Genomic DNA, 72089 nt, shown 5'->3' with positions numbered 1-72089 from the left:
GAATCTGTAAAATAAAATAAAATTCGAACTACTTAAACTCACTAATTGTATTTCATTTTATTATATTTGAAATATATTTTTTTTAATTAAGAAAATTTAACTAAACTTAAAATGCAAAATTATTTTAAAAAAAAAATTCTTTGAAGTAAATAAACATATATATAATATAGGGGCAATATTGTTCAAAAATTTTATTTTATAAGGTAGGTATTATATTTGTTAGTTTAAAGAAGTAAATTAATGTAACATAAAAAATAATTCAGTGAGAGAAAGCTTATTTTACCCATTTTTGTTATATTGATGTAATAATCGGATCAATTCACTGTTGGATTTATTTGATTATATTATCATTTCCAAAAATTAAAAATGGTTAGAGTGGTCTTTGTAGTTTATAACAATCCACTTTTTGTAAAAAGCACGAACAGAGAGATGTTTAGATGTTCCATTGTCCCAAAAAAAAATTTAATATCTGTTGCATCAAAAAATTTCAAATTCACAAATAAAATAAAATAATATATCACACAAATGCATGGTTAAATGTATGGTTCTTTTTCACAAAATCTTGCAGTGGCATATTAATTTATAATAAGATAAATTACATCGATACTCCTTAACATTAGGTCTAATTATGGAAATACTCTTGATCTTTTATAAAATTACAAATGCATCTCTTATCAGGGGATGTTTTTGTAAAATTTCACCATGGTATAGAGAATGTATTTGTAATTACAATTAAAACCTCAATAAATATAATTATAATTTTATAAAAAAATAAAAATATTATATTTATATAATTAAATCTAACCTTCAAGACTCAATGTAATTTACCTTTTATAATATGATATTAGCTTCAACTTGAAAAACTCAAAACCCATAATGAAAATATGTTACTCTATCAAAGAAATAGCAGATGTACATAACCTCAACCAATATCAACATTATGGCTTTCACATGAAATAAAAGCCAAAATTGTTCAAGTATTACTAGTTTAATTATCTGATTTATGTCTATATCAGATAACCTGCATGTCCAGCGTGCACTAAAAAGTTATTAATCTTACAGATTAACAAAACAAATTCGTCTGCGCCATAAATCACCAGAATTTATAGTTCATAGTAAATAGATACTATCTATTATAGTCAGATAAAATCAATACGAAAATTTAAGGTTTGCCTATGATTAATCAACATTTGTCGTGGTTTTATCTATGGAAAAAATATATTTATTATAATCTTAAGTTGCAGCGAATGTTTTGGCTCGTTTGCAGAAGCAACAATTAATATTCATCGTGCAACCATGGTTAATTAGTATCTATCACGAGTTTTTACCTTGAACTATGGTTATTAATTAGTCATAGTAAACAGCTATATATATATTTTTTCTAGTGTAACTACTTCTCCATGAGTATATATATATATATACGGTTGTGGTAGGCCATCATCCGTCATGTTTTAAGATATATTATAAATAGGGCAAAATCGTGTTTTGGTACTATTAAAAAAGGTTAGTTTTGTTTTTGGTACCATAAATTTTGCAAGTTCGGATTTTGGTACTATTAAACAAAAAAAAAAAATAAGCATTTTTGGTACCAACTTAACAGCAGAGCCCATGTCCCGTGCACATGGGCCTTAACGGCCGTCAATCCCACAATTTTGGCCGAAAAAGTCACGTGAGTCTGAGAAAAAGGACGAAAAATTGGTTTTCTAACATCTCATAGTGCTTTGGTACCATTAAACCTAAAAATAAATATTTTTTGTCCCATAAAATCATGTGTGGCGCAAAATATGTAATACAACACATTCCAAAATAAAAGATAGAATCAATAAACATGAAGCAAAATATATTGATTAAAATACACGATTTGAGCTAATTGAAACCTGATTTGACAAAAATTTGACAAAACTCACTTGACAAAATATATCCGTTGCAATGTACAATTTTTTGCTAATTGAAACTTGCCAAAAGATATATGATCTCTTTCCCTATTGTTCAACTTTAGTGAAGGAAGAAAGAGTATTTGATAATGTCGCTTCACCTACTGTCATAATTTTGATATAATGAGCGAAGTTAATTCAACGAAACTATATTCAGATGCCCCCACAGTGTTAAAAAATAATTTATAATGGAAAAGAATGAGAAAAGTATGCAAACAAATTATTATTCTAGGTAATATTGTTCAGGAGATTATTTAATAGTTATCGGGTAAATTATAACAACCTTCAATGAGATTTGGTGTAATAATAAATATCTTCTTATTATTTAAAAAATTATAAATACTCTATTATTTTAACGTTCGTCTAATACGACCTCATTCCGTTAGCATTCGTTGGTTTTTATTCAATTTTTATAGTAATATGACCAAAATACCATTTGGGATTATGAATTATTACAAGAGAACAAGGCATATACTATGAATAATATTGCAATGAAATTAATTTCATAGCTAATGAAATGGACCGACAATGGATATTCCATAGCAAATTGTCTATTAAATTATCCAACAAAAAAAAGGGCAATGAAACGGCTATAAGTATTGTAATTTCGTAGCTAATGAGATGGACTGAAAATGAATATTTTGTAGCAAATTATGTATTAAGGTATCCAAAGAAAATGAGGTACGTAGACAACAACTTAACTACAACGTTTTGCGTAGGGAACAAATTTAAAAAGAAAAACTATAGAATATTTTAATTTATAAAGCAAAATACAAAGGTATCGTAGTTTTGAAAACAAAAAATGATACAGAATCTCATTTGCAATGGAAACAAAATTAACAATGAAATTTCCATCTCTATACTAGTGAAAATAACTATTAAACATCTATTCTATAGTGAACGACGACATTGCTAAGTAATTTCGTTAAAAAAAATTGCTACATATTTCATAGCCATGGCATTGGAAATTAATTACTACAAAATTTTTCCTGCCCATTGCCACAATAGTGGCTAAAGACTATCCATTACTATGTGTAAGTAAGACACTATTCCACATGAATTATGAATTAATAAGATAAGCAATATATAAATATTGGTTAAAAAATTTAAGTGCATTTGATATCTCTTCACAGTGAATTATTCATAATTAAATTTCAGAATGCACATGGATGCACGGGTTTTGAGACAATTCTCGCTTCGAAAGAGTATAGTGGCCCGGGGTGCAACAAGTGATATCAGAGCTGATCACCAAGCAAAGTTGAAAATTAAGTGCTATGCGAGATAAAGTGCTATGCTGTGGGAGCAGAACCAGGAAGTGACACTATGAATATAGAAATAGAACTTTCATATTTAAGATTATAAAAATTGCTAAATATTCACAATGGATATTTAGTTATTACTGCAATAAAATTGATAACAAAACTTACATATAATATATATCCGTAGAAAGGACTACAGAAATTCGTAGTTATGAGATAGTTACAGAAATTAAAATAATTGTAGCCAAAATTAGCTACAAAGTTATATGTTTCAAAAGTAACTACAATCATTTTTGTAGTTATAGATATATATATATATATATATATATATATATAAGTATATGCTATGGCTAGGCTGGAGTGGATGCCTACTTTTTTGCAGTGAATTATAATTTTATATACGATTTAAAATTTTCTAAAATATTTTTGAACTAATATGCATATTGATTATTAAATGTGCATCAGCGTTAGATTCTTTTTTATATTTTTTCAAATTTTAAAGAAAAAAAATCAATAAGGGTAAAGTAGTATTTTCACATTACCATCTAGGGGCACTAGAAAAAAATATAATTTTTCGCTATGGTTAATAATTATAGTTAGAAGAAAAAAGTTCTTGCAAGTTAAATACAAATCAACCACGATTTTGCGACGGCCATCAACTGTTGTTCTTGCAAGTGTACCCAAAATATTAGCCTTTGCTAAACCATGATAAATATTTTGGCTATGACAAAGAATCGTTGTGAATGTTGATTAATCGCAATAAAAAATTATGTTTTTGTTTCAATTCTATTTAATCATGGTTAATAGTATTGATGATTTTTAACCTGTGGTCATTTATAATCTAACAAAAAATTAATTTTTTTGTAGTGAAGCTATATAATTATTTTTTATTTAAGAGTGGGTATTTGTAGTGTTTCAAATAATAAAAAAATATTTATAATTTTTTAATTAAAAAAAATTCGGATAATCATATCAAAACTCATAAAAGTTGGTTGTAATCTTACTATACTTATCAAATAGTATTTTACATATATCACCTTCAATAATTGACTATAAATAAAAATATATAGGGTGAATAGCAATTTATCTCCCTGTGATATTAAAAATGAGCACATTACCCCCTTATGAAAAAAATATAGCAATTTACCCCCTTATACTTTTTAAAATGAAGCAATTTACCTCCTTATACAGGGAGGTAAATTGCTTCATTTTAAAAATCATAGGGGGGTAAATTGTTGTATTTTAAAAAATATAGGGAGGTAAATCGCTATTTATTTTTTCATAAGGGGGTAATTTGCTCATTTGTGATATCATAAGGGGGTTGCTTGCATTTTTTTCAAAAATATATATATATGCACGAAATCTCCTGCAGGAGGTCTCGAAATTTTGAGCCTCGTTCTTGCCTTTGTGTTTACTGCTTCTGTTCTTGAAAAGCTGCTTTGAAACTTAAGCAGAGAACCGGACAAGTTTGTCAGTTATTCGTATTCGAACGTATATATTTGTATTATTTTTCCCTCCTCTTCTGTCATAGGTATGATGATCATGTCTAATATCAAACATCATTTTCACAAATGATTTTTATTTTCAACGAAAACTTTTGGCACGTCTCGGTGGCGGCGTACTGTCACTAAAATCAGCAAATTCTCTTACTAAAAAGAAAAGCTTTAAGTTGGAATAGACGTAGTCTTTTGTTTGTTATAATTATTTAGAGAAAAGTATTATTTTAGTCCACTAAGTATGCTTAATTTTAATTTTAGTCCAATAATTATGTCCATTTTTGTTTAGGTCCAGTAAGTTACGAAATTACTTACTTTTAGTCCTCTAGCAGATTTTCAGACAATTTTACCCCTATGCAACTTTTGAAAGGCAGTTTTAGTCCATATGTACTCATAGGGGTAAAATTGTCCGCAAATCTGACAGAAGACTAAAAGTAAGCAATTTCGTAAGTTACTGAACCTAAACAAAAATTGACATAGTTATCGAACTAAAATTAAAATTAAGCATACTTAGCGGACTAAAATAATACTTTTCTCAATTATTTATGGACGGGATTCGGTTTCATAATTCCACGTCTTTCAGTATATTTAAATTTAAATACTAATTTAGTATATTTATATTTTTTAATCAATAAATATATTTAAAGAAAATAAGGAAATAAGATACTATTCCATATCAGTAAGTCTACATGGCAACCTCTGCCACATTGAATATTCTTTTTTTATAAAATCCATCCTCCGCCACATCATCAACAAATCAGCTGATAAAAAATGTATGCGCAAATTATTCACGGCACGTCGGTCCATATGAGTTTTGCTCTTATTTTCTGTTGAGTAATAATTCGATGGTTAGAAAAATGTCGGAGGCCTATGTTACAAAATCGAGCAAATTAAATAATTAAAGGACTTTATTGCAACCCTAAATAGTTATTGAATTAAAATAGGAAATAACCAAAATTGTGGATAAAAATTGCCTTTGAGCCAAAAGTAGACTATATATATACCTTACATTTGTAGGGATCAAACCCACAAAATCTTAGTCGAGTCCTCAATCTTATCACTTGAGCTAAGTGAATAATTAAGGTAACATGATTGAGTTAAGGGACATCATCTATGTTTTATGAAGGAAACATTCGATGTTGACTGCTTTGTCAAAACAAGGATTTTCATGTTTTCTGGGCAGAAAGCCATCAAAGACTGGTAAACCTGACCAACATTCTTGATCTGATGTTACATCACACAGAAACTGTTAACAATATCAACAATATTGTCAATTTTGTCATGTGACGTGCCGAATATAAATCCAAACGTACATCACGCAGCGCAGACACTAATTGCCACAACATGTCTCTGTCTTAAATCATATCAAAATTTAGTTTTTTCCTATCTTCAACGTAAATTGTAACTGTCGTACGGAATCCTTCCAGAAAATCCCAAGGAAATTTGGCTTGTTTTCTTTGACCGAAAAAATACAAACAACTCTTTTCTAACATTATAAATGAAAAAAAAAAAATTTTTATGAAAAATAACATAGCAATTTATCTCTTTATATTTTAAAAATTACAGTAATATACTCTCTGCATCTTTTAAAACGAAGCAATTAATTGCTACTTTATTTTTTCATAAGGAGTAAATTGCATTAAACCCTTTGTTTGACTATATACGCAGTTTTTGGATCGATCTAGCCACATTATATAGTATTAGGAATTTTTATGAATCTTGACTAAATTAAAAAAATACAATTTTAAGACAATTTAATTATAGTTACGTTGGAAACCCTAAAGACAAACATAAATGGAAAGCAATTTATTCATAAGTTCTGGCAAATTAATATCTCAAGAAACTATTTCTAGTGCAATATTTAAGGTATTTCGCCTTTATTCCAAATAAACATCTCTAATTTATAATTAATTAGATAATTTGTCATATGTGATAATGCAACATATATAGCTCATTCTAAATTCATACATAAGGCCCCAGCAGATACAGTCATGCTCTATTCAGTGTCTGTCTGATTTGACGTTCATTTAAACACAATTTCATTAAGAATTGTCTTCTCTTCAATAGAAGAAATGTTTGAACTAATTAATATTGTAAGAATAATCCACGGTATTATCTTCAGTCATACATAACACTTACACGTTTCGAGATAATTAAGTTGAGATAAATTGCATGGATATAAAGATTATATTGATTGAGATTTCTCTGGATAGTTTGATTTTTCATCTATAATTTAAGTCCTGTTCATTATTTTTATCCTATCGATTACGAATTCCTCATTATTTAATTTTTTATCTTTTTAATTTTCTCAATTTTATCCTCTTTTCTTCCTCTATGAAATTACGTGATGGCAAATCCGACATTTCACTCACGTGGTCATAAGATCTCATATTTTAGATACTGTTCAATTTTTATCTCGATTAAGATTAATTACTAGTAAAATATACTATATTTCAACAGTATTTCACTAAAATTTCTTGGTCAAAGCAAGATAATAATTATGAAAATATTTTTTCTGATTTCATCAAAAATATATATATATATACACACACAAACTAGTGGCTAATATTATTAAAACATGGATATAGTAAAATGTTTTTTACTCTCCTTCCGTGTATTTTTTTTTTGATTTAGCTGTGTCGAAAATTTGGCGTTTTTAAAAATATCGAATATATATAATTAATCGATAACTACGATTGTCATTGGTCAACAACTACATTAAAGTAGAGCGACTTACACATTAGTAGGATTCAAACACATGACGTCTTAATTATGGGATCTCAACTTCATCATATCAGCTAAGCATCAATTGCCATCAACTTGAGTTTTTGTACATCAAATTGGTTCTAACATTTATGAAATCCTTTAAACTACAATAAATAGACAAGCAAACAAGTAAACATACACAAAGAAAAGAAAGAAAAATGGTAAATTACGAATAACCCCCTCACTATTTCAAAAATTATAAATACATACCCCTTGATGTTTATTAAAATTATATAATTTTTGAATGGGGGTATGGAGTTATCAACTTTTCCCTTACTGTATATTAATTTTTTTATAAAAATAAAAGATTATAAAAAAATATCCCCTCAGTCTATAAAAAAATTATTTTTTTTAAAATAAGTAAAATTATAATTCATAGTTCACAAAGGGTTTTTGGCTAAATCAACACAAAACTGGAAAAAAAAAAACCTAAAGGAGACTAATGAATTAAGCTAATCTTAGGGGGATATCAGTAATCTTCCAAACAATAAGAGAGTATTTATAATTTTACTAACTACCAAAATTGCTTGTTATAACTTATCAAAAAAAAAAAAAAAAGAAAAAGTAGAAAAAAGAAAGAAAAAAAAGACACGGCATACATGTTGATAATGTCGTGCAAATTCTCGAAGTTGAAAAGTCGATGGTAGAAAGTAGAAGCCTCTGTAATTTCATCTGCAAAGGCATTCATAAGACTTAGAGAAAGTGTGAAGAATTAGTGTTAAATGAAATTCCATGAGCTGATCATCCTATAAATAGGATTGTAAATTAATTGAACGAACGAATCAAAGGTAAGGAGATTTGTTTCCTCACAAAATTTAGGTTAAAAAATATGGGCCCCGAACGAGTCATAATATTGGCAGTCATTGCAAGTAGCCTAATTTCCATGGCCTGTGCCGTTCCTGGAATCGCCACATTCTCCAATCCAACCCCCCTTCGTAAGTTCACTTCCTCTTTTACTATTTAACAATAATAATAATAAGAAAGATTGCAAAATGCCAAAAAGGAAGAAGATGCAAATTTGGTTTCTGAAGAAAATATTGGAGGAGTATTTTGTAAAAATTTATAACTTACCTTATTTTTCTATCCTTGTGTACAAAGTCATTCTCTCTGTTTTCTAGTTACAACGTAGAATTCTAGCAATGAATGCCGGATCCAGTCTTGTGCCTTGTTCCTTTTTGGGCCATGGTCTAGGGGGACAAATGTTGGATTTTTTTGGCCCATGGACCAACCCACCAAAAGCCCCTCACTTGGATGGCAGCCCACTTGTTGCCCGGCCCATTACCTGACCCGACCCACAAACCCGACCGTTCTTGTACTTAACCCTAAATCATTACTTAACCCTATTCTTTCACTAGTCAGCCGATGTTTCTTCTTCTCCCTTTTTTCTATCTCTGGTTTTGTTCCTCTCAAGTTTCCAATGCTCTTGGAAATCTCTCGTCATCTCACCTCTTTCTCTGTTCTCTATGTTCTATCTATCTATATATATATTAGCTTTCTATGATTTTAGAGAGATAGAACAAGAACAAAACTAAAACCCTTCTTCGTGAAATACTTCGTGAGAATATTTGCTGAATGTGAAAGAAACTCTTTAGTGGAATTATGAGTGATTATAAGTGAAGCCTAAGTGGTCTTTTTGTGGGTCTTTGTGTCTTGGTAGCTTTGTGGGCTTTTTTGCAAATGTGACGGTTGCCGGCCGATGGTGGCGCTTGGGCATTCAGTTGCCGGATCTGGCTCCTTAGCCAGTTACTTTAATATTGCTATTTTTCTGTTATTATTTTCTTTATTCATTGATCTGTAAATTATTATATAAGGGTTTTTAAATCCACCATTATCTCTATAATTGTTGTTTCATTTGGGCTCATCACTCTTTGGGATAAATTACTACACATGGGTTACTCGCATGGAGTTTGTAAACTAATATTTTGGGTTTGTTTATGAAATTTATCAAGTATGGAATTTATCCAAGGGTTTTTTATCCTTGGATAATTTCAGTAAACTAATATTTTGCTCTTGTTTGTTTAAATAACAATTGGTAGTGGTTGCAATGTCTACGTTTTTTATTATTCACCATTATTTTTTTACTTTTGGCTTTAGTTATTAGTTATGAGAATACATTTATTATAATATTTTTGTTTGTAATTTAATTTCTCGAGTAAAATGGAACAAAAGTTCATACAAATTCTTTTTTGCTACCTAAGTTCGAAGAAAATTGCATATATAGTACAACCACTAAAGAGAAATTAACATTTAATTATAGTTAATAGTAATTATAAAAATAAATAACTTAGTAGATAATGATTGATTATCAAGGCGATACAAAGATTGTTATCCGTGGTTTTTGCTTGTGTGATTAAAAAATATTTTTAATGGCTAGAAGTCATGGCAAAAACATTTATTATGGCTCATAACCATAGTAAAAATAGTTTTCGTACTAGATAATTTAAATTTTTGTATCAATTTTTATTTAATTATAATTAATAAAAATTATTTACCACGATTTATGCCATAGCCAATTACGTGTGTATTAAGTGTTTGTAACAATGCAGCATCTGCATGCTACGGATCCCAAGTTCCAAGCACATTGTTTGCAGCAGTTAATCCTGATCTATACAACAATGGTACGGCCTGTGGAAGAAGGTATAGAATCCGGTGCACCGGACCCACCAACGAAAACGTACCTCAACCTTGCCGGAATGGAGAAGTCGTAGTGACAATCGTTGATCTTTGCATTGCTTGCCAACCTGACCAGTTTGATCTCTCCGCGGAAGCTTTCTCCAGAATTGCTGACCCTAATGCTGCAAGAATCCGAATTGAATATAATGAGTAAGTTGGAATTTTCAAAATACACGTACACAGACGTCGCCCCAATTGATATTCCATGTATACCCCTCACAAAATTCTTGTCCAAATCAAATTTAATCGGATCAAATCAATTATAAAATAAATGTAATACACTTGCTATGTAATTTATCATTTTTTCTAAATTGTATATCAATTATATGATAAAAATATTGCACTTATCATGTAATTGATTTAAATTTGACGAGACCAAATTTTAATAAAAATTTTCTATGGCTTGATAGTATAATCTAGGGGAGGCTAGATAATCAAAATTCAAGACTTCATACACCTTTAAAATTTCTCTTTTCTTCTTCTTTTTTTTTTAGAACACAGAAAAATAGCAAATAATTAATTGCCCACTAAGTATAAGGAGCGGTAATTTTAATCTCGGATGAAATTGAACCTGACAATTAAGCCTTGTAATTTAAAAAAACATTGACATATTAAGACAAAATTCGTTGATTATTGCAACCTGCTCAGAATTTGGAGCTCATGCCGAAATTTTAGATTGATTAAGTCACGAAAAATTGGGATTGTAGTCTCTTTTATTGAAATAATAATTTTAGAAAAATTATTTTGAGAAATCTAATCTTAATTTTAAATGATTAAAAATAATAATAATTATTAAAAAAATAAAACAAAAAAATATTTTTTTTCGTTCTTCAATTATAAGTTTCATTGACATTTGGAGATCCCTCGTAATTTTGCAGGGCTTGAGGGAACTGCAATCGTAAAACGAAAATCTTCAGCTTTTCAAGATCTCACGGCCACGAGGTTGTGATGAGTTCGAGTTTCATAAATGTGGGTGTATGGTTTACTTTTCACTGTAGTGTCTTATACTTTAAATATGCTTGTTTATTTACAAAACTAGCCTAGAACCCGTGTTATGCACGGTTAGTATTTTTTTTAAAATTAAATAAAATATTTTATAATATATTATTGTATAAATGAATCTTTTACGCAAAATAAAATTTGTGCTTTAATATGTAAAAACATAGTGCTTTAAACACATAGATCGAGTTTTACATATATCCAGTGCTAAATAAAAATAAAAAATAAAGAATTAGTTATATGTTTTGTTTGTTTATATAATTCATCTTCCTCAAAAACTATAAAGTACATAATTTAAAATGATCTTACTTATAAAAATTAAAATATAAAGCAAGAGTAGAAACTTACTTTTAATGAGTACAAGAAAGACAACTAAAAGAAAAAAAAAAAAAAAAGAAAGATGGACGAATAAAGAAAAAATAATTAGAAATAATTTCAAAATCTCCTATCATTTTATCAGTTTGAACCAAAACAGATAATAGTAAAACAATTATCATGAATGAGAAAATAAAATAAGTACAAATAAAATGAAATGACTAAGTCCAATTAAATTATAAATATAGCAACATTATCATTCATCATGAAAGAATAAGAAAACATTTATTACGGGAAGAAATCTTAAAGATGAAAGTTTAATATGCTATAAGCTTATAGCAACTTGAAAATTATATTGCTCACCATTTATTTTTTGGAATTTTTGGGAGCAATATGATACTATAAAGTATGAATAAAGGTACGACGCATTGTGACTTTCGAAAGATAAAATATGAAGCGTTCATCTCCGTACAAATTCAAAGTAATTGATAATGGCTCATGTTTTGAAGTGAACTGATCTGTTTAAATGTAATAACTTACTAATAAAAAGAAAGTGAATCACAAAATAAATTTGTCTCATTTGTAAGAGGATTGACTTGAATTCAAGTTAAAAATTCAAAATTACTACAGTACCCCTTATAATATATTGTTATATTTAGAAAAAAAATTAATTATTCTTGAATTCAAAAGATTTATCCATCAAAATTTCATTTTCAACTACTAGTTTTCGGCCTATTTTAGGACAAAAAAACCTTGGTCTTTTTTCATTATAAATTCTCTTATTTATTAATATTTAATTAAAAGATTTCTTTTCTTGTAACCATAATTTTTATATGTAGCAAAACTTTTACAATTTTCTTAATTTTGAGGTTTTTATTTATCTACTTATTTTGTTTAGCTCGACAAATTATTAAAGTAAAAGTATTCATAATAATACAATTTATTTTCTAGAAAATTCAAATAATATAATAATACCAAAACATACATCAGCCTTGTCGGAATGGTGAAGTTGTAGTGACAATCGTTGATCTTTGCATTGCCTGCCAACTTGACCAGTTTGATCTCTCAACCGAAGCTTTCTCCTGAATTGCAGACCCTAATGCCGGAAGAATTCAAATTAAGTATGATGAGTAAGTTGGAATTTCAAAACACACACACACACAAACACACAAATGTTGTCACCATTGATTTTCCACATATGCCCCTCACAAAATTCTTACCCAAATCACATTTAGAGGAATCAAATCATTCATAGAGTAAGTCTAATACACTTGTCATGTGATTGACAATTTTTTTTAAACTGTACACCAATTACATGGTAAATGTATTGCATTTGTCATATAATTGATTAAACTTAGCCAAAAACGATATGGATTAAAATTTTTCTATGCCCCTAATAATATTTCCTGTAATCTAGGGGTAATGGATACGAAGACCACTAAAAATAATTTTCTACAAAAACTTTGGAGAAAGTTTTTGGGTGAGATTAAAAAGACAATATTAAATAATATGAATAAATATGAGAGAATTTTTTTTGGTGAAAGTCAGGTTTATGCTTGATGCCACTATTGATCATTGATACAAAAATATCAATTGTTTAAATAGATAAATCAGTTTTGGCAATTGGTATGACAGAACGACCTCACATTTTTTACCTTTTCATTAGCCAAGGAATGCCTATTGGCTAATTCTCTAATTAATGAACAATCTTGGAAAAGTCCACAAGATTTAATTCACTAACAATATTAAGAAATAGAAACGCTTAATTTTAACCAATAAATTCCTACGGGAATTTATTTAATTTAGATCATGCATTCTTCATAATAAAATTAACTACTATCACATAATCAACCATGCTATGTTGCTACTAATTATTGAACTACACAAACAATTCCCGATTTACAAGTTCAATTAGCTAGGTAAATATTCTTGGCAGTGAATAATTGATATATCATTCATAAATCAAATTATTTGTAATAAGAGCACAAAGAATAACACAAATTTCTTTTAAACGAAAGTGATAAGCATAGAATAGATTTCACCGTATTTGGAAATTAAACAATCACCATAATTTCAACTAAAAAATAAAAGAATTAGCGTAACGCAGTAATTTAAGAATTCATAAGAGAAAAGCAGAATTGCATTAGAAAATCAGCAATGTATTCAAAAGCTAGAAGTAAAAAGAAGATAAAAAAAGATCAAAAGGTATAAAATGCTTCTCTATTTATACTACTAGTACCCCATGAACTTGAATAAAAAAGTGGAGTAGATTCCTAATTGCCCCAAAGAGTTTATAAACCAATTCCTTGATCCTAGCAAGCGTTCCAAACAACAGAGTTTTCTAAAATTCATGTAGCAATCATTCCACCGCTGTAGGAAAAATTTCTCATTTCCTTCTTCTACAGAGTTGATTGAAACACTAAGCGTGGGTGCGTCTGATCGAATATGTAAATATGCCACAATTTTCTCCTTTATTTAAGTGTCTTCGATTGCCGCTTTTAGCTCAAAGTTGCCATCTTTGCTTTCCATTAAGTTTTTGCATGGTGAAAATGCAATAATACCATGTGATTAGGAACAACTTTTATAAAAAGACGTTATTCTCATTAAAATGTGGCAGTTTATGCACTTATCAATTACCCACACACTTAATATTTTGCTAGTCCTTGAGCAAAATTAGATCATTTAGCATTTGGATCCCTCTTCAAAAGTGAAAACACTCAAGGCAAGATGTAACTGTGTGCAAAAGAAATGACACGCCTCATGGTAAAGACAACTCAACATATATGCTTTTAAACTCGAGTGTGTATGGGTGAGTGTTTTCCTCAATACTTGCTATGATAATACTTCATCATATGCTTGCTTATCTACCAAATCTCCACCACTTGGAAATATGCATAAATATAGATAAAAAAGTCTTTAACTTTGATTATAATGGAGCTGATTTGGGGGTAGAAAGTTTTATGGATAAGGAGGTTAAATTCCAAGAAATTCGAATAGAGCACCAAGAAATCAACTGATCAATTTAATCAAGGCTCTCGAGAGTAACTCATCTAGCATTTCAATTCCCCAAGTTTTTTGATAACTTCTTGAACTATGCCTTGCTATTTCTTTTTTTTTTTCTTTTTCTTTTTCATGAGGAAAGAATATCGGTTTCTTGTCTCTTGCCTACTTTTCTTCTTTTCTTTTATTTTTTCCTCTCTTTTTGCAATTAGACATAGAACAAGGTAATAATGTTAGCTTCCACACTTTTTCATCATGCAAAATCACAATATAAAAACCCCCACACTTGTTTTGAAATACATTCTTTAGTGCACAAAAACCACAACATTCAAATCCTCACCTTGTTTTGAGAACCATTCGTTCGAGTAGACACCCATTTTTCGTGATGCTCTAGTCACAAAAGCATTTTCTCTCATGAAAAATGAAATATCTAATGAGTATTTTGAGCTCAAAGTCGTACATGGTATGTTCAGTCTGCTAACTTCACAAGTATAAATTTTAATTCAAGTCGTTATTGCAAAAATAAATTTTTAACCATGAATCATCTAAAACATGGAGCATATATTTTCCTTGCATACAACGTCATCGAGTCACGAGTGAATAAAAAACTCACCAGTGGATCAAAGCAAATATTTCACAAATATTTTCATCAAGAGACTCATTATAAATTCATCAATCAAGGAGTAACACAAGTCAAAGTTACCCCCCAATACCAAAAATCACCCACAAATTTTATAGATATCTATAACACAATACCCTCACACTTAACACATTGCCCTCAATGTGTATATAGACATACAACTCAAGGACGAAAATTAAGGAGAGAAAGGAAAGAGAAGGTCCCTGAGTGCATGATGCCTGATCAGTCAGAGGGTCGGTGGATGCCTTGGCGTGAGTCCGATATGCTCAAATAGTCCCAATGAAGTTTTCGTGTGATCTTCTTGATCTAAGGATCAAACTTTAGTTCACCTCTACGAGAAGATCTTGGCATAAAAAATCAATAGCAAAAATAAGTAGTTGAGAAGAAATTTACTTAAAAACACTAATCCCCCGCAACAGAGTCAAAATTTGATGGGTGTAGAAACCATAAAAAATAATTTTCTACAAACACTTTGATAAAAGTGGTGAGTAGGGTCAATTCAACGAGGATTGGTCGTAAGTTGGTTTCTTCAAAAAATAAAAGAGGGGGGAGAAACATAATTAACTACTCTCACATAATCAATCATGCTATGTTGCTAATAATTCTTGAACTATACAAATAACTATGGATTTGCAAGGTCAATTAGTTAGATAAATATTTTGATAATGAATAATTGACTATATTATTTATAAATCAGATTATTTGTAATGAGAGTAGAGAGAATAAAAATATCTTTTAAATGAAAGTGAATTAGCATAGATTAGATCTCACAATATTTGGGAATCAAGCAATCACTATAACTTGAAGTGGAAAATAAAAGGATTAGCATAACATACTAATAGAAGAATTCATAAGAGAAAAGTAGAATTTCATTAAAAAAAATACAATGTATTCAAAACATAGAAGTAAAAAGTAGAAAAAAAAAGATCCTAGAGGTATAAAATGCCTCTCTATTTATACTGCTAGTACCCCATTAACTTGAACACAAAAGTAGGGTAGATACCTAATTGACAAAAAAGAGTTAATCTACTAATTCCTTGATCCTAGCAAGCCTTCCAAACACGAGAATTTTGTAAAATTCGTGCATCAATCATTCCATCTTCAGTAGCAAAAATTGCTCCTTTCATTCTTCTGCACAGTGTGCAGGCGTCTAATCAAATCTGCAAATCTGCCACAGTTTCCTCCTTTTCTTTAAGTGTCTTCTGTTGCCAAAGTGGCCACATTTTCTTCCCGTCAAGTCTTTAAATGCTGAAAATGTAATAATATCACACGATTAGTAACATTTAGCTTTTAGCCTCTTTTACTTATTGTGATGTGATTATAAGTTGATTGATTAAACCATTATTAATGTTAGGATTAGTGAAAACTGGGGACCTTTTTGCTAGTTGTTTACATTACCTTGTTGAAGCATAATCAAACCTCCAATCTTAAAGATAATACTGTTTACATGTTTATCTTGCATCCTTATTTTGTGTGATAATATATAGAAAAGTCATAGATACCCTTGCGAAAATCAAGATTGTCCACATCAATTGTTAGGCATTTGAGGTCTCCATTATTTGTTCCATTTTTTTTAGTATGGCCAGAGAAATTTGCTCCATCTTCCCCAACAAGCCACCGCTTGTAAACATTACATTTAGAAGGACTGGTCGTCGGAGTTCTGCCTGGAGAGTCTTGTGTTGCTGCCGAAACTGATGGAGTAAAGATGGAAAAATTGAGCAATATTTCAAATTCGTTAATTGTTTGTTTAGTTCAATACTCAGTAGCAACTTAACATGATTATTTATGTCATAGTAGTTAGTTATGTTATGGGGAATGCATGATCTAACTTAAATGAATTATTCTCGTAGCAATTTGTTAGTTAGAATCAGGTCTTTCTGATTCTTAATGCTGTTGATGGATTAAATCTTGTGGACATTCCCAGGATTGTCCATTGATTATGGATCTAACCAATGGTCGTACCTTTGCTGAGGAAAAGGTAATGAAAGGTGAGGTCGTTAGGTCGTACTAATGACCATACTGGTTTATTTATTTAATCAAATGTTATATTTACACCAATGATCAACCAATGGAATTGAGTATGAATCCGACCTTAACCAGAAAAGTCTTCTCCTATATTTACCTATTCTAATTTTATTAGCTCTCTAGTTTAATTTAGTTTTTTATTCTTTTTCACAATCAAAATCCCCAATTATTTTTTTTCTTTGAAGGAATCGACAGTAAAGCCAATACCCGAGGAATTGACCCTACTCCCACTTCTACAAAAGTGTTCGTAAGAATTATTTTTAGTGGTCTCGACAACCATCAAATATTTGGCGTCGTTGCTGGGGATTGGTGTTTTTCAATATGACGGGAATCAAATTTGTCAAAAAATGACCAAATATAAGATGTTTAGAACTAAATTTACCAAAAAAAGAAAAAGTATCAAATATGAGATGCTCAAAATTAAATTCATCAAAACATGATTAAAATTATAATAAATAAAAAAAGTCGATCGGAGGCTGGTTTGTGGCTTCTTGAACCTGCCCTGGCTCCAGATACGGGGCTTGTCCCAACCCCGCCCCGGCCTCTCCATATTTTATATTATTGAGAACAAGGGCCTGTAGGAAAAGGGCTGGTGATTGGAATAGGGAAAGGGGAGGCCAGCAATGGTATTGGGTGGATGTAGAGGGGGAGTGGTGATGGGGCCAGGAGCTAGGGGAAGAGGGAAGGGGGCGGCATCGGGCCACGAGATGGAGAAAGGGAAGGAGAAGGAGGGCGACAACTAGGGGAGAGTGGGCAAGGGCAGGAGGGCGATGGGGCGTGGGGAAGGATGGTGGAGCTGGTGACGAAGGTGGAGCTAGGAGGCGGACACGAGGGTGGGCCGGCAGTAGAGGTTATATCTTTTTAAATATATTTTTAAGTAACATAATTTTACATATAAATGTGCCTATTATATGTTAAATGGAATAATAGAGTGTACTCAGAATTTGAAGTAATAACCGCCGATTGCAGCCTAACCTAACGCTTGAATCCTAATAGAATTGATCATCTAGCTGATATGGCCATTCCTCAAATAATGCGGTGGAGAAGGTAGCCAGACAAATAATGCCGGCCATTCCTCAACAATAGCTCGATTAGAAGAGGAAATAGATAAAATGGAAGAAGAAAACTTGAAGATGGAAGCGAGCGTTTTCCAGATAGCAAATTATTACTTTATTTTTCAGGGCGTGATTCTCACGGCCATCATTAAGGGATCCTCTTCCTCCCTTAACTGCATCTATTTCTGGCTGCCGTTCTCTATATCTCTTGTCGGAGTCATTTTTAATTTAAGCACATTACTCGTAATAGCAAACAAGTACAAGGAGTCACCGGACAATCAGGACGAATTATGCTTTCTGGCTTACTATCGATTAAGGTATCCCAACACATTTGATCAGGTGCATGAAAAGCACTTAAAGATCAAAGAATGGAGAAAGCTAGCGATACTGTTGTCCATGATTTTTATTATCATTTTCACGGTCCTCAACTTGCTTGCTAAATGGATTATTACATGCAAGACCTAAGCTGGATCTAACGTGGAATCTCCAGTTGCTGAGGCGGTAAATTTCTATGTGTTTTTTCCCTTTTTATTTGGCCGGATAATCGCAAAGAGAGAGGAGATCGTCGAATCTCTCTGATAAGAAGGGAGGCGGGTAGTGTCGGGCAAGATGGGGATGAAAACTCCACGTGGGTCTATAAGGGTTTATGTCTGGATCAAGTTATGTGCTTAGTATAGGGGAAGCACCCGGTGTGGAGGGATTGAATTTGTTTTTGGTTGTTGTCATACTTTTACCCATTTTCTAAATATTTGGTTGGTGTTGCATTGGATTTGAATATTGGTTCTGTTAATCTACACCAGATCCTGAGGTGGGGTCATCCTGTCAATTTTTAAACTATACACTGCCTAACTGCAGGTCTTAGCCACTACAGTACTTGCACAAACTGGCGGGGTAAGACAAAGATTTTATGACATCTACCTTAGATCTATCTACTTGTATGCCACTAGAGGATACGATGTACCATAAAATTAAACCTTGGTCTACCATGAAATGACATTTTTCATAATTTAGTACGAGGTTCTTTTCTATGCATCTTTCAAGGACTCTGGTTAATTTCTCCAAACAATGTTCAAATGAATTTTCATAAATAGTGAAATCGTCCATGAAAACTTCTATGAAGGTGAATGTGGTTTCTCTTAATCTTCAGGGGGGCACAGGAATTTGATGGAAATCTGAATATCCATCAAGACAACAATAATAAGAACGAACGACTAACCTTTCTAACATTTGATCTGTGAAGGGAAGTGGAAAATGATCTTTTTTAGTGGCATAATTAAGTTTTCTATAATCAATACAAACTCACCAACCATTTTGAACACAAGTAGGCACCAACTTTCAAAAAGAATGTCCGACTACAGTTATACTTGTTTTCTTAGGTACCACTTGAGTTGGACTTACCCACTCACTATCGGAGATTGGAAAGATCATACATACATCAAGAAGTTTTAAGATCTCTTTTTTTACCACTTGCATCATTAGAGGGTTGAGTCGGTGTTGAGCTCCCCTTGAAGGTTTAGTCCTTTCCTCTAGGCGTCTCCTATGCATGCAAGTGAGGGCTTAGTCCCTTAATGTCAGCGAGTGAAGCTTGAATATAGTTAAAAATTCACTGACCCACAGTTAAGCGAGGAAGGTTTGATATTTGAACCTTTATGCTGCTAGCAAGCTGTGTCTTTTAAGAATGGTATGGTTTGGTTGCATTTCCATGAGAGACTAGAATTTCTTAGAAGTAGCTAATAGAGGTTGTAAGGCTATAGAAGATGAGTTTCTTCATAGCTTGTGGAAGCAACTAGCAAGCACCATGGGTTTAGATGATTGCCATTGAATGAGCATGATTAGGCTTCAGTTGTATAAGTGCACTTGATTTCCCTTCTTCATGTCTAGGGGTGAGTGTGGTATTGTTTTTCTGTTCAAGTCATTCCTCCATCAATTTAGACCAGATCTTTTTTCAGAATTGAGAGTGACAATTAGAAATCCTTGTTTGGCAGGTTTAATGTCAGCTGGTTCACCGGAAGCTGGAATTCCTGTGGCTATAGCTGAATGATACTAGTGCTATGTGTACTGTAAAATCTTCTGCTGAGAGGAATTGCAACTTATCTGTTGTGTAGCATGTCAACTTGAGAATTGTTCTTTTTGGTGTTGGGTCATATTGAATGGCACTGGCAATACTGTTGCGGAGTATTGGTTGTGATGTAGGCAAAAATTACTTTCTCTAAAAACTGGCAATACTGTTGCGGAGTATTCGTTGTGATGTTGACAAAAATTACTTTATATAAAAAGTAGAAGCCTTGGCAAATATTCCCGTTATAATTAAAGTTGGATAGCCTTTTCCAACTTCATTTATATTAAATAAAACTAGTTATTAACCCGTGCATGCAATATATACGTTTTAGTAAAAAAATATTTAATATTTAATATCAACTATTTAAATTTATTTAAATTAATTATTATTCAGCTATTAGATATTAATTGAATTACATGTTATAGATAATTGAAATTACTAGCAAATTCTTTTTTTGTTTTAGCTATTATATATATATATATATGAATGTAATAATTGTAAATATACTTTTTTTTTCAATATTTGTATGTTGGGGAAGTGTTTTTTTATTAATAATGATACAAAACAAATTAACAAACTAAAACAAATGATAAACTTATTGATGTTGGATCTATTTACATTAAAAAAATTCACCCATTAAATGAATAACCATTAAGAAGAGGCACTTCTTTCGTGCGTAGATCGTTACTTTCTAATTTAAATTTATAACTTTTTAAATTCTTGTTGAATTTATGTAAATTATAATCATTATTTTGAGAAGTTATAATTATAGGGATATAAATAAATTATATATAGTTTGATGCGTGCATATAACTCAATCCATTGAAACAATTACATTACACCAAGTATGTTTAACAAAAAAAATAAAAACACAACCAAAACATGTTAGGCAAATAAATACTATAGCGAGACAGTAGTTTTAAAAATACATGAAAACAATGTCATGTGATTTAAAAATTATGCATTAAAATATTATATGAGTGATCAACTTCCATAATTTGATTTTCAAAATCGATTTTCCTAATTACCAATTGCGTAATTTTTGAAAGGCAAATATCAGCTAATTGCCAGTTGTTGGAAATGATAGATGCATTGGAAGAAAACAAGCTGAAACGCAGGCTAAAGAAGGCATTGACTGAGAACTTTGCAGACAGATATCAGAACAGAGAAGGAAGGAAGAAGAAGCGTGTTTTTGTTCTTAACGTTTTTCTTTATAGCTTTGTATATTTGTTTTACGTTTTTATTAGTTAGCTGGCGCTGATGTGGTTAACAGAGTTCTTTGAGTTAGTCACTGTTTTGTTAGTTCCGTTCACCATCTTTCCCTTCTGTATTTAAACACTATAACAGAGCATTTGCCATGAATAAGATTCAACAGCAATTCACTCTGAAATATGGCTTTCATATTCGGCTACTCGTGTTCTTCTTCATTTCAGCTTCTTATCATGGTATCAGAGCCATCCTTGTGAAGGTCTCTGCATATCCTTTATTGTGTGAAACAAATTACCTATTTCTGCCATGGCAACGGCAGATTACAGCACTTCGCCTGGAAATGATGCCACTTCTCGTGGCATTTCTAACCCTGATTTCATGCAACTGCAGTCTTCGGATCAGCCTGGGATGGAGATAGTGTCAGCCCTGCTCACAGGCAGCAACTATTTCACCTGGAGTCGAGCTGTCAAAAGAGCTCTTACTGCAAAAATGAAGGTGGATTTCATTAATGGAACTGCTATTCGTCCACCGTCAAACACAGATGAGTTTAAGAGGTGGAATCGTATTGATTCCATGGTTACTACCTGGATACTTAACTGTATGACGAAGGAATTAGCAGAATCCTTCATGTATGTCGGATCATCACGCGAACTATGGATTGAATTAGAAGCTCGCTATGGTAAGAGCAATAGTCCATTGATTTTTCAACTACAGAGGGAAATTGGGCAAGTTACACAAGAAAATTTGTCAATTACTGAGTATTACACAAAGCTAAAACGTCTATGGGACGAGCTTGTGTTTGGCACCTATGCCAAAATGCGTCTGTACGGGCTGCACTTGTGCAGTGAATAAAGCTATGGATGAAATGAATGCTTCAAACCATTTGATACAATTTCTAGTTGGTTTGAATTCAGTGTATGATCAAGCACGTAGCCAGATACTGTTGTTGGAACCATTACCCACGGTCACTAAGGCCTATTCCATGCTTAACAGAATGGAAAAGCAAATGCAAATGAACCTAGGCAGCGTGGAAACTAACAGTGGTGTTGCATTTCAGGTTAAAGGACAGGGTTACAAGAAGAAATTGATTACAGATAAAAGACATGTAGTATGTGAGCACTGTCAAAAGACAGGACATATGAAGGACTCGTGTTTTAAATTACATGGCGTACCTGATTGGTACAAAGATATGACAGATCAAAGGAAGAAGGTTGCAGGAAGAGGAAGAGGTTATAGTGCTATGGTGTCTGGAGATATGAGTCAGAACTCAGCTGAAGAGAAACATTCAAGCATTACTGAGCTCATACGGCATGAAATGAAGAAGCTTATGTTTGAAGAGAGACCATCAGATCCTTCAAATCAACTTTGCACAGCTTGATAAGTTCGTAGGTAACTGTGCTTTTTCTGCTCCTGCAGTTTCTAGTTCTTAGATAATAGATAGTGGAGCTACTAATCACATCTGTGCAGATGTTTATTTATTCTGTTCCTATACCAAACTCATTCATCCTTTGATCATCCATCTTCCCAATGGTCACACACAAAAGGTCTTTCATATAGGCTCTGTTCACCTTACGCCTAACATTCAACTCAATCATGTCCTCCATATACCTACATTTTCTGTTAACTTGCTCTCAGTTAGAGAATTATGCGCTTCTTCATCCATTGAATTCAGATTTCTAACTTCTACTTGCACTCTGCAGGACCTGGAGACTAATAAGGTTCTTGCTACGACCTATCTGGTTAAGAATCTATATGTTCTCAAGTCTAGTCCTATAACCTTGAATTCAAACTGTAGCTCGCATTCTTGTACCACTGATGTGAATCAATATACTCTTTGGCATCGACGACTTGGTCATTTGTCCAATTGTTCTATGAAGCATATTGTGAATTTACCTCAATTAGATTGTAAACAAACTCCTTGTGATGTGTGTGCTCTTGCTAAAATGAACAAACTACCCTTTGAATCCAGTAAAATACGGACCAATTCTGCATTTGCTCTTATCCATCTAGACATTTGGGGTCCCTATAAGGTTGCCACCACAAGTGGGTGTCATTACTTCTTGACGATCGTAGATGACTTTACTAGAACTACTTGGACTTTCTTCATGAAATTCAAAAGCCAAACACTAGAATTGTTCCAGAATTTCTGCAAACTAGTATCCACTCAGTTTAACAAAACTGTTCAAACTATTCGCACGGACAATGGAAGCGAATTTCTTAGTTCCTCTTTCCAACATTACCTTCGTACCTCTGGGATAATCCATCAAAGAAGCTGTGCATACACTCCACAACAGAATGGAGTTGTGGAGCGTAAGCACAGGTCCCTTCTTGAAATCGCTCGATCCATCATGTTTCAAGCCTCTTATCCTCGTCAATTCTGGGGGGATGCTATTCTAGGAGCCACTTATCTCATTAATAGATATCCTACTGCTGTTTTAGGTTGGAAAAGTCCATATGAGATGCTACATAACAAACCTCCTTCCCATTCACATCTACGCACTATAAGGTGTTTGTGTTATGCTATCAAACCAGAGCCTTCTCTTTCAAAATTTGACAAACGTACGTCTAAATGTGTATTTGTAGGATATCCTATTGGGCAAAAGGTATACAGAGTGTTTGATCTAGACACCAAGAGTTTCTTTGTCTCCAGAAATGTTATATTCCATGAAGATCACTTCCCTTTCCTCCGTACTCAAAGTCCTCCCACACCTATCCCTCTGCCCATTATTCCTTTAACTGAGGACACTGATGACACTATTATCTCTCATCAGCCTAATGAAACAACCTCAAATTCTCCTACAGAAGTTTCACCTGAACCCATTCCTGTAGTTAGGAGATCCTCGCGTACACATCACAAGCCATCTTGGTTTAATGATTTTGTTTGTCATCTATCCTCATCATCTTCTTTTCCTATAATCACTGCCTATGACTCTGCATACTTGGGATTTGTAGCTTCGTTGTCTACCTTGCAGGAACCAAGAAACTACAGGGAAGCAGCTGCCATTCCAGAGTGGGTTGAAACTATGAAGCTGGAACTGGCAGCACTGGAACGAAATGAAACTTGGATGATAGTTTCATTGCCAGCAGATAAGTCTCCCATTGGATGCAAATCTGTTTTTAAGACCAAGTTACGAGAGGATGGCTCTGTTGAACGCCACAAAGCCAGACTTGTAGCTAAGGGCTACACGCAGGTAGAAGGTGTTGATTACACTGAACGATTCTCTCCAATTGCAAAATGTGTTACTGTGCGTCTTTTCTTAACCATTGCTGCAACTTTCCAGTGGCCATTGCATCAAGTTGACATCAACAATGCCTTTTTACATGGGCATATTGATGAAGAAATCTTTATGGATGCACCTGAGGGTTATCCTATTGAACCTGGGCATGTCTGTCTCTTGAAGCGTTCCTTATATGGCTTGAAACATGCTTCACGCCAATGGAACGCTGAGTTTACATGCAGCTTGGAGAAGTTTGGATTCATGCAGTCTGGGCATGACCACTGCTTAGTTTTCAAAACTTTGCCGTCTGGTTTTGTTGGACTTCTAGTATACGTGATGATGTGCTGCTTATGGCTCATTCACTTGAGGTAATGCTGAAGTTAAAACCTATCTTTATAAGCAGTTCACAATTAAAGATTTGGGGTGTGCGAGGTATTTTCTCGGACTCCAAATTGCTTGTTCTGAGGCTGGCATTTCACTTACTCAAACTAACTATATTTTGGACATAATTAACGACTGTGGTCTTCAGTCTTCCAAGTCAACCACTACTCCCTTGCCTCCTGGGATTAAACTACAGTCAATTTTAGATGATTTTCTTGCTGAGCCTGAACGGTATCGTCGTTTGGTTGGGAGGTTGTTGTACCTCTGTTTCACACGTCCAGACCTTTTTCACGCTGTGCAGCAGCTCAGCTAATTTATGCAAAGGCCTTGTCAATCTCATTGGCAGGCAGCATTGCACTTGGTTCGTTATTTGAAAGGTTGTTCGGGCCTTGGTTTGTTCTTTGCCACCTCTAATTCATTTCAGTTACAAGCATTCTGTGATGCGGATTGGGGCGCTTGCCTTGACTCTAGATGTTCACTCACTGGTTTTGCTATATTTTTTGGCACTGCACTCATTTCTTGGAAAACGAAGAAACAGTGCACGATTTCACGCTCCTCAGCTGAGGCTGAGTATCGCAGTATGCCTGCGACCACCTGTGAGCTTCAATGGATTTCTTATTTGCTCAAGGATTTTGGTATTTCAGTCTCACTTCCCATTCCTTTTCATTGTGATAACCAAGCAGCCATTCACATAATGGCGAATCCCGTGTTTCATGAACGTACAAAGCACCTAGATATTGATTGCCTTGTGGTGTGTAATTGCTATAAGTCTGGTTTTCTCATGCCCGTGCTTGTTCGAAGTCGTGATCAAATTGCCGATTTATTCACTAAACCTCTTTTTGGTCCTTTGTTCGTTGCTTTATTGGGCAAGTTGGGCTTGTTTGCCATTGTCCCAAGTACAACTTGTGGGGGGGGGGGTGTTAGAAATGATGGATGCACTGGAAGAAAACAAGCTGAAACGCAAGCTAAAGAAGGAATTGGCTGAGAACTTTGCAGACAGATATCAGAACAGAGAAGGAAGGAAGAAGAAGCGTGTTTTTGTTCTTAACGTTTTTCTTTATAGCTTTGTATATTTCTTTTACGTTTTTATTAGTTGGCTGGCGCTGATGTGGTTAATAGAGTTGTTTGGGTTAGTTGCTGTTTTGTTAGTTCCGTTCATCATCTTTCCCTTCTGTATTTAAACACTGTAACAGAGCATTTGCCATGAATAAGATTCAACAGCAATTCACTCTGAAATATGGCTTTCATCTTCGGCTACCCGCGTTCTTCTTCATTTCAGCTTCTTATCACCAATTACATGATATTATAATATTGATTAATTATTTATAGTTAAGGAAACTTTCTTCATAACCTATCTTAATTCATAAGTCACGATTTAAAGGATTTTGAAGAATTATTTATTTTATTGAATTTAAGTTCTCTATGTTATTCAATAAAATGTTTTTTTATGCTTTAATTTTAATGATTTAGATATGGTCTTAAACTTTTATGACATATATTAATTGCGAGATGGAATCATAATAAGTATGAAGCAAATCTCAAAATATAATAAAATAAAAATAAATCGGATAATAAACCTAGTCAACGGATGGATAGAAAATATATAATTACAAAATTATACAGTATATATTGATTGTTATTTTCAAAAAAATGATTTTTTTTTAGTAAATGTACTATATTGTAAAGAAGTCGTAAATATTAGGGCATATTTTTATAGAAATCATCATTTTGCTAATTATTGATAAAAAAAACTTAATTTAAAAATATAATATTAAAAAACTCTGGTACATAGATGGAATCATTTGTTGGTCTTCATTTTAAATACTAGTACAAAACCCATGCCAAGGCACGAGAAATATTTTTATTTTTTATCGTGACTATAATAATAAATATTCTTTAATAATGGACACTTATAAGGTTGAATATAATAAACTACCTTTATGTAGTGGTTCTAATAAAATATTAGTTTCTTTGAATTGAATGAGTTATCAATAATTATTTAGAAAATTATAGATTTTTATTTTATTTTTAGTTTATATAGATTTACTTATGTTATAGTATTGTTGGTGGAATATAACTATGGTTCACTTTATACATTTTGTGTTTTATGAATGTTGATACCTTGATGCGAGCTGCTTACATGATGTTTCTCTAGTTGCAAATACAAAATATCTCAAAATTTCAAAACTATTTTTTTTTTATATTTTTTTATTTCATTTCATTCATTTATTCATTCATCCTTACTTTATATATCATACAATTTACCTTCAATATATCCAACATAACATATAATGTTTTATTAAGATATGCCTTTACTTTTCTATTCCATTTCCATTTAATAGGTACAATGAATAATTAGTGAACACACACAAATTAAGAACGTAAAGTGTTACAAAAGATACACCAAAAACCAACATAAAATATATATTTAAAGCATATAAGTAATTTTGCTAAAGTATAACATGAATTTGTTTTTATTAGCAATTTCAAAACATTAGCGAGATTAAGCTCAATCTAGAATTATTAAAAACGAACAATGCTAAATTTCGTTTAAACTGCTAGTACATATGAAATTCATCATAAATAGTGAAAAAAATAGAATAAATAAATTAAATCTTCTAAAACTTGTTGAATATTTTCCAGTCTTTCGCCCTCATTTTAGAACGTTGGAGAGCTTTCCTCGTCTTCAATCTGTTGCATTCAAAATTTTCAAATCTTTTGCTGCATGTATAAATATTCAACAAATGAACAATCAAAAAAATATATATTAAAAAATCATAATTATATTAAAATGATGATTAAAAATAAACGCTTTAAGGCTTCATTGCATAAATTATTCGACTTTCTCAAATATTTAATAGAATCCTTTACCTTCATATAAGTGTATAAATATTTTAACACGTCTATTATTATGAAACTCTTTAATGTCCGACTTTTTTATTGATGATTTTATCATCATATTATATTTTAATTTTTTTACATATAAAAATTCAATTTTATTTTATTAAATTTTATAAACCACAATTCTCTGTTGTATCTTATAATTTTATTTTATCATGTAAAAGAATATTTTTATTTTATCTAATGTAGATAAATGTCCCATTATTTGACTTTATCTAAAAGATATAGTTAGAGATGCATTCTAAAACTTACTTTAATATTAAATCATACTCTTATATTTTTTATTTTTAAATCATTTTTATTCAATATACTTCAATTTTATACTTATTAATTAATTTAATTTTAATTTATGTTTTATTTACTTTTTTTATTTATATATCAAATAAGTGTATATTAGATTTATTTTATTTAAATTTGGATATATATATATATATATATATATAATTTTTTTGTGGGAGATTCGTTCCTTTCTTGGTCATGCAAGATTTTATCATCGATTTATCAAGGATTTCTTGAAGATTACCCAACCATTGTATGCATTGTTGCAAAATGATGCAAATTTTGAGTTCGATGATGCTTGTGCAAAAGCCTTCGATATGTTGAAAGATTCCTTGACTTTAGCACCCGTGATCCGGCCTCCTGATTGGATTCCATTCGATATAACGTGTGACGTTAGCAATCATGCCATCGAAAAAAAATCGGAGAAATATCGAAGGCCCATCACATGGGTTAAGGAATCGACGGTAAAGCCAATCCCTGAGGAATCGAACCTACTCCCACTTCTACAAAAGTGTTCATAGGAATTATTTTTTATGGTCTCGACACCCATCACATGGGTTGGCCATAATCTTCAAAGTCATATAGGTATATGTTATACATACAAGTTACTCTACTGTAAGAGAAGCAATTACATAATACTTCGTATATCTTGAACTATTCCAGTATCTTAATATTGTTAAGTTTTTTCTGGGTAAAGCTCCTTCAGTAAGTTTTTGCCAATCCCCCAAAAAAAGTATTGTAAATGTTATTGGATTTATTTAGGTGAAATAACTTTTCCTTTGTTTTAATTTGGTAATCTATTACCATTACTATTATTCGAATCTATTACTTCGTAGCATTCCATCGCGCATTCCAGTCAACATGCACTTCACAAATTCTACTAATTTTCAAATTGACTATTGGATGTAAAATATCAAAACATGTTTCAGTGTATGTGGGAAATGAGTCGTGATGGGATGCATAGTTCTGGTTTGCGTTCTAGTGGTGGATCGTGGGCAAGCCCAATGGAGTTTAGCTCAACCAATGAATCGGTTGTAATTCAGACTTATTTGTGTGGAATGGAAGTTATGCGAACATCGTAGACCACTACTAACCCGTGACGCTGGTTTCAAGGTTGTCATGGAGATTTTGTATGTTGTTTCGCCTTACCATTCAACATTAATATTGTATAAATTTATTTGTTAGGGTGTGCATATACGTATAATGAATCACAATTTGTTGAACCATCCGTTTTAGACTCATAGAGATCATATGCTTAATTATTTTTGGTATGACAGGGAAGGTAGTGCGGATTTTTTCAATTGGTTGACCTACTTATGAGCCGTAAGGCGAAGGAAATAATTCTAAATTTATTGGCAAAAATTGTTTATGCAAGAGAGATAGTTGAATGAGTGCTGGCAAGGACATCCGTACTTGAATTCTTTGAACCAAGAGTGTATAGCTCTCGTCTTGTGGCGTTTGGTGCATTCATAATATTAGTAATTATGTCTCTGTTTTGTGCTCATGTCGTTTACAGTTACAGATGAGATTATTCGACCACCTAGAAACAGTGAACTTTATGCAGCCTTACAATTCTGTATTTTTTTGTGTAACAAAACTTGAGCCCACTCCCTTTTATTTCTTCTGACTCGATGCAGTTGTGTTATTAGAAATGTTATTCTAATTTGAACCAGGGGATAATATTATAATTATTATATATATATATATATATGAATCCAACAACTATGGGCTAGGGTTGAATGGGGATAATATATATATATATATATATATATATATATTATTCTAATTTTGTACAGTTGATGGAGATGTCTAATGAGTACAGTTGACTGCAAAATGCTTATGTTTGAGAGGTAAATTTTTCAAGTTCAATTATCTTATATAACAAGAAAATATAAGTTATCTTGTGTAATTAAAAGTTTAACAAATTTTAGGTTTCTATACCATTTGAAGAAAAAGGTTAGAAATCGAGTTCGAGTTGAATCATCAATTGTTGAGGCGTATATGATTGAAGAAGTTTCAACATTTTGCTCTTCATATTTTGAACCACATGTAAAATCCCGATTAAATCAGGTTGCACGAAATGAAGATGGAGGAATGGTAGATTCTTGTGAAAGTCTATTTTCTACACATCTTAGACGACCACTTGGTTTTAGAATTGCAGTTAGATTTCTCGATTAGGATGAGATGAAGGCTGCACATAGATATGTGTTGATGAATTATAAGAAAATAGATTCATTCCTGCAGTGAGTGATCTAACTCGTTTATTATGTCCTCACAAATATTTCGATTGACTTGTGTTTATAATTAACATATGATCATCACAACTTCTGTAGGAAATTTGATGAAAAAATATAAAACAATTTCCAAGAATAACATACGTGGAACTTGAAACATTGCAGGACACAGATTTTTCTTGGTGGCTACTTGCTCATGTTAGTAATAGATTACTTTCTAACAATGTATGTATTACCAAATTCAAAATTATGTTATCTTATAAATTATTTTTTTTCTTGATACGAGATACCCGTAACGAAGTTGACGACCTCATAAGAAAGTTGGCTTATGGCCCCAGTCGACATGTTTTTTGCTATAAAGGGTACTTTGTGAATGGATTCAAATTCCACACTTTGGAATACGGGCATTCTAAAGCAACATCAAATTATGGTGTATGTGTGTTGGGAGTACGTACAATGAATATGAAGTAGATTATTATGGAATTATGAAAGAAATTATAGAATTGGAGTATTAGGGGATAAGACATGGGGTTGTCTTGTTTAAGTGTCATTGGTACGACACTTCTGATAAAAGGCTTAAGTGGCACACATCGGGTCTTGTGGAAATTAACTAAAAATAGAAACTAAAATCAAATAGCCCTTTTATATTGGCTTCCAAGCACAACAAGTCTACTTCACAAACTTTTCGAGCACCAAAAGAGAGGCGTGATTGGTAGGTAATATGCAAAGTAAAGGCTACCGATAAATTTGATGTCCCATTAGCTAAAGGACAAGACTAGAATATTGAACAAAGAGTTGATATTACTTTTCAAGAGGATGAGGCATCTGATCCACACTAAATTTTGATTGAAACTGATCGAGATGAGATCAATGTTGTTTCGGATGGTGTGGTAGAAGAAGTAGATGCAAATGAATTTGAGGGACTTCAACATGCTGTAGATTTTCATGTCATAATATAGGATGAAGATCATTGGGAATTAGAAGAATTCGAACCAGAAGATGAGAAGCAAGAACAAGAATATGATTCAAATGAAAGTGATGAGGATATGGACACTGTTCGTGTAATTTTATTTATTTAATTATTTCATTCTATCACTTTATATGCATTTCATATCAGCGTTGTTCATCATAGTAATCTCAATCTTAGAACTTAATAGTTTTTTATTTCTCTTTGACACAGGATCGTGACTAGAGGACAAGCCGGGCGGACGTGGGCAAGGGTGAGATAGAAGTTTGCAACTTCGAGATGAGAATGAGGAGTTAGTGGGAGATCATCTATCACAACCTGAAGATAATCCAAGTTCTAATCCTAGTAAAGAGGTGTGTGGACAAAGTATCTCGATTTGTATTCTTCCAAGAGGTTCGAACAGTGAAACGCAAGTAAGACAATTTTTCACTTTTTTTTTTATATTATTTATTATGCATTAAACAATTTTTATTATTATTATTATTATTATTATTATTATTATTATTATTATTATTATTATTATTATTATTATTATTATTATTATTATTATTATTTTTGTTATAGGTTGTTGAAACAATACCTTCAAAATCTGAAAATGAACAAAATACAGGGCAAAGTGAAGATATTGTATCACATGGATGTCGACAGGGACCCAAAAATGGAGCTCAGATCCCAGATCATCCAAGTAAAAGGACAAAAGTGACAGTGATGAACAATCGATAATTCCAAAGCTTCTAACATTGAGCTTAATATATTCATAAATAATGCTAGCTCTATTTCTTAATTTTATATATATTTTTAAATTTATTTTGTCAAAATAGATTTATTAAAAGTAGTGTTACACGAAACCTCATAAATGATATTAAAGGCATTTTCACTGAGGCACTGCCAAGATGACACGCAGTGCCAAAAGCATGTAAAGATTTGCTGTCGGAGAACTTCAAGGTAATAAATATGTTTATATTTAATCCAGTTTATTCATTTGTAGACATATTTTTGTAATTATTTAATGTGATTTACTGTTTTGAAATGTGATAGTTGAGGTATTGGTGGGATAATCTAACCGACGAGAAAATGAGGAAGGTGTTGAATGAAAATGCGAGTGATTGATTTAAAGAGATGATGTATAAAGTTAAGCAAAAGGCACTGAATGATGCTCATAAAAAGTTAGGTAAAGAACCAGAAATGAGTGATATGATTGATAGAGATCCTTATTGGTCGAATAACCAATTATGGAATGAGCTAGTTCAGAAGTATTGGGCCTCAAAAGATTATTTAGGAAAATATCGAACTGCCAGAAAATATTATTGACTGAAAAAGATGGTTCGATAACAAAACACACTGGTGGTTCTATTCCTATAGGGGCACATAGGCAAAAAAATGGTAAGTTTTATGTATAAAGTTTTTAGATATCTTTTATGTAATTTTTTAACATGTGAATTAATATTGTTTCGTATACTATAGGAAAAAGAACTTGGTAGAGAAGTGATTGATCTTGAGCTATTTCAAATATGCCATAGAAAGAACAAAGAACATGGGGAGTTCATCGACAACAAATCCAAAAGAATTAGTGTAAGTATAACTTGTCATTGGATTTAAATATTGGTTAGTATATATGTTAAGAAATTTTGTTAGACTTTTATTACATAAATGTTCCTTTGTATCTAATGTATTTGTGCAGGAAGAATACCTTGCAAAAATGGTTGTACTGATGTTTCTTCATAGTCTTCATTCGATATCTCAACTTGGTATGATATCATTGGAGGTCTTTCTAAAGGACGCTTATATGGATTTGGATGTAGCTCATCATCTACAAGTTCAAGTTCAGTCAATTCTACACTTAAAGTATCTGACGAGAAGTTTAATGAGTTAACAGAAGTTGTGCAAGACATGCGCTCTAATGCTACAAAGATGGAAGAAGAATTTTCAAGAAGAGAAGAAGAAAATAGAAAATTGCTTAAAATTGCTCTTAAAGAAGCTCGAAAGAGGGAGGAAGAGGCTCGGAAGAGGGAGGCAGACCTACAAGAATTAGTTCAAAAATTACTTCAAGATGTGAGATACACAAACCATCAATTTGCTGGTGGGTCTGGACAGCAGGAGCCACAACATTCCAGGAAAGATCATTAGTTTATTTTTTCTATTGGTTGTTTACAACTTAGTTTACGTTGATTTGAGTTGTATTTTGACTTACGTTTGTTGATTTGAGAGTGTAGACATTGATATTATTTGGTAGTATTTTGATGATACAATGACATTAATTATATTATTGTTGGTTGTATTATGAGTATCTGTTTTGTTAATATTTATTGTTCTTGGTTTGAAAAATTCAGATCTTGATATTGATTGAATGTATTTGATGGTATGATGACTAGGATATGGGTATAGAAATTAAAAAATTTGCCAAAAAAACCAAAAAAATTAAAAACAGATTAGAGAAGAAAAATTTTGGGAGTTTAGAGATGGAATCAGAGACGGATTAGAGATTGTTAGGTTTTATAGACGGATTAGAGACGGAACATTTTGTGCGTTTTAGAGACAGAATCAGAGACAGAATTAACAAACAAAAACTTTACCTTTAGAGACGGAAAATACTTTTTTTTATCAATAATAACCCAACCAAGTCAGTTTGCATGTACAGGAGAGTCCCTATATAAAAAGGCCATAATACAAAATATATACTAATAGAATACATAATCACATTTCAGACATGAAACTTTGACCAGTGCATTGTTCAAGCCAACATTAAGAAAACATAAAATAAACATAATTTTAAAAAAAAATTATAAATTCAAGATATTTAAGAAATACATTCTTGCCTTATCCCTTGTCACAGATACAATAAATCTCCCTAATCAAAGATGTTTTCTACTAGTTGGGAACCCACAATTTGGCAATAGCACCATATGCTTACGGATCTTGTCCTACGACTTCACAAAAGAAAAAAAATATGAACATATCATGTATGGTATGAAGAAACTTAATGATGAGAGATAAAATAATAATCAAACAACAGACAGTATGAAACTCATAGAACATATCTGGCTAGAAAGAAACACGGTAACCTCACCTATATGTGTAGAAACTTGTAGATATCAAAGTGAAGTATAGGAAAAACTTTTGCCCATTGAGGATGAGTAGTATCACTGCAGTCAAGAAGAAGAGTAGTAAAAAGCCAAAAAAGTAGCTGTTTTGACACAATGCACCTGACAAGATTGTTTGGTGAAATATAAGAATATTTTCAGGTGAATAAATATATTGATGAGGACAATTTGGACCTTCAAGATTTTATATCACCATCTACGGGCCATGCTAATTATAATACCATGTAGATGGGGAGGAGTAATATCACAACCACATACTCAACAGTGTCGGGCCCTATGCTCTTATAACTGGCGCATTTTGAAAGTAAATGAAATGATAAATACAATAATTCGGTCAATAAACTTGCATCACGATAGACTCATTAAACTACTATATAATAAATTCATATTAAAAGATATAAATAGTTATTATAATAAATTATTCACATTATGTGAAACAAATACCCATAAATTTGATGGGACTCAAATACATTAACTCGAGCTTATAATTATTTTATTTTTTTTTTTTTTGAGAAGAAAAAAGTGTAGTATTACTAAGTCTTTAGATCAGATACCAACAACTGAGCAATATATGCAGAAATGTTTCCAGAGTCCACTGTGAAGGTTCCAGCAGAACAAGCAAGGCTATGAGCTACTTGGTTCCCTGCTCTATCAATTAAAATGAAAATCCACAACAAACCCTTTGAGCTTATAGTTTATTTTTACGCCTACGAACATGCAATAATTAAAGGATATTAGTATATAGCACACAATCCCTTTAATTGAAATAATTAATTTAGAAAAATAATTTTGAGAAATGTAATCTTATTTTAAACTATTTAAAACAATAATAATAAAAAAAATAAAAAAATAAAAATATACTTTTTTCATTCTCCAATTATAAAATTAAACAATTTAGAAATTCCCTCGTAATTTTGCAAGGCTTGAAGGAACAACAATGGTAAAATGAAACTCTTCAGCTTCCGAAAATCTCACAACCACAAGGCTGTGAGTTCTAGTCTGACCGATACAGGTGTTTTATCTACTTCTCGTAATAAGGTACATCTTATATCTTTATTTAATTTGAATATGTTTTTATTTTAAAATATTAATGTATTGAATTTATATTTTAATTTTAAATATGCTATAAGATGTAATAATGAATCTTATTCCAAAAAAATAAAAGAACAATTCCAAGAATGAGCTCTTATACAGCACTCTCAACATGGAAGACTGTATCCTGAAAACAAGTACTTGTTGAATAAATAGTGTGTGGAAATCCATGTGTAGAAAACAATTTGCAAGGGCTTTTTTCAGGTTAATAAGCTTTGATCAATGATATCTTAGCCAAACGAGGTTCTATGAATAAATTTAAGGTTATGGGTACGAGTTCCACCAGACATGTGAGCATTTGTCTCGCTTTATGTGAGTTATTGTAATTTATTTATAATCATATGTTGATATATTAGTCGAATCGAGAGTAATTGTAATTTGTTTACAGTCATATATTAATGAATTAGTTAAATCAGGAGTTACTGTAATTTGTTCACATTCATATATTGATATATTAGTTGAATCGAGAGTTACTATAATTTATTTTACAGTCATATATCAATGTATTAGTTGAATCAAGAATTACTATAAACAAATATATTGATGTATTAATCCGATCGAATTGATGTAATATTAAAAAAAAAACACGTTGTGTCTGATATTTTCCCCCTCATAATTTAAGATTGTCATTAATGATATATTAAGTGACAATTATATCTAAATCACTTAATTTGCTTCTATAGTTTTATACATAATTACTAATTGTTTATACGGATCTATTTCTTTTATGGCAAAATCATTTTAGAGACTGTTAATAAATTTAAATCATATCAGATTTACTTAGTTTGAAATGTTAATTGCTTTATAGAACTATTCAATTTTATGATAATAGTATGTAATTGATGATTTTTTCACCATTCTGATGATATTTCAATTACCAAAAATAATGTCATTAGCAACAACATAAATTCATAACAAAATACTGGAATTCGTCTCTATTGCAATTTGGTAAAAAAAAATATTTATTTGATTATTAGCTCGTCGCTAATTTTAGCATCGAATTTTTTGATTGTTGATTTTGCTAGAAATTTTACTAACGAAAATATTTGTGAGAAACTTTGGCGGGAAACATACAAAACTTTTTGCCAAGTCTAATTAATTACAAAGTTTCGTGACACTAGTTATAGCAAGAAATATCTCGTTTCTAATATCAATTTTAAAATCATAATAATTTAAAATAATTCTTACTAAATATGTTGTTAATTACTATAACAAATTAATTTACTCTCACTTACATTCTTCACGCTAGGCACGTAACAAAAATTTCACATCATCCACAATATTTAAATTGTGATTATCAGAACCTATATTAGAAATTGATTAGGTCAAAATTAATAGATTTCCAAATAAGATTGAGATCTTACATCCAAAAATAAAACAATCTACATGGAAACATGTCAATGAGACAGTAAGTGTATATAGATTTTATTACATCCTCAAATATCCAAAAAATGCAAAAGCATCATTGGCGTACCTTTTATCATGGTCAAAAATTAAAAATTTCAACAACTGACTTCAAATTTGAGTTATGTTCAATAATTAGATCCAAACACAGAAATAACTAATTAATTATACTTTACTAACTAATCACTTTGTAATCCATAATGTAACTTGTCCAAATCTTCAGACAAGGACATCATTTGGCAAGTAATATGATGCAATGATGCCTAATTACATAGGTAATCTTCATTCCAGCCATAATAATTGGCATAATCGCATGAACTTTATTACCAAAAACTTTTGTATCATGGAGGTCTCGTCCCACGAATTTCAACTATAAATTGGTGTTTTTAACGTAGGTAAATTGTGAAAAATTACAAGGAAATGGCATTGCAAATGAGCCTCAAAATTACTTTTGCCGTTGTGGCAAGTTTGCTGTCAGTGGCTTTGGCAACACCTGGAACAGCCACATTCTATACAAGCTATGTCCGTAAGTAGATCTCCTTCACTGATTTTATTATGTTTTATGACTGCAAAAATTTTCACCCGTTTTTCATTTAATCAAATTAATCAATCATATAATATATAATATATGCAGTTCGACTTGCAGTTTTCGTCCTGTACTTATGTTTGTTTTGACAGTTTAGTCCTTTATATTGATAGAGTTATAAAATAGTCCAACTTAATTTTGCGAACTTAGGACGCATTTGGCCGAAAAATTTAAAATCAGCCGAAGAGTTTCATGTGCCCGTGGAAGACCGGCTGCTGATTTTACATGTTTTAGACAAATGTGTCCTAAATTCCCGGAAATTGAAAAATATACAAGATTATTTTATAATTGTAACAATATAAACAACTAATTTGTCGAACATGATTAATTAGAGGACGAAAAATGCAAATTAATCTACTTCCATTTAGAACAAATCGGATTCTTGTTTTAGAAATTTGTAATATTCTTGAACTGAAAATCATGATCACCTTCTTCAATTTCTTGCTTTTTGATAATGTTGGAGGTATAACACATTATTCTCATCTTTACAGCTTCAGCATGTTATGGGAGCAAGGGTCAGGGCGTTATGATAGCTGCAGCCAGTGATCCTCTATGGGCAAATGGTGCTATTTGTGGCAAAGTATTCAATGTCACATGCACAGGACCAACTAATCCTGTTCCACATCCGTGCACCGGCCGGAGCGTCGTGGTGAAGATAGTCGACCACTGCCCTGGATGTGGCGGAACCCTAGATCTCTCCAAAGAAGCTTTCGCCACAATTGCTAACCCTGTAGCAGGGATAATCAAAATCGACTACCGCCAGTAAGCCAAACTTTGTATTGCACATACGATTTGAGTTTTTTTTCGTATTGATATCACATGCAATCAACTTGAGTTTCAAAATGAGGTGCCTGCACATACACGATATTCGTTCATTCACATACACAACTACATAAAAAATAGCATTTTTTATCTCATGATTTAGGGTTTTTACAACTTTTCGACCTACTACTTATGGTATTATACTTTTGGTCTCATAATTTTCAAAAAAAATAATATTTTTTCATCTTACAGGACATTTCTATTATCCATTGAATGAAAAAGACCACATGATCATTAATTTTTCAAATTCAACACTTAATGGCCCATGCCACAAAAAATTCTAACCAAAAAGTACCGTGGGACTAAAGTGGTTTTTTTTTTCTTTTTAAAGTTACGGGACTAAAAGTGAGAATTTACGACCAATGCAACCAAAAGCATAAAGTTTCTAACTTATGGAAAGAAAAGTGCTATTCTACATAAACAAAAAGAATGATAACGTGATTGAACTTTTCAATTACAATTAATTTTTTAAAAAAATTTGTTAATTTTTTAACAATTAGATTTTTAGTTTTTCTTTTTTACGGGAAACAATTAGTTTCTTTTTAACTATGTATCTGTGTTGCAGGGTTTAAGAAGAGAAGGGCATAGAGTTTTGTGAGTCCACATTGGAATGAAGCAAAATTAGTAGTGAAGGATGGAGGATGTTTCCTTCAAGAACAACTAGCATAAGATTAAGACTGCAAGTGTATTTTATTTCTTTTTTTTTTTAATTAATGAAATGTAATTTTCATATATGAATAAAAGAATACAACAAGCAAGATGGCATATATACCATCTGCACATTGGTCAACAATCCAAGGAATTCTCCATATTCTATGCTACATTAATTCTGTTTTCTATCAAAACTGCTGATTCTACACCTAATTTGCTCCAAAACAAATCGGAAGAGAATTAAGGTGGAACACACTCATAGCATAAGTACTGGAAATTGCTTGAATAACCGACTTAATTATGATGGCAGAAAGATTTTAATTTTAGTCCTGTAATTTAAGGGGTTGACATTTTTAGTTTTGTACGAATTGATATTCACAATTTACTCCTGTAACTTTATAATTTTGGTAGTTTTAGTCCCTAAATCAATTACAAGGACCACCCCTTACTTTTTTTAAAAATTACACACACACCTCTAAAAACTTTAGCATCATTACATAAACCACCCCTATTCTTTTGCTGTCAGGGGTAGTTTATATAATAATGCAAAAGATAAGGATGGTTTGTGTAAACAGACCATATATTAGGAGTGTAAACATAATTATCCCTAAAATTTAATCAAGAGAGGCAAACACAATTATGCAGTATATATTTACCCTAAACAATGTGATTATGTGATCAGCACGCAACAATGAGAATATTGGTACTTTGGAACAGATATGCACACAACCAGTTAATAATTAATGATATCTTGTAAATAGTGTGCAGGAATATACATGTAGGTATTGTACGGTGAGGTATTCAACAGGATTCCCAGCAGTTGTTGAATGCTAAGAAAGGCACAACCGCCGTAACTGAGCATTTTGTCAGAACTTCATGGAAAACCATTGCATTTTGGAGCTGTCTCTCAGGATTAAGGCAGACCTAAACTGATTCATGATGAATGGTATTGATAATGGGCATATATATATATCAGGTTGGGTGACTTGAACACAATATATTTGGATAGTCCACAATTCAACTTGCTGGGGGCCATTAAAAAAAAACCTTCAGTTTACACCTGATTCTCTTATATTAGGAATTGACAAAAATGCAATTTTAGTCCTATAATTTATGGGGTTGTCATTTTTTATGCTGCACAAATTAATTTTCTCAATTTATTCCTATAACTTTAAACATTTGACAATTTTCATCATTTTCGGCCAATTTGATCGAAAAATTATATGTGACATATCTCAATTAAATTGCATTTTTAGTCTTGTAACTTATTGGGTATTGACCTTTTTTGTCCTATAGCTTATGGGAGTTGGCATTTTTGGTCCTATATGAATTTTATTTGTAAGACTAAAATTATAAGTAAATTTCCATGACCACGTCGGCCGGAAAATGACTAAAATTACCAAAATTATAGAGTTATAGGACTAAATTGCATTTAATTCGTACAGGACTAAAAATACAACCCCTTGATTCACAGGACTAAAATTACAATTTTCCATTTGGATTTAGATGAAAAATGCTGATGAAAGCAAAGAAAATACATAAATTTTTAATTTTATCCCTCATTAAACATTTGTGTATATTTTTGTATTTATAAAGGGATAAATGTAATATAATATATATGGAATGAGATTAACATCGTTATACTTTTTCCTTAATAAGTATAAAATTATTATATAAAAATATTAAAATGATGGGTAAAATTAGAAATTTATGTAATTTGTTTGGCCGACATCAATATTTTTTGTTCAAATTCTAATAAAAGAGGATCAAGTGTAAATATTGAATTTTTGAAGGGGGTATAAGTATAATTTCAAAATTTCATTGAGGAAAACTGTAATTTTACATTTTTAGATGGGATTTGGGATAAATTAACCTTTAATCTATCCTTAAAATTTACATGATTTGGTCTAAGCCAGCAGAAACTCCCTAATTGCTGCTTCCTATTCGCTCTACATTCAAAGTTGGCAATGCCAATCGTCCATGATCTTCATTATGTACCATTCTTTTATTAAAACAATCAGTTATATTGTGTAATTTATTTCTAGACATTTTGAATTATATTGTATAATTTATTTCTAGACAATTTGTGACTTTCTAATTCGTACAAACTACGTAGCCAAGTTTCCTATAACTTTTTCTTTATCCCAAATAAAATTAAATAAACTTTTTTTTGAATAATTAAACAAGAATTATGTGAAGAAGAATAAATCACATAGGTGATAATGATTAATTTGTTAAAAGATAGTACATAATATTTAATATAATAAGTAATGGTGTCACACTCTCCCTCATTAAAAGAAATCGCCCCCGAATTTTAACAAACACTTGTTCTTTAAAAATCCATTCATTTTAAGTGGAGCAATTATATAAATACTAGTAGTCTATACTCAAAATGTATCACTTTAAAAAACAAATGGAATTTGGCATGGATCCCCCCATTGTTCCAAAGGCCGTGCCATATAGGAACAGGTATTGACACTCAATAGGAATGGTAGGTGCTCGATGACATCATAATTTTTTTTATGTGTTATTTTTTTGGCACGCAAAACCGTTACTCTAGGTGTTCCACAAAAGACGATTACAATTTTCTTTCCAAATACCGGTCCAACTTTGGAATGGTAAAATATTGAAAGTATATTTGAAACACTTTATTAAAATTACTGACAGTTTTGAGATGGTCGTTCCCATATGTGATACAGTGAATGTAAAAAAAAATCACAGTTAGTAATGTATTCCAAAATGAGGTGCAATTTGGAACAGTTTTAGTACTTATGTGGACTAGTATTACAAAATCCATTCCTACATAGGATTTCTATTTAAAAACTGTTGTGTTATAACGATCGCGACTAAATTAGTTCCAATTTGGAACTGTTTTTGTATAATATTAGAAATGTATTACTAAGGCAATACAAATAGAGAACTATATTTCAACGGATAAAAAACCATTCTAATTTGGGGTCCTAAGGCCATTCCAAATGCTGTACAGATTGTAAATCAATGACTGCTTTTTAACAGTTATTTTTTGCGTTCCAAAAACCGTTCCAAAATTTTCTATATATATGTTCATCTCTTTCCATTTAATCTCACTATTTTCGTCCATTCTTCTTATATTCTCTTTATTTTTCCAATCTCTCTCGAATATTCTTGATCTCTCACTATGCCACTAATATTTTTATACTCTCGTTCGTCAATCTGTCTAGAATTTTTGTTGGTATTTAAAATTATTTTGGTCAGGTAACAACTTTAATCCTTTATTTGTCACTTGATTATATTTTTTATACTTTTATCAATTAAATTTGATGTTATAATATATATATATGTGTGCGTATGTATAGAACTCATCATGTTAAGACAGTTGAGGAGATGAATGTATGAAAAGAACCTGCGGAGGAGGTCAAGTCTTACTCAGGAGTTTGAGGATGATGTTACTACATTTATAGAATGGACCAAGTCTCAACAAGCATATATGGATGGTGAGAAAATTAAGTGTCCTTGTCAAAAATGAAAAACTAAAGTTTTTCAAAATCCCACGAGGTAAATTTTGACTTGTATATGAATCTATTTGTGAGGTTCCATGTAACACCACTTTCAATAAATTTATTTTGACAGAATAAGTTTAAAAAATATATAAAATTAAGAAATCGAGCTAACATTATTTATGAATATATTAAGCTCAATTTTAGAAGCTTTGAAATTATCGATTGTTCACCACTGTCACTTTTGTCCTTTTACTTGGATGATCTGGGATCTGAGCTCCATTATTGGGTTCCTATCGACGTCCATGTGATATAATACCTTCACTTTGTCCTGTATTTTGTTCATTTTCAGATCTTGAAGGTATTGTTTCACCAACCTATAACAAAAAAAAAAAAAAACAATAATAGAAATTGTCTAATGCATGATAAATAATATAAAAAAACAAAAGTGAAAAATTATCTTACTTGCGTTTCAATGTTCAAACCTCTTGGAAGAATACGAGATGTGATACTTTGTCCACACACCTCTTCACTAGGATTAGAACTTGGATTATCTTTAGGTTGTGATAAGTGATCTCCCACTAACTACTCGTTCTCATCTCGAAGTTGCAAACTTGTACCCCGCCCTCGCCCACATCCGTCGGCTCGTCCTCTAGTCACCATCCTGTGTCAAAGAGAAACAAAAAACTATTAAGTTCTAAGATTGAGATAACTATGATGAACAATGCTGATACAAAATGCATATAAAGTGATAGAATGAAATAATTAAATAAATAAAATTACACGAACAGTGTCCATATCCTCATCACTATCTTTTGAATCATATTCTTCTTCTTGCTCATCATCTTCTGGTTTGAATTCTTCTTCTTCCCAACGATCTTTATCCTCTATTATGACTTCATTGAAATCTACACTATGTTGAAGTCCCTCAAATTCATTTGCATCTATTTCTTTTACCACACCATCCGAAACAATATTGATCTCATCTCGATCAGTTTCAATCAAAATTTGGTGTGGATCAGATGCCTCATTCTCTTGAAAAGCAATATCGACTCTTTGCTCAATATTTTCGTCTTGTGCTTTAGCTAATGGGACGTCAAATTTACCTGTAGGTTTTACTTTACATACAGCCCACCAATCACGACTCTCTCTTTTGGTGCTCGAAAAGTTTGTGAAGTGGACTGTTGTGCTCGGGAAGCCAATATAAAAGGGTCATTTAATTTAAATTTCAATTTATGATTAATTTTTATAAGACCCGATGTGTGCCACTTAAGGCCTTTATCAAAAGTGTCATACCAATGACACTTAAACAAGACAACCCCGCGTCTTATCCCGTAATACTCCAATTCTATAACTTCTTCCAGAATTTCATAATAATCCACTTCATATTCATTGTAGGTACTCCCCAAAACACATACCATAATTTGATGTTGCTTTAGAATGCTCGTACTCCAAAGTGTCGAATTTGAATCCATTCACAAAGTACCCTTAATAGCAAGAAACACGTCGACTGGGGCCATGAGCCAACTTTCTTATGAGGTCGTCAACTTCGTTATGGGTATCTCGAATCTATGAAAAAAATAATTTATAAGATATCATAATTTTGAATTTGCTAATATATATATTGTTAGAAAGTAATCTATTACTTACATGAGCAAGTAGCCACCGAGCAAAATATGTGTCCTGCAATGTTTCAAGTTCCATGTCAGTTATACTTGGAAATTGTTTTCTATTTTCTTCATCAAATTTCCTACAGAAGTTGTGATGATCATATGTTAATTATAGACACAAGTCAATCGAAACATTTGTGAGGACATAATGCACGAGTTAGATCACTCACTACAGGAGTGAATCTATCTTCTCATAATTCATGAAGATATATCTATGTGCAACCTTCATCTCATCGTCATCGAGATAACTAACTGCAATTCTAAAACCAAGTGATCGTCCAGGATGTGTAGAAAATAGACTTTCACAAGAATCTACCATTCCTCCATCATCATTTCGTGGAACCTGATTTAATCTGGATTTTACATGTTGTTCAAAATATGAAGAGCAAAATGTTGAGACTTCTTCAATCATATACGCCTCAACAATTGATGCTTCAACTCGAGCTCGATTTCCAACCTTTTTCTTCAAATGGTATAGAAACCTAAAATTTGTTAAACTTTTAATTTATACAAGATAACTTATACTTTCTAGTTATATAAGATAATTAAACTTCAAAAAATTACCTCTCAAATGGATACATCCATCGATACTATAAAGGGCCACCAACCTTAGCTTCATACGCAAGTTGAACTGATAGATGTTTCATAGAATCAAAGAATCTTGAGGGGAATATTTTCTCAAGCTTACACAATATCTCAACAATGTTCTTCTCAAGTTTTTGTATGTACTCCACACGCAATATAGTTGCACATAGATCCTTAAAGAAACTGCTGAGTTCAATCAGTGCTTCCCAAATAGGTTTTGGTAGTAGATCTCTAAATGCAATTGGGAGTAATTTTTACATGAACACATGACAGTCATGACTCTTCATTCCATAAAATTTGCATTCTACTTCATTCACACAACGAGCAATGTTTGAGAAATACCCATTAGGTAACTTTAATGATTTTACCCAAGAGCACAATTCTTTCTTCTGTGCTTTACTTAAAGTATATGGTGCCTTGGGTTTGTAGATTTTTCTATTTGCACCTTCAAACAAATGCATCTCAGTACGACTATAATACAACTCCAAATCTTTTCGAGATCTGACATTATCTTTTGTTTTATCTTTAACATCCATAATGGTATTAAAGATATTGTCAAAAACGTTTTTTTGGATATGCATGATATCCAGATTATGTCAGACAAGATTTGTGTGCCAATATGGTAACTCCCAAATATGCTCCTTTTAACCCAATTATGTGTCCTGCCAAATCCATCAATTGGGTGTGTACCACCTGGTGGTTTTTCAAAGATGGTGTCTGGAAGCTAATCCACCCTTTGTCGCATGTCTTTCCAGTTAAGCATATATGTAGAGAATCGTTTTCACATTTTCCTTTTCGAAACTTGTAGGCTTGTCTTTTATAGGGATTGTCAGGAGGCAAAAATTGACGATGACAATCAAACCAACATGCCTTCCTTCCATAACGAAGTTTGAAAGATTTTGTCATTTTCATACAATAAGGACATGCCAACAACCCATGAGTGCTCTATCCAGATACCATCGCATTTGCAGGAAAATCACTGATCGTCCATAAAAGAGCAGCTCTCATGTTGAAAATTTATTTTTTGCACATGTCTAAGCTTGCACCCCAATTGTCCACAATATTTTCAGCTCGTCTATTAATGGTCATAAAAATATATCAAGATTTTTTCCTGGACTTTTTGGGCCCGGTATAACCATATTCAGGAACAAGAAAGGCTTTTGCATGCACATGTATGAAGAAAAATTATATACAGCAATGATAATAGGCCAACAACTGTAAGGAGTATTAGAATTCCCAAATGGATTAAAACCATCTGTGCATAACCCAAGCCGCACATTACGTGCATCTGAGGCAAATGATGGATGAGTGCGATCGAAATGTTTCCATGCCTCTCCATGAGATGGATGTGCCATGCTTTCCTGGCTACAATGATCATTTGCATGCCAAGTCATGTGCTCACATGTGTAGATAGATGCATATAGCCTTTTGAGCCTAGGTATCAAAGGCAAATAACGCAACACCTTGAAAGGTATCATAGGCTTATATCGAGGATGATAACATATAGGGTATTCTTGAAGATCCTTGTTCTTTATATAATACAATACGCAATTGTTTACACAACAATCAATTTTTTCGTAACCGAGACCAAGTTTACCTAGATGTTTTTTGGTCGTGTAAAAGAACCCCCCACATCATCTATTCTGTTCAAGGATTCACCATGTGCATACCAGATGTTATAACCTCGAGTAAATCCATTTTTTACTATGTGTAAATGAGCATCACTCTAATTCAAAAATCTCGTGTTGCCGCGTTTAGAGGATGGTCATTTGATTTGTCCATTATTCTGAAATCGTGGGTTATCAAAGGCAAAGTTCAAGAACTCCTGATCAACTCTTGTTATGAATTCATCTAAAAGAAACCCATTATCATCCATACACCTTCAAATCCAACTACGGTCAATATTCATTATTCTGCAATTTTTAGCGATTTTAAATATACTTGACAGAGAAAGGAGGCTAAATGAATTAACCATTATTTTGAAAACCAAGATTTTTGATCTTCTGATATAAGAAAAGAGAAATTAACATTTAATCAAATTTGATGTAATGGTAACTCAAGTTACTTTAAGAAAATGCAAAACAAATTTCAAAACTTCTCAATTGAACATAGATCCATGCCAGATAGTTACAAGATTCTTGGAGGGGCAATATGTATATGTAATTATTCAATATTGGTGTCCTATTACCAACTTTGTAAATTCGGATAACTTTCATCACGTAGTGTAATTATGTATGATTCATACTAAATTCTTGTTCTGACTATATATAACTCTTGAGACTAGAGCAGAGCTATCATATCAAATAACATAATTGCAGTATCATCCTGATGTTAACAAGGAAGGAGGAGCAATATGTTGATCTTGAAAGGGGTATCAGTTGAAAACAACCTAAGAAATACTAATAAAGTACGAAAATAAGCATCGCATTTCTTGAATATATCAATACAACTAGCATGGAAAACCAAATATTTCTCATCACCACAACACATGCAGGACTAAGCGCATAGCTAAGGCATATTTCAATTGATTAATTCCACACAAGCCATGAATGGTGGTTGGGAATTACAAATTTCTTGTGCAGAATATCTATTTATATACAGTAGTTGAGAATTGGAAGAGCAAGAAGTTATAGAGAGTGTGATTGGTGAAAGGGTTTGATGTTAAAACAGTTTTTTTCTGAATTGCAGGTTTTTATTCTAACAAAATGAAGTTTAATAAAGTTTGTACTTAGAAGTAAAAGGATAAACATAGGAGAGAGTTGTAAGCTCTCGTTTATAGTGAAAACACCATTCTCAGTCTCATCTCATTCATCACATTTGGATTTCAAGAATTACAAATTAAATGGCCTCCCTATTTGATTCTTTTTTTAGAAATAATTATTATAATTAAAAGCAGAGCATGATGAGGTGGGTCCAATTCCAAATGAATGAGCATAGTGTTTATTCTGCAGCCAGCTTGAATTGATGAGTAGAGTACAATATGTGCTCCACTCGAGCAAACATACATACACACACAATGTTCAATCATTGGAATGAAAACTCTCCTCACTCCCTACACCGCCGATTTTAATGATACAGAGGGAAATTGGCACCAATAATTATGAGGATGGGTGGTACATACAAAGCGCTGCAGACTGACTGCAGACACTCCTAAAACCTCTACTACGCTTTCATCATCCCCACCAACATCCCTATATTATTTGTTTCAACTCAACCACCATTCAATCACAACATATAACAAGGAAGGAGAAGCAAATCAATTGAGAAAACCAATGACAAATTAACAAATTACAAAAGTTTCGCATGTCAATCAGCCAACTCTTTCGATTTTCAACATCTTTCAGCAAAAAAAATAAATATTTTGGCGAGAAGAATATAGCAGTGTTCAACTAGGCATTTTAACAAACACATTGAAAGCATTCAAATTTCTCCACAAACTGTAAAAAAAAATTACAAATAACAAAAATCACCTATTAATGTCGTTGGAGAGAAGTTATGCCAATAGAGCCGCAGCCGTCTGCGAGCGAGCGCACGATCTGCTTAATTTCTTCTTCCCATTGCGAGAGAGAGAGAGAGAGGGCTAAGTTGAGAGTTAAGGAGAGAGAGGTTCTCTTGGGTTCTTTTAAGGAGTCAAATAGTCAATTGGGTTCTTTTAGTTGTGTGTATATATATTTACTGATGTAATTTATTTTATATAAAATAAATAAATATTAAATATATTAGTAATTATAATTAATATATAATATAATATAATATCATATATAACATATAATATATTATATATTATATAATATAGAATATATATAATTAATAAAATTAAAAAACTCATCCAAAAATTAAATTTAAAAAAATATTAAATCAAATTTTTCAGTTTGATTTTTAGTTCGAACCAAATTTTCGATCTAGTTCGATTCGGCCGGTTTAATCGAATTATGAACACTCCTAGCGGTAGCTGGTGAGAGAAAACGTAGAGTCAAGGGAGAAGAAGAGAGGGGTGGTCGCCAGTGAGAGAAAACATTAAGAGGGATGAGTGTTTTTTATTAAAATAAAAAAATTAATAAAACTTTATTTTTAATTTTATTTTAATTAATTAAAATTAAAATTTTAATAAATTATAATTATACAAACATATATATTTTATCATGTCATATAAAATTTTTCAACTTATTTTCATAAATAAAAAATTCTTATTTTTGTGTTTTAATAGTTTGATAAATAAAAAATTCCTATTTACACCATGAGAGACAGAAATTTCCGTAGCTAAAATCAAAAATAAATTAGCTATGGAAATGCAGACGGAAATAACAAAAAAAAATTAAGTATTAGCCATCTCGATTTTTAAGCAATCATTTTACAGTATCAGAGACGAAAATAGAGATGGAGTATAACATATTTTAGCGAAATTATAAATCCGTCTCTAAAACCATCTCTAAAATAAAAATTATTAATAATTTATTATAAAAAAAATTTTGATTTTAATGCCATCTCTAAATTTTCGTTTTGATACCCTGTTTTCTTGTAGTGGTACTGGTTCATCTTCAAGATCCTCAGGTTCATTTGTTGGGACATAACAACCAGGTTCATTTGCTACTTGAATCTGAAAACAAGAAAAATAACCAGCAGCTGAAAAATCTTTAAAAACTCTGTCAAATAACCAGCTTAGTGCACTTACAAGTTCATTTTCAAAATCCTGAGTCAGAGGTGGACCTTGAAAGATTGATTGATCTCTTGAAACCTACAATAAACTGAAAATAAGAAGCTGAAAATTGTTGAAATGAATACTCACCATCGGCTTTGTTGGAAGTGGCTGATCCTTCTTCTTACAATATTTTTTGTTGTATCCAGTCTCTTTACATTGGCTACATGTAATGATCCGTTGTTGTCTCTTCATCTTAATCGTAGTGTTCTTCCCTGGCTTCCTTTTTCTCTGCTTTCAAACAGGTTCATCAGGCTTCAATCTCCTTGCTTTTGAAGGCCTGCCAACAGTTCTTCCAGGATTGGGAGAAATAGGTGGTTTGAGACAGTACCAAAGTGTGACCTGTTCCACTGTGAAGGATGTGTATCAGAAAATCATTCAATCACATGTTTGTCAATTTTTTCCATTTCTTTCATTCTTTTTTCAAAATCTGGCACTGTATTGGCTAGTGCACATTTCCACAATGCTTTTTTATAAGTCAAACCCTTAAAACCAGCCCTCTTCATGTTCCCATGCAAATGCCTAATACAAAATTTGTTTTCACATGCTGGAAACACACTATCAAAGGCCTGAAGCAATCCATTTTGTTTGTCTGATATGAAAGTGTACTCATACTCTCTGGTTATGCTTAGATCGACTTTTTAACAGCAACAAGAACCATTCCCAATTATCTTTATTCTCACTTGTTTACCACTACATATGCAATAGGAAATGAGTTGTTATTGGGATTTATCACAACTGTTGTTAATAGGGGTGTGCAAACCCGGTTAACCGAGCCGAACCAAATTGAATTTTCGGTTCATGGTTTTCTAAAAATCGAAAAACAAACCGAAATGGATCGGTTCGATTCAGTTGAAAACTGATTAAATTCGGTTTTTTCGGTTTAAAAATCGAAAAACCATTTTTTTTAGATAATATATATATTCAATTGTGATATTTTTTAATTTTATCCAAAAATATAAATACCAAGATTAAATTATATTTTATTAGTACAAGTCAACAAGTATACAACTTCAATATGTCAATATTCAATATCCAAAATAGTACATAGCGAATTAAATTAAAATTCAGCCATTGAGCATCGACATTGAGTCATCATCCATCAACTATTCTACTTGCACCTAAGAAAAAAAAATTATAACACAACGACAAATAAAAGTAAAACTATAAAAGTGCATGAAAAAAAAACACTACTTACGACTTACAAGATACACAACATCATAACCCGATGATGGTTGACTCTGCCCCAATATTTGATCCAACATCTACAAGAATTGTAAGATTGCTCATATTAATAAAATAATAATTGAAAAATATATGTCAATAAACTAATATTTGCAATAAGTATTAAATTAAACTATACTTACCTTTTACGATTTTATCAGTGGCGTCATAGTTTTCTTAAATTGGTTTGGATGGAGTGCGACGTAGCCAATCTTGACAACAAATTAGAGCTTGTGCCTCTTTGGAGTCAATGAAGCTCTAAAATCATCGATTATGCAACCTCCAGTACTGAAAGCGGACTCTAATACAACTATAGATATAGGCATAGCTAACACATCTCGTGCCAATCTTGCTAAGATGGAAAATCTTGGCGTATGCACTTTCCACCATTCAGTGATGTTAAAGTTTGGAGATTCATCTGTCTCAATTTCCTCGTTCAGGTAACTATCCAATTCTGACATATGCCTACCTCCAATCTTAGACACCATTTATTTTTATTTCTTTCTCTTATCTCTAACAACCCTTCGTTCACTATCATCACCTTGATCCTGAGTCTGACCTGATTCACTAGATGAAGTGATAGAAGAAGTACGTGACGTTGTAGAAGAATAAATTTTTTTGTATTCTTCAAATACATCATATAGAGCAGATTTGGCCAAATTTTCCATTTTCTCTCCTACTTCTGACCCATACATATTCTTAAAAATGTATTGGAGATAGTTATACTTATGACGAGGATCAAGCATAACAACATATAACATCATGTTCATCTTTTCAGCATTCCCCTAATACTTATCAAATTTGAACTTCATTTGTCGTGCCATGTCCAACAAATAACTATCATTACTCATAAGCCACTCGTTCAACAAATCATCAACATCACTTATTTCATTCAAAAAAGTGTTATATGTCACATATAAAGACCCAGAAACTTGATTGATTAGGTCATAAAAGTATCGCAACACCTTCACAAATTTCGCAACCATAACCTAATCATTTTTCAAAGGCAACCCAATCTTATCATAAGGCCCACCAGGCATGAAATCATTACAAAAATCAGCATCATATGTTTCATATCTATCAAACACATCTTGAAAACATTAAAGCAGTATCTAGCATCGTATAAATTGAATTCCATCTTGTAGGTATATCTAAGCACAATGTTTTTTGCTTTGAACCTTCTCCTCAACAGCATAATCATTAAATATTTTTGTCCTAGTTGGTGATTGATGAACATACCTAACAACTGTTCGTACACGCTTAATGGAGTCATTCAATTCTTTCAAACCATCCTTGACAATAAGATTAATAATATGAGCCACACATCTCATATGCAAATATTGTCCATCAAGTATGGCAGTCCCCCAATTAACAAACCTTCTTCTCAAGATAAGCAACAGTGGTATTGTCAGCTGAAACATTGTCCACAGTTATAGCAAAAACTTTATCAATACGCCAATCCAATAGAAATTTTTCAATCAACAAACCCACATCATCACTTCTATGAGTTGGACATGGAATGAAATTAAGAATGACCTTATGTAATTTTCAGTCAGAATCAATGTAATGTGCAGTCAAACACATATAAGTGAATCTCTGATTAGAAGTCGATATGTCCGTTGTCAATGAAACTCTTTGTCCAGAAGACTTTAAATAATTCATCAAATTTCTTTTTTCATCGAAGAATAACTTATAGCAGTCCCTGGCTATAGTGGTTCTAGACGGGACAACAAACTATGGAAGTGCAAGAGATATAAATTGCCTAAATCCCTCATTTTTCACAAATTTAAATGGCAATTCATCGATGATGACCATGCGAGCTAACCCTTGCCTAAGAGCTTCTTGATCAAATTTTGGATGTGAAGAAGAAACATTAGCATCCCCGGTTACACTCTGACAGAAACTAGTTATTCTCTGATTTGATGCAACAACAGTATTATGTGGGTTCTTGTTGCATGGTTTCAATTGATTTTCATCATAAAAGTGCCATTCTTAGATGGACCAACAACATAATTTTATTCGCAATACTTACATTTAGCTTTAGGCTTTCCCTCGCTATTAGTGTACGCATTGAAGTGGTCCCAGACTCTTGATCTTTTACACGTTTCTTTTCTCTTTAGCCTTTGTGATTGTGATTCTTGTGATGGAGTTGTGTCTGAAATCCGTTCATCCTCCAATATCATTTCATCTCCAATGTTTACCTTTTCATTTCAAAATTGAATCCACTACAAATAACAAATAAAAAGCAATAATGTGATTAGAATTTAGAACGTCAAACATTAGTTATCAGTTATAATTCTACACAGGCAATCAAATATCAATTCATTCATAACTTTACTTGTCTAACTTATATAATGTCAACTATATAGTTACTGGCCACTATATAGCAACTGCCAACTAGCAAGAATTCAACAGCTTCAACTTAGGCAAGATTAACTCGGCCACAACTATTTGAAGAGGAAACATAACATTAGCAACAACAAAAGTCAAAAGAGGGAAAATAACGTTAACATTTAAAAGCAACAAAAGATTAACAATAACATTAACAGCAACAATTAACAACAACTTCAGAAACCAACAATATAATTACTAATTAGCAACATTATAAAGCAATGTGTTGTTAATCCTCACCAAACAGGCAAACACCTTCAACTTAGGCAAGAATCCACATATTTTTTAACTTAGCCATTTCATCAAATACATTCAAAGCAAAATTATAAGTCAACTTTTTTAATATTATTTTTCTTTGTAAGAGAGCAAAGCCTACCTAAAGGAGTACGGGTCGAGAGAGGAGGTTGCCCGTCGTCGTCGTCGTTGGTCCTTTCTATCTTTTCTTTCTTTCGCGCACTCGCTCAGTCATCGCCCAAAGACTCTTTCTTTCTTTTCTTTTCTTTCTCTGTTAGTTTGTTTCTCACTTCTCTCGTTCTCAGTTGTCTATTACACACTCAGTCAACTCAAGTCAATTCTATCTATATTTCTATATATATTCTATAATTAATATATATTAAAAAAGTAATATTAATATATTATATATAAATATAAATAATCATACAATATTAATGTATACAAATATATTTTATTTATTATATTATTTATAATTTTAATTTTTCGATTCGGTTCGGTCACTAAAACGGTGACCAAAAGCCGAACCGAAAAATCGAAAGTTTAAAAAAAAATTGATGACCAAACCGAAATTTTCAATCCAAACCGAAAATTCGGTTCGGTCTGATTCAGCCGGTTTAACCGTTCTCTGCACACCCCTCCAAATGGACCCTTTAAATGGCATCCATCTACACCAATCAATGGTCTACATCCCGACTTAAATCCCTGTTTCAAAGCCTACATAAAATTTTTGAAATATTTTTGCACCAGTAGCATCCATGTCATTGCTTACTTTTAAAATTACTGTAGATCTTGGATTACTTCTTCTCAATTCATCTGCATAATCCCATAGCATCCCATTTTGTTCTTCTGCCTTACCCTCATTTTTTCAATTGCCTTATGTTTAGCTCTATAAGCTTGAGATTTAAACACACTGACTTTAATATCTTTTATTACATCATTTCTGAAGCCTTTAACATTTCTCTTAGGGTCTGATCTGAATGAACCTTCGTATTTTCCTGACAACCATGTAGACTTCAAATTTTTAATATTAAATGACACTCCACATCTGTGCTTAGGATAGTACTCTCTTATCTGAAATTTACATTCTTTTGAATGCTTCAGAGCATGAATTCCCCGATCACATCCTTCATCACCACATTTAGCATATATTCTCCTTCCATCATTTTGTGAAATCTTAAGTGTCTTTTTAGTTTTTATTGCATGGAAATGAACAGCCAATCTAAATTCAATTTTGTTAGAAAATATCATCCCAAGTTCAAATTCTGGGTCATATGTATCAACATTGCTGAAGACAAAAATTTAGACCCCTGCTTAGTGTTAGAACCCTCACCACTGTCAAAATCTTCATCACTAGATCCTTTAGTCCCCTCAACCACACCATCTAAATAAGCCCCACCATCAGCTTCACATCCCCCCTCCCTGTCATTGTTTCCTGTCCACTTAGGATCCATATTTGTATTTTCATTGAATAATTCATCATCATTTTCTTCTTCTCTCCCCCATCTCATATTCACATCACTAAAGTCCACACATTCAGAGCCAGTTTCATTTGTATAATTCTCATTAATGTAGCCGCCTCATTAATTTCAAGCCTAACACTGGAAGACCGAACTTCAGCCCCTAAATCATCTATCCTTATATCTAAGTACACATCAACCACCCTGTTAATATAATGATCCAAACAAATAGATACTAAATCATCTGCAGAACATAAAAGTTGAAATCCATGTTCACCTAACTTATAGTGCATCTTAAACCCATTCATATACCCCAAATTCAAATACAAATGATCCAAATAACTTAGACAAATGAAATTTATGTTTACATAATCATAAACAGCAATCAACCCCACTTTATAATCAGTACGGCTAGGATTACTATAGAACTGTCCACGATGATGCAATTTCAAGAGTAACAATGGGAGACAAATCATCTGAAATAATTAAAGCAAGTAGTAAATATCATGCTTATACAGTATAAGATCAAAATATATACACAGAAAGGCTAGAAAGCCATGTGAGGGACATATATACACATATATCAAGTGAGGGATCACCATGTGAAAGCAACAATAAAGTCTCAATTTTTTAACAACACCACAACATAAAAAGCCAAAATCCAGCACTTAGTCGAAGATGCTTTTCAGCAAAACAGAGAGAAAGGTACATCTCGGACCACCAGTCAGAATAAATAAACAGAGAAAAAGGTACATCTCGCACTATCTACTACAAGGCGGAAAAACAACAGCTACAATTCAAATGTGCTAAATACTGTAATCAGAAGGGGGTTTCTGTTTTCTTTAGGGTCGCGTTGAGCCATTTTAGTTACCCACGCTCACCAAAACCTTGCCTTCAACAATGGCCAACACTTCGCAAAATTTCAAAGTGGGGAACAGACATTTTTTCTCTTGGATAGCAAAAAATGTTGAGGGATTCTCTTGATTTCTAAGAAAGTAGGGTTGATCGAAGAGAAGCACAACAGCGTAGGTGAACGAAGAAGAAGCGCAACAACGAAGTGGAAGAAATTAGGGTTCACTATGGTAAATTTTGATTGTTTTACTTCTATTTCAGCGCAGGTTGAAGTTAACGTTTTCTCACGTGCAAATCACGTGAGTAAGGACCTAATGGATTAAGCAGCTGACGTTGAGTTTTGGACGGAATATGGGATTAAATGTGCGAATTGGCCTGAGTGTTGGACTAAAATTGGAAACAAGTCCACTTATGAGACCAAAAATATATTTTACCTGTTATGTTTATAAACTCTATATATGTTTACTTATGAATTAACAAAAAGTTTGGAATATTTATTCCATTCTTTTTTATCATTTTTATTTTAAAAGTTTATTGTGGGATTATGAGATTTTGACATCTTTCCTCTTTATCTTTATTTCATTTTTCGAACAGGAATGGATAATAAGGTGTATGCTTTAGCCATACATTATAGGGTCAAATGCGAAAGTGGAAAATATTAACCCAAATAAGTATAGTTACATAGATTTTGTAGCAGATATGAATGAAGTGCATGTTGTTGTTGATGAAATTGTGTTTAGGATTACAAACACTATGGATGATAATATAGTAACGATTAGTAACGATTTGGATGTGCTAAGTATATATAGTTTAAATGAAAATAGAGTTGAATTTGATGTTTTTATTGAAGTTGCTGAATTTATTGAGAAGGGATGGCATTCTATGAATGTGGAGGGAGATAGTAAAAGTGAGGGGGGTGAGTGGATTGATGAATATGGGGAGGATATTGGTGGGGGAAGTAGTGACAATGAGTGTGGTGATGAAAATATTAGCAGGGGAGAGAGTGAGGATGAGTCTATTGGGGAGGATAACGGGGATGAGCTTAGTGATTACATATCTGTGATCATTGTGAGCCTAATAACTTTAGTAATTCTGACTTTGAGGATGATCCATAGCATGAAAGTTCAAATAGGGATGCATGTATGTTACCTTGTGAGACAGGACTAAAAGTCAAGTTAGAAAAGGGTATGGTCTTTGTTGATTTTAATGCATTTATAAGAGTTTCGAAAGAGATTGCGATTCAAAAGGGTTTCAAAATAATGAGGATGAAAAATGGAAAGAAAAAGAGCCGCAACCTACTGTCGTGCGAAGGGTTGCCGTTGGAGAGTTTATGCTTCTCCATTGGCATATGGTGTCACCTTCCAGGTAAAGACATATGTACCTAACTACACGTGTGTCAGATCTGATCCTACCAAAGAAACTTGTGTTGGGTGGATTTCTTCTAAAATTGAGAGTGTATTGAGAAAAAACCCAAGGATGAAGGATAGAGATATTAGAAATAAACTCAACAACTTTGGTGTCAACCCTCAGTACATGCAACTACATAGGGCTAAAAAGAAGCTATACAGTCAATAGAATGTAATTATGTGAGTCATTTGGGAGTACTCCTTATTATGCTAATCTTGTGTTGGAAAAAATGCGGGGAGTGTCAGTGCGACGTAGATGAGTCCATAGCCATCCATTCTTCATCTAATTTTAAAAGATTTTTCTTGGGGTTGTCTGCCTTAGAGATGGATTTTTGGAGGGGTGTAGTCCATTTCTTGTCTTTGGGGTGCCATTTGAAAGGGCAATTTTGGGGGGTGTTACTAGCTAGGTTGGATGGGAATAACGGGTTATTCCTTGTTGCATTTGATGTTGTTGAGTCAGAGTGGAAGCAGTCTTGGACCTTTTCCTTTGAAACTCTATTAATATTGGTGGGAGGCTTCTCTGTGGACAAGCCTTCGACCTTTACGAGTGACAGACAAAAGGTAAATCTTCCATCTTTAGCATACTGTGCATGTTTCTGTTAATGAACTAAAAGGTAATGCATGTAGTTTTTCAAGGGTGTATTTTATTAGATGATGTTTAAGTTATAGACTGAAATGTAATGCATGCATTTTTCAAGCGTGTATTTGTTAGACGAAGTTTAAGTTATAGAGTGAAATGTAATGTTTAGTAATTGATTTTGTTTATTTATGCTGCATTTGATGAGATTGTATTTGTTTGTTGTTTTTAGATAATGCATCTTCTTCACTTTTTATGTATGTTACTGGGTTTAATTTGGGGCTGAACTTAATTGTATTAGGGATTGGTGGAGATAATAAATAACCGTACCTTCTGCTATCAACAGAAGGTGTGCAGCATATCTACCACCGAGTTTTCGGAGAGGGATAGGAGTCTCCCCACAAAAGGAAATAAGGAATAAGAACAACAATGATGCTAAAGGAGCCAACGACAATGAAGGCTATAATCGACAGTGATTGGTGTGTCACTTTTTAAATGATGTATTTTGGACAATTGAAGAATACCTTGCTGGTGGTTTTGAAACTAATGTTTAGACAAATTTATGGTGATTGACAGTTTATGTAGGTGATCAAATCTATTACTTTTGTGATATTTCCAATGGATGATGTATTCCTTTTGTCGATTAAACTATTCTAATCAATTAATCTATTTTGTTAATTAATTTGTTGTGATGCCCATTTTATTACTCATTGATGTTCAATAGGATTTTGTACAATTGCACAAATCTTCAATTACAGTTTTAGTAAAAGAATATTACAAATTCACCCGAACGTTAATAAAATAATAAAATTGCAGTCCATTTGATAATGATAATATTTACATTAAGCTCTGAAGGGCATCTTAGTCACTATAAAGAAATTAAAAAATATAAAAAAAATAAGTAAAATTATAATTAATAACCCAAAAGGTCATTTTTATCAGTTCACTATAAAAAATTGATAAAAACCTAACGAAATGGGCTATTTATTAGACGACGTTAATTATAGAAAAGTATTTGCAATTGATCAAACAAGGAGGAGTATTAATAATTATGAAAACATCAAGGGAGCCCATTATAATTTACTGTATTTATTATAATAAGTATGGGGTGTCACATAATACATAATAATAAAATACACTAATTTATAAACCTTATCTTGGGGGATTGTACTTCAATTTAGAAATAACCACAAAATATTTTTTCAAGTCACGTTCACTCAACTTTTTTGCACAATTCCCACATGATTTATAACACACTATTTTATCAATAATAAATTTTAAAATAGTGGCCTTGCATGTGTAAACCCTAACCTACACATTGCAAGACAAACCATAATAAAAAAGTGAGTGTGTTTGATTGTATGATGAATAAAGTATACATTACCGTTATATCAACTGTCAAAAAGTTCAGATATCGTCATCCTGTTCTTAGACATGGCTCGGACACTTAGGGTTATGAAAATCAATGGGAGTGTTACATGCTTCTCCCAAACAATATATATTAGAATTTTAATATCCTAGTTGTTTTACATAATTTAATGGGAAAAATATTATTTTAGCCCGTTAAATATGCCTAATTTTAATTTTAGTCTGATAACTATGTTTACTTTTACTTATATCCAATAACTTACGAAATTGCTTACTTTTAGTCCTCTGACATATTTCGGACAACTTTACCCCTATGAGTGCGTATGGACTAAAACTGCCTTTCAAAAGTTGCATAGGGGTAAAATTGTTCGAAAATCTGCCAGAGGACTAAAAGTAAGCAATTTCGTAAGTTATTGGACCTAAACAAAAATGGATATAGTTATCGGACTAAAATTAAAATTAGGCATACTTAGCGGACTAAAATAATACTTTTCTCTAATTTAATTAATGATCGATTCAATGTAGTTGTTAACCTATTAAGTCGATTTCAAATTGTGAACTCCTATACATAAAATGAAGTGAATTGGTATTGCAAAAAGCATAAAATAATTGGTAATAGGTTAATATTTAAATATTATGCTATATTACCTCTAAATTCTCTGACTTTTGTAGGTGTAACGACTAGTATAAAAGGACCTTTGCCTTTTGAAACACAATCATCCTCAATCATAGTAGCAGTATTACCCCATCAAATTAATCATTATCAAGTAGAATATTTTTAGGATTCGTGGAGGAATAATCATATTGATGTTATATTTTATTTTTTTTATTTTTTTTAAAAATCATATTTATTTTCTATTTATTACATTTCTTTATATATAATTTAAATTTTAGTTAAAAACAAAGAAGAAAATCAGTGTTAGATAGAAAAAAAATTCACAAATCAAATTAATCATTATTAAGTAGAATATTTAGAAACCATTGAGCAGCATAATCTTATTCATTTTATAAAAATTATAATTTCATATTTATCCATTCAAGTATAATTGACTATATTTACAATATTTCTTGGATTGACTTACATTATGATTTTATTGCAAAAAAATTATAATCATATTTATATTATGTTTTTAATTTATTTTATGTTTATTAAATTTTGTTACATATATTTATTTTAGTAAAAAAAAGAAAAATCACTGTGAGATACGAAAAAAAAGTTCACGCGTATCAAATTAATTATTATTAAGTGGAAGATATCCGTTGAGAAAAATAATAATATTCATGTTATATTTTAAATATTTTATTTTTTAAAAAGTCGTATTTATTTTCTATTTATTGTGTTTCTTTATATATAATTTAAATTTTAGTAAAAGAAAAGGTAAATCACTGTTAAATAGGGGAAAAAATTTACCCATCGAAGTCATCATATTAAGTAGAATATTTAGGATCCATCAACATAATCGTATTCATTTTATATTTCATTTTTTTTATTTTTTAAAAGTCATGCATATATTGTATTTCTTTATTATAATTTAGATTTTAGTAAAAAAAAAAAAAGAAAATCACTATTAGTTTTTTTTTTTGAAGGAGAAATTAACCACTATTGGATAAGAAAACAAAGTTCACCCATCAAATTAATCATTATTAAGTGGAATATTTTTAGGATTCATTGAGCAACGTAATCATATTCACATTATATTTCAATTTTTTTAGTTATTTTATAATTAAGGTCATATTTATTTTCTGTTTATCATTCTTCTTTTTGTACAATTTAAATTTTAGTAAAGGCAAAAAAGGAAATCACTGTTAGATAAGTGTGGATAAAATAAATAATTCTTAAAGCATATTAGTTTTAAAATATTTTAAAAATAATACAAAAAGATATATAAAATTATAATTCATAATTTAAAAGGATATTTTGGTCAATTCACTATAAAAATTGGATGAAAACTTAACGTAGGCTAACGCAATCGGCTCGTTATTAGGGGAACGTTAAAAATAAAAAAATATTTATAATTTTTCAAACAATCAGAAAATATTTATATTTATGTCAAATTTCAAGAAAAGTGGTTGTAATAGTTTATCCGAACTTTTAAATACGAATTATGTGGGCCTAATTAATATTGTTAGTCGTGTTTTATTTATTATAATATTAAAGCTGTTGAAACTAAAATAAAATTAAATACACCAAATAAAGCACTTTTATACACGTAATGTGCATACATAAAAGAAAACAGAATATATAATATAAATTACAGTAGAAAATGCTTCAGCAGCCCTAGCACTTAAACACCTTTATTTTGCGGCAAGCTGCCCATTTATTCAGAATCATCATCCATCGTTCCAAATATCTTACGTTTCAAACCCTAGAAAGCAAAAAGAGTAACAATAAGAAATTAAAACACAACCACTAAAATTAATGATAAAGTGACATAAAGATTCAAATATTGTCACTAATTATATGAATTAAGTAATAAAAATTATTTTGCCACGATAATGACTTTCGTGACTCTAAGTCACAATTACTTTGTTAAAAGTTGCTGACAAAAACAATAAGCATGAATAATACTTAAAAATAATTAATAACATATATATATATATAAATCAAAATTAAACGATAACAAATAATGTTATCACTATTATCACGATGAATCTACGTAACACTAGTTGTCTATAATAACGACTTATTTCTAATTCTTGTAACAAATAATTAAAAGTTCTAACATAGAGCACGTGAGCAACACGTGTTAATTTCGTAAAATATTAGTGGAAAGTTGGTTTGGAATAAAAATCGTCAAAAAAAAAAAAATAGTTATAGGATGCGACGTGATAAGGTACAAAATATGGGGACTAATTAAAATTACAAACGGCCTAAGTAATGGGTCGTAAAATGTAATTTTCTCTTAAAATTAATTATAATGACACATATATAGTGATGATGAGTGACAACGAGTACATTTATATTGGCACCAAATCATCACTAGATATGTGTCATTAATTGTTTGTAATAATAAATTTATTTATAATTCTTGTAGCTAGTAGTTTTATTATGACAAAATTAAAATTACTGCCGCTTATTATATAATTACAAACAATTTTAACTCAATATTTTGCCAGACTATTTGTTGATGTATTAAACATTAAATTGACACACACATATATATATATATATGCCAGTCTTACTGATGAAATTTGATGTTGACTTTGCCGGCATCAAGATCAGCAATAACGGAGAATGCTTCTTGAGAGAGATCAATGGTGCCGCTGCAACCCGACGGGCAGTAGTCGACTATCCTAACAACCACGCTTTGCCCCGTGCAAGGGTGCGGAACACCTTGGTTTGTGGCTCCCGTGCATCGTATTTTATACTTCCGCCCGCATGCCGCTTTGTTGTCCCAAATTGCGTCGCTAGCGGCGGCGATCATCACGCCGTCGTCCTTGTAGCCGTCGCATGCTGAGGCTGACATGTACACATGCACCAAGGATAATAGAATATTTAGATTATACATTCATTTACAATTTAAAAAAAAAAGAAAAAGAAAATAGAACGAAATGCTATATTTCAAACTAGAATTGCACAATCAGCAACATGGGAATTGTTATTATATTTGGTGTACTAGCCATCCTGGCACATAATATTTATATGTATATAATATAATAGATACAACACATATTTAAAATAAAAATAAAAAAGCTGTGACCAATACATATGAATTAAAATAGTGGATAAACATAATAGTTGTGGCAGTTACAAGATGATGTTTGCGATTTTGAAATAAATATAATTATTATATTTATAGAAATATTTAATAGTATAATTAATATTTTAAAATTTAGTATTATAGTGTCATAAATCATCAATTATGAATAAAAAATTGACTATATATATTTTATAGTGTAGATAATTGATCACTTTCGATAAAAGTGGATAGAATGCGTGCATATATAATCTCTCACGACAAGAGTCAATGTTGGCAAAATTGGGCATCTTGGCGGACATGCATATATATGTTTCGTAAATCTAAATTATTTATTAAGTGTGAGAGAGTTAGAGTAATTCTTTTTTATTGATAAACTATATTTTGATCAAAATACTTCTAAATATATTTATTTTTTTCAATAAAATTACCATCGGTCTCTTGAAAATTTTCTATTAAAGATATTTTAATTATGCACCTTTAAAATTAATAAAAATATTGAAGAAAAATTTGAAACCAGTTATTTGTTTTAATTATCTTCTATGTATAATTAAATAAAATGGATGTATAACAAATTAAATTATGCGCACACATTGAGTATGCTTCTTTAGCTAGTCTACTATTATTTAGGGAGCAAATTTTATGTTGGTATCCCAATTTTGTTGTTACTGTTATTTTGGTTCCGAGTAACTACAAATGATTCAATTGATACTCAAGTTTTGTTATTAAGGTTATTTTGGTGCTCGAACAATTATACATTTTTTTTTTCTCAATTTTGGACATCTTTTAGTGCAGCTGCTAGCTAGGAATTTATATCTATAAAACTAGTTGTCATGTCACGTTGTTCCTACATATATATAATAAATAATCTTTCACACTTTGAAATGTATTATAAATAAAATTAAAAAAAAATAGAATATATTAATTCAACAATTAAATTAATATGAAACTTGAAAAGTTGGATAAGTTAGTTATCACGTCAATTGGAAAGTATTTTTGGAATCACGAAGAATTGGTGTAGCGGTGTCAAATATACTAGTATAAAAAAGAAAAGAAAAAAATTATTTTTTCGTCCTTTAACTTTACTTGTTATTAGTTTTAGTCCTATAAATATGCCTTTTGTTTATTTAGTCCTGTAAGTTACGATAATGAATAATAATTTTCGCAAAAGAAAAGTTCTCTACACTTACAAACAAGCATTAGATTAATATATTTATTTATATATTTTATTTTTATTCATATAAATAATAAAATACGAAAATCATTTATTATATGTACACATTACAAAAAATGCAACATTTAAATTACCACGATTAAAAATAAAATAGTTGTAATAAATAGTTATTGACCACAACCATGCAACGGTTGTCGACCGTAGTATCTGCAAGGGTAGCCAAAATATTTATTTATAGCAAATATTTTTACCATGGATCTTATTACTTATGGCAAATGACTTTTCCTTTGTCGAACATTTATATTTTTTTATCAATTTTATTTAATCGTGGTGAACAAAATTTATTTACCATAATTTTTAGTCTATAACTATTAAAATTATAGTTAATAATAATTTTTTTTCTAATAATATATAAATAACCTACCATAACAGCTAGTATGGACAAATACTCACGAACATAAGGAGGCGTGTAATAAGTGGCAGTTCCCTTGTGAGCATATGCAACTGAAGCAAAGCTCATAATTGCCCCAATCCCGACCACCACGATCGCCACGACTCCCATCGTCTTACACGTCTTTTCTCTTTCTCCTCAGTATACTCGACTCTAATAAGTATGGTTTTTGCTGTGTGAAAGCATGACAAAACCCTACCCTTTTATACATGGAAATCACGAGCTAAAAGCCCAAGCAACGCATCGCAGTAAAGCGACACGAGATTATTTAATGTTTTCTGCTGGATTTTCTGCAAAAAATGAGACCTGTTTTTGTTCATATGCGGAGAGTTTGTGGGTAATGTCCATATAATAGGACAGCAGCAACGCATAGGCGTCCTAGTTCCCAACAATGCTTTGAAAGCATCTGAGTAGTCACAACTATGCTTGAAATCAAATTTGGCAAAAGCCTAATGAATTATGATCCAAACAAGTATGTAAACTTGTTGTTGTCCTGACTTCTGAATAAGCCGTAAATGAAGTTGGAACAGACAACATGATTATATCAATATCTCAATGATCTGAACATGAATATATAATAGAGAATAATGAAACAAATTGATTACGTTGAACTTTCAGAAAATGAGACGGATACTGACACATCTTGTGAGGCTCGAATTTGTTCGTGGAGTCTTAATCTTAATCACTACTAGGTAAGATATATTTATCTATCATAATATATATATCCAGTAATTATTCAGATATGTTTATCCAAGGACAACTGAAAGAAAAAAATTGATTACAAGTGATTGTATTAATCACAGGTTCAGTAAATTTTGACATATTATGTATTTAAAAGTCGTTTTTGTTTTATCTATACCTTATTAATAAGTGAGCGTACCACTTTGATGTCTCAATTTTTGATCTGCTAATTTATTAATTTTTTAATATTTAATTTAATTTATTTATTTATTTGTTAACTTTCCACTCTTCAACACTCCCAATCCAATCTTCTACCCTCTTGTCAGCTTTCACTAACTCTTTATAACTTTTTTTTTTTTTTAATTAGAACATTTTCAATTGCTCCAGTTAAAATATATTTCTCAAAATATAAATTATTTTTTAAAATTTTTATTTAATTATGTGCACTCATCTGTGTGCCACACACACTAGTTTTTATAAACATTTCTAACATTATTTTGGAAATAATAACAAAGTGTTTGTTTTTAATTTTGGCCCATCTTTGAGATGAGCCAAAATATTTATATGCTCGGGTACATTTGTTTGGTAGTTTTTAGAGTTGTTTTAGTCAGTTTTGTGTTTCCAAAAGCCCAACAAGAAATAAGTCCTAAAATGAGATAGCCTTTTTATTTCAGCGTTTCTCTTTGACTGAGAATGACGATCTCTCACCCTCTGTTTTTGCCGCCACCATCATCGTTCCGATGTGTACCCGACCCGGTTAGTTAATAATCCCTTTAAGCCTACCTCCTAAAATCATTATTTGCTTCTCTCTTCCCTCTCTCAAAACAGCAGCTGCTCCTCCCTTGTCTCTTAGTCTTCTTCCTCTTAATCTTCAACAATGACCTCCCAATGATATTGGGAACACTCAAAACCGCCATCTTCTTTCTCTATTGACTCTATAAATATTATCTCCTCCTCTCATTCCTATAACCCGAAAAATCTCTGAAAATCCCTATAAGGAACGAAATGAGGCAAATTTTATTAAAAAAAAACCAAAATATAAAAATTACTTTCATAAAAGATATAACAAAGAAAGGAATAAAAATCATAGTAGTTCCGAGCTTAGTGATAATGAAGAAAAAGCTAGGGAAGAAAGAAATAAAGATAGAAAATGCTACAATTGTGGCAAAAAGGGGCATTTTATAAAAGATTGTAAAAGACCGAAACGATTTAATAAAAAATAAGGAAGAAACAAATTTAGTGCTTGAAGAAGAAGAACTAAGTGTTTATTGATCTATAATTCTCCTTATGATTACTTTGTGTAAATTTTATGCTAAGTGTAATGTGCCTTCTTAAATAAGGCTAGTTTTTGTGTAATTAGCCTAAGTGGCTAAATGTCCTTATAAATGATCCTATGTGGATGTTCAATTTTACCTATGTGGCTATGTGATTATGCCTTAGTGGCAATATGTGTGTGCCTAAGTGGCTAATTAAGTTTTTGTGAAATATGACCGGTTGAACTTAGGTGGTTTTATTGAGCCTTTATGGCTGGATGACTCTTTGTGAATGTTCCTCGGTGGCAACATGCTATAGCTTTTGTTTGAAAATTAACTTAGTGTTAATTGTTGTGTGCAAATTGTTAAAAGTGCTTAGTACTATTTGTTAATCAAGTTGTGTGCTATACCTTGTTACTAACATCTTTTTGCAGGTAAAAGTTATCGGCAATGATGTAATGCCACAGATCCGGATTTTGGGCCAGGTTCCCAACTGGGTCCTGGTCCAAGGTAGAGAATTTAAAAATGTTGGCCCATGACCAATTTGGAAGGCCCAAACCCAAACACCACTGGATGGCCCTTTATCACCAAAGCACACTCATCTAACCCATGACCCAGTCCAACCCATAACCCGACCCAATTAGTGTATTTATCCCTAACCCTAAAATCATTTCTCATCTCATTTCTCTCTCTTCAAAATCGATGACTTCTCCATTTCTCTCAAGAAACCATGGCCGATCTCTCCCCTCTCTTCAATGTTGTCTTCTTGTCTTCTTCTTCCTATGGATCCTCAACAATGGCTTCCCAATGTTCTTTGGGGACACACTAAAACCGCCATCTTCCTCTTCCTTTATCTCTATAAATACTCACTACACCTCTCATCTCATATATACAAAAAAAATACTCTCTAATAATCTTGAAACCTTAGTGGTTGTTGAATCTTCTTTGTGATTTTGGTTCTTAGTGAACTTGTGGAGCTTTCTCTTGGTGAGATTAAGGAGCAATCGTGGTGGTTTGTGGTTGCCAGCCTTTATCGTGGCCGTGTGATCTGTGGCTCTCTGAGAAATATATATATTGCTGCGTTATCTTATTAGTTGTATATTCATTCTTTTGTAAATCTTGGGTTGTATATTTTAAGGGTTCAAAACTCCTAAATATGTAATAGTTGAGTTAGGGATTTCTCGTGCTTCAGCTGAAGGGTAAATACCCAACATCACCAATATTTATATTATCCCTCATAGTTAAACATAAAAAGATTGCAATACACAAAAAAATAAGTTGAAAAACAAAGGAGAAATGGTTCATCTTCATTCTCCAACACAGAACTCTATTCACATACATAAATTTAGCAAAATCGTTCAGCATTATAAACACAAGAAAACTCAATGGTGGAAAGGTTCAAGAACTAATAGCGGGTTTTTCATTAAATGTCGTGCTACTAACCTCTAGTCCATACTAGCATCTTCAGTAACAGGAAACCAACAAAAGAAGAAATTTCTAAGCCGGCCAAAACAAAACATGATCCAGAATGGATGACCAAAATAAAATAAGATTCAAGCATTGCAAAGACTAGTGGAATCACAACTTTATAATAGTCACAAGAATACAGTTCAACAAATGAAACTACAAAAATATTGACCTTACGAGGATAGAACCTAAATTAGGGAGGCCCCATGAGATATACAAACTGTATAAAGGGTGCTAAAAAGAAGCCACAAAAAGCAATCAATTTACAAGAAACCATCAACCAGTCATCTTGTCAGACATAAGCGACAAATTGGCTACACATATATGAATTAACCTAAACCAACATAAACAAAACCCACAGACCATTTGAAGCAAAAATTACATCATCTTTACAATAAAAGCATGCTATATCAATTCTAGAACAGGAACTCCTCTCCAGTTTAGACTAAGTCTAAACAAATTGCATATTAAGCCATATCGCAGAAGCAAATTACAGCATAATATTATTAACCCAACTGACTTTATACACATACAACAAAGATCTACAAAGCAAAAATTCATGCTGCAAAATATAGGGCTTCCAATGGAACATCAAATAGTAACGACATGCCATAAAAGTTTGTAAAATATATCGAGAATAATGTGAATCTAGAACCCAGATACCATCTTAGAATTGATTTTCAGATTAAGTGACAGTTAGCCATGCACTTATCCAAACATGATAGGGAATTCTGTTATGTGTGCATTTTTCTTTTAACGAGCAAAATTCATATACAAATCTTAATCACAAAAAGTAGTAAAGGCCCAATGTTAGATGGATGACAAAACTTCACCAACGAAAATTTCCAATGAAATAAACGTGTAAACAACTGCGACGCCATGCTTTACTCCCAGCATAATAAACAAATTGACTACTCGTTCAATGTTTGTGAACGAAAAAAAAGAATGAAAGTGCAAAATTTAGCTAATGTTACAGAAATATATAGAGGGAGGAGTAAACTCTCCAACATTATTACTTCATGGGCGAAATAGTGATAGATTTCAAAAATACCGAATCCATCATAAATAAACACTATAGGAGCACTGTTGTACTCATAACATCTGACGAAATCGTAAAAATATACATAAGCAAAAGCTGATAAAATGTCTGTAAAAAGTAAGAAATGAACAGAAAGCGCACATGCTCAGTTGCAGCAATAATGTTGGTGAAACAGTTGCATTCAATAATTGAAGTCAAGCCATTTCAATAAATCACCAAAAAAACAAAATATTGAAATCGAATCCACTAGAAGATACAGAGAAAAATAAGCCAGTGAAATGACGATCAACAACGAAGAACCGTGGAGGTGAAATGGCGATCGAGGCTTTGGTGAGGAACCTCGATCTCACTGTACAGTTGTTGAAAATCGATGGGTGAGGGTCCGTTGGCCTCGACGGAGGATGGGAAGACGAATGGTGGTGGTTCGGCAGCGTAAGGCGTTGAAATGGCGGCAAATCAATGCTTGGATCGTGACGATGGTGCAACATATGACACATTAAAAACGTGGATGAAAATTGACTACAAACATACTGGAATGTTGGCCTTGATGAGGGGAGTCGACCGGTGTACATCTCGGTCGGTTAATGGGCTGGGTCGGTTCATGGGCCTTGGTGATAGAAGGACCTTCTAGTGGAGATTGGGTCTGGGCCTTCCAAATAATTGATCATGGGCCACATTCTTTCACATTCTCCACCTTGGACCAAGACCCAATTGGTAACCTGGCCCAAAATCTGGATCTGTGGCATTTCATCATTGCCGAGAATTTTTACTTGCAAAAAAGGTGTTAGTAACATGATATAATATGGTATAGCACACAACTCAATTAATAATTAGCACTAAGCACTTTTAACAATTTGCACACAACAATTAATACTAAGTTAGTTTTCAAGTAAAAACAGGCTATAGCATATTGCCACCGAGGCACTATCAAAGACTCAACCAACTAGAAAGGCTCAACATACCACTTAGGTTCAACCAATTACTTAGGCATATTTCACGAAAACTCAATTAGCCACTCAAGCACACACATACGGCCACTAAGGTCACACAACCACATAGGCAAAATTTAAACATCCACATAGGCTCAATTTTAAAGACACTTAGCCACTTAGGCAAAATACAAAAGACACATTCGCCACTAAGGTAAAGACTCATTACTTACTACAGAATATTTTAATGCAGTTAGCACATAATGATCACAAGGTGAAGAATTATGGATTGATACAAAATCAATAAACTATTAATTCTTCTTTTTCAAGCACTAAGTTTGTTTCTTCTTTATTTTTATTAAACTGTTTTGGTCTTTTATAATATTTTATAAAATGACCATTTTTGCCACAATTGTAGCATCTTCTATCTTTATTTCTTTCTTCCCTAGCTTCTTCTTCGTTATCACTAGGCTCAGAACTATTATGATTTTTATTCCTTTTGTTGCTATGTCTTTTATGAAAGGAATTTCTATATTTTTGTTTTTCTTTAACAAAATTTACCTCATTTTGTTCCTTATACAATTTATTAGTCTTTAGATCAATTTCTTTATTTTTTAAATCATTGATAGCGGTATCAAGACTAATATTATCTCTATCGTATTTGATGGCAGTTTTAATATCGCTATAATCATCAGGAATTGCATTTAACAAAACAATAATGATAATATATAAAAAATAAACAACAATTAAGGAAAGCAACAATATATATTTGCTTAGAGAGTCACAGATCACACAGTAGTTACACACGGCCACGGGAAAGGTAGGCAACCATAAAACCACCACAGTTGCTCCTTTTCTCACCAAGAGAAACTCCTTATTTGTTCACTCAGAACCGAAAGCACAAAGAGGATAAACAACCACTAAGGTTTCAGAAGATCACAAAGATTTTCAGAGATATTTTTTCGGGTTATAGAGATGAGACAAGGAGATAATATTTATAGAGTAAAGAGAGGAAGAAGATGACGATTTTGAGTGTTCCCAATATCATTGGGAAGCCATTGTTGAAGAGTAAGAGGCGGAAGAAGGGAGACAAGATTGAAGAAGGGGAAGAGCAGCCGCTGTTTTGGGAGAGAGAAGATAGAAGTGAATAATCATTTTTGGGGATAGGGTTAAAGGGATTATTAACTAATCGGGTCGGATACAAGAGTGGGCTGGATCCGTTTATGGGCCTGAGTGAAATAGTGAGAGAAGGGCTTTCCAGTGGGGATTGAGTTTGGACCTTTCAAACAATTGGTCATGGACCACATTCTTTCACAAATATTTCATTGATTATGTTATTTATATCGTTTAATAAATGTGACTGAATAAATTGTTCTATTAGTCTTGATACTCTGTTCCTAAAAGCGTTGTTTCCGACAATGACATCAAACTTTAATATGGGGACGTATTTTACCCTACATAAATAAGGAGGGAATGATAAGCATGACGGGACAAACTTGATGAACTTACTTTCTTAACATTTATTATCAATATTATATTGAAGTGGAAAATGGGATTGGGTGAGAGCAAATATAGAGGTGCAACTGTTACCTAGCTACCACAGTACTTTACGCTGACAAAGGGAAAAATAAAAATTTAGTTCTCTAATTTAGGAAATAATATTTTTGGTATTGCACTAATTGATTTTTGTAATATAATTATGTAATTTTAAGATTCTTACAAATTTAGCCCTTTAATTAAAAAAATTATATGTGACTTGCATCGGACCTAATCAAAATACAATTTTAGTTCTGTAAATTAATTTTTACAGGACCAAAAATAGCAATTCCTAATTGAAACGGTTCAAAAAAAAAAAAAAAATAGACAAGGAATTGGTATTAAGTGTCTACTAATTAATATCCACTGCACTAATTAATCATGATAAATATTGTTAGTCGCGTATTAGTCTTAGACTGTTGAAACTGAAATGCACAAACAGGCCAAATAATTAAAGCACTCCATTAATATAATTACTTTAATAATTACACACATTTATTGATTATATTTCCGCAGCAATAGTAGATTTGTACTTCATTTCTGGAATAAACACACATTTGTCTTCAGGCAATGCTGCTTCTTTATTGGGAATCATTATCTTCATCTCTCCAAATTTCTTGCATCTTCATAAACATTTCAAACCCTGAGAAACAATTAAGGAGTAATTAATAATAAGGAATTTACATAACCCACTACAAATGATAATTAATTTTAATTTTTTCACTAATTATATTGCATTACGTAAGTTATCCCATACTTTTTATTTTTATATGTGACAAAAAAAATATTCATAAAATTGTCTCTAAACAAAATTAGTGATATGTATTTAGACAGATTTAGCGGCAACATTTCGTATAAT

General features: G+C 31.9%; 4 protein-coding genes, 1 long non-coding RNA gene and 2 pseudogenes across 6 annotated transcripts in view; 2 read left to right on the top strand and 5 right to left on the bottom strand.

The window, feature by feature from the left end:
- Positions 1–8228: 8228 nt before the first annotated feature.
- On the top strand, positions 8229–11289 carry LOC105155645 (EG45-like domain containing protein). The gene is made up of 3 exons (XM_011071548.3): positions 8229–8390; positions 10002–10278; positions 11007–11289. Exons 1-3 carry the CDS (start codon positions 8285–8287, stop codon positions 11011–11013), a joined length of 390 nt encoding a protein of 129 aa, XP_011069850.1. The 5' UTR covers positions 8229–8284; the 3' UTR covers positions 11014–11289.
- Positions 11290–37426: 26137 nt separating this feature from the next.
- On the top strand, positions 37427–39200 carry LOC105155875 (Barwin-related endoglucanase). The gene is made up of 3 exons (XM_011071859.2): positions 37427–37533; positions 38085–38355; positions 38981–39200. Exons 1-3 carry the CDS (start codon positions 37428–37430, stop codon positions 38985–38987), a joined length of 384 nt encoding a protein of 127 aa, XP_011070161.2. The 5' UTR covers position 37427; the 3' UTR covers positions 38988–39200.
- Positions 39201–42553: 3353 nt separating this feature from the next.
- LOC105155644 (uncharacterized) lies at positions 42554–48419 on the bottom strand. Its single transcript, XR_847326.3, has 3 exons — positions 48268–48419; positions 43008–43206; positions 42554–42919 (listed from the first exon to the last, which is right to left on the bottom strand). It is a non-coding gene; the product is annotated as an uncharacterized LOC105155644 (long non-coding RNA).
- LOC148789196 (uncharacterized) lies at positions 43308–48256 on the bottom strand (annotated as a pseudogene). Its single transcript, XR_016064002.1, has 5 exons — positions 44777–48256; positions 44383–44694; positions 44193–44292; positions 43961–44111; positions 43308–43648 (listed from the first exon to the last, which is right to left on the bottom strand). The product of XR_016064002.1 is annotated as an uncharacterized LOC148789196 (transcript).
- A 2475-nt stretch (positions 48420–50894) lies between the features above and the next one.
- On the bottom strand, positions 50895–54793 carry LOC148789195 (uncharacterized; annotated as a pseudogene).
- A 7388-nt stretch (positions 54794–62181) lies between these two features.
- LOC110011610 (EG45-like domain containing protein) lies at positions 62182–64436 on the bottom strand. Its single transcript, XM_020692109.2, has 2 exons — positions 64328–64436; positions 62182–62462 (listed from the first exon to the last, which is right to left on the bottom strand). The coding sequence occupies exons 1-2, from the start codon at positions 64434–64436 to the stop codon at positions 62182–62184; spliced, it is 390 nt and encodes a 129-aa protein (XP_020547768.2).
- A 7262-nt stretch (positions 64437–71698) lies between these two features.
- LOC110011607 (EG45-like domain containing protein) overlaps positions 71699–72089 on the bottom strand; it is a 2388-nt gene continuing 1997 nt past the window's right edge. Inside the window, exon 3 of the mRNA XM_020692091.2 lies at positions 71699–71873. Within this exon, the coding sequence (XP_020547750.1) occupies positions 71867–71873 (7 nt within the window). The 3' untranslated portion in view covers positions 71699–71866. The remainder of the gene's footprint in view (positions 71874–72089) is intronic.

Source organism: Sesamum indicum, linkage group LG2 (genome assembly GCF_026168435.1).
Source record: "Sesamum indicum cultivar Baizhima isolate 11 linkage group LG2, ASM2616843v1, whole genome shotgun sequence".
NCBI lineage: Eukaryota > Viridiplantae > Streptophyta > Magnoliopsida > Lamiales > Pedaliaceae > Sesamum > Sesamum indicum.
This window is presented reverse-complemented; position numbering and strand designations above follow the sequence as displayed.

Coding starts and splice junctions, on each gene's coding strand:
- LOC105155645 (XM_011071548.3), top strand. CDS start 8,285: ATGGGCCCCGAACGAGTCATAATATTGGCAGTCATTGCAAGTAGCCTA. Junction 8,391..10,001: donor CTCCAATCCAACCCCCCTTC/GTAAGTTCACTT, acceptor GTAACAATGCAG/CATCTGCATGCTACGGATCC.
- LOC105155875 (XM_011071859.2), top strand. CDS start 37,428: ATGGCATTGCAAATGAGCCTCAAAATTACTTTTGCCGTTGTGGCAAGT. Junction 37,534..38,084: donor ATTCTATACAAGCTATGTCC/GTAAGTAGATCT, acceptor TCATCTTTACAG/CTTCAGCATGTTATGGGAGC.
- LOC110011610 (XM_020692109.2), bottom strand. CDS start 64,436: ATGGGAGTCGTGGCGATCGTGGTGGTCGGGATTGGGGCAATTATGAGC. Junction 62,463..64,327: donor TTACACGCCTCCTTATGTTC/GTGAGTATTTGT, acceptor TGTACATGTCAG/CCTCAGCATGCGACGGCTAC.